This window comes from Balaenoptera acutorostrata, chromosome 14 (genome assembly GCF_949987535.1).
Source record: "Balaenoptera acutorostrata chromosome 14, mBalAcu1.1, whole genome shotgun sequence".
Lineage (NCBI taxonomy): Eukaryota > Metazoa > Chordata > Mammalia > Artiodactyla > Balaenopteridae > Balaenoptera > Balaenoptera acutorostrata.
In genome coordinates, this window is record NC_080077.1 from 31,441,195 (window position 1) to 31,513,283 (window position 72,089).

The 72,089-nt window shown below is 37.3% G+C and overlaps 1 long non-coding RNA gene across 1 annotated transcript; it reads left to right on the top strand.

Moving 5' to 3' along the window:
- Nucleotides 1–9,732: 9,732 nt before the first annotated feature.
- LOC103008392 (uncharacterized) lies at nt 9,733–47,119 on the top strand. The gene is made up of 4 exons (XR_451819.3): nt 9,733–9,956; nt 23,618–23,757; nt 31,379–31,484; nt 46,043–47,119. It is a non-coding gene; the product is annotated as an uncharacterized LOC103008392 (long non-coding RNA).
- The last annotated feature ends 24,970 nt before the right edge of the window (nt 47,120–72,089 follow it).

Below are 72,089 nucleotides of genomic sequence, written 5' to 3' on the forward strand. Positions count from 1 at the left end.
GCAAAGCTTAACACCTGATCCACAGAAACCTTGTGACTCTATGGCCTGCTATTCCCATTTTTTGGGGGGGTGGGTCAACTAGGACTCAATGACTAACGAGATGGGAAAGGCCTAATAAACCTCACTTGTCAGGTGAAAATAATATATTCAAGAGCACAGTCAGCTTGGCCCCTGCAACATGTTAGACTGACATGAAAATTGGCAGCCGCCCACAAGGGGAAATTTCATCTCTCAGTGTGATTCCTGAAGTGAATGGGGCCCTCAATTCAGAGAGATGCTTCTGAACACCTGGTCTGGTTCACTATGGTGAACATTTCTGTATGTTTTGTTTTGACCTAAGTAATTCGATTTCTAGTAATTTAGAGTACACACAGATTGGTATGTGTGCCTACAGTCATGTTTGCAAGGATATTTATTGCAACATTGTTTTTGCTAGCAAATGACAAAGAACTACTAAAAATCTCTCATTTAGGGACCGGACAGAGAGATTAGTTGTTCCAGACAAACTGTAACAAATTAACCCAAAACATGACAAATAAAAATAATGTTAACTTTTAAAAAATTTTTATGAACAGTATTTTCTCAGTGTTATGTAAAGTGTGAATAAAAGCATGTTTCATTACCTTTTCTCTTTATTGACTAGCTCCACACAACCTAACAAATAATGGTAGGCTTGCTCAGCAAAGCCAACTCTAAAGCAAGATTCTTAGTCTCCTCCTTCAAACTCCTAACCTTCTGGTGCCACAAGAATATCACCCCTATGTTCTCACAGACAAATTCTGGTTTCAAGATTTACTGTTATGGGGAAAAGCTAGGAGCTCAAAACTTAGGAAGTATCATTTTCATGTAAAAGTCGAGTATATAAAGATGTCTGCATGGACTACCTCCGAACGGAAACACAAGACACTGGTAATAGGATTGCCTTTGAGAAAAGGACAGGGAGCCCTGAAAGACTTTGGTGAAAATAAGACTTACTTTCATTGCCATATATAAAGAATCACACTTAGGTTAACAGGTATTATCTCTGGGTGGTGAAAAAATCCAAAGGACTGTTTATTTATTTACAGCCTATTACTAATCTTGTATTATTTCTACCATGAACTTAAATTTATTCCAAAGACAAAAAAATTTTGAAATATTTTGAAAGCATTTGCCAGCAAGAATATAGGAGAAGAAAGGCTATATCCATATTTTGGTAATTGAGAGAGCAACAAAAATTGTTGTAATCTCTGTTGCTGAAAAGAAAAATACAATCCTGAATATAAACCTGGATGCTGACATTGGAACAGGGAAGAGGTAAAAATGACACACAACTAGAAATGCAGATGTCTGGCAGAGAAAATAAATCTAGATGCAAATTTACCTATGAGAAAATTTTTCAGAATATATACTCAAACGGAAATTCAAAGGCCCATCCAACAATATCTTGCTTTCATTATTTATTTTGATGTCTTCTTAGATACAAGGTTATGACCAATCAAAGAAACAACTAGTATTGTAACAAGAAATTCTCAGTTCCATTCATTAGGTTTCAATAGCTGAGTTTCTCCCAGAAGCCCCTCTGGACTAGCCTTGGTCATTACCATACCATACAGACAGACAGATCTCTCTGGGGCTTTTGGCGGGGATTCTTTTATTCCCACAGCACTTTGAAGGATTTGAGTTGGAGAACGCTGTGCTGTTCCCTTTGCACGTCTTCCAGACAGTGGAGAATGCGTTTGGGAGCAGCAGATTGAAGTTCATCTTCTGCGGGCCTGTGAAAATATCTTTTCTTTGTAGATTGGTGAACTAATAGAAAAAAGTTCTTCAATTATTAGATTGGTATTATATACCACCACTACCCTTCTCATGTTAATAGTAACCTGCATAAACCAGTTTATAAAACTCCAAGAATGTAAGGTAGATCCTTCATCTTTTAAGAAAATAGAACCTCTTAAAACAATTTATTTCATCCTTGGGTTGTTGCTAATGGCAACAGAAAGAATGCACTGGAGTGTCATAATAATCCTCCATTAAATCCCCAGTGTTTAAATTTTAATGCTATAATTCAAGAGCTGACAAAAGCCCATTGAGTGCGTCTATGGAGAGGAAAACAGGCAGGCCCATTTTCTCAGGGGTGATACTATAGCAACATGAAATGAATTTGGGGTCAGGGAACAAGCAGTCTCCAAGCTTTGTTTGCATTTCCTGGCTAAAAGTAGAATCCAACATTATAAATTTTACCCAACTAAGTAGTTATTTTGAGCAGCAGGAAGATAGCTCCCTTAGCACCACTGTTTATATTGAAAACAGAGCGAAGGTAACAAAACCAGAACTGGGAGAAAGACATGCTGACAAGTATATTATGAAGTGACTCTCAAAGTGACCATTTTAGAAACCCCTACATCTCTCCTATGCTGACACCCAACCCCTCTCCCCTGGACAAATGATGCTTTAGAACATGGAGAAGTATTACAATTCCCAAAATGCCCTTTAGAAAAAAAGAAACAAAGTCTGGTCCACAGTCCCTGAATGTGACCCTGTTACCGTCATGGATGACTAGGCGAAGTCGGGTGTTGTCAATTACCTCTCACTCTTTATAATGGTCCTTTTGTTTTAGGGGGAGGATTTTTTTCTCCCAGAATAAGCATATGCACCTGAACCACAATTGCCTGTTGTGCAGCAAAAGGCAAAAACAAACAAAACAAAAACAAAAACAAAAATATACCCTACTTAATTCTCAGAAGTTTGTGTTTCCAACTTTCCTTCCCCTAGGTATCTGGGTTTTCACTTTTGGTTTTAGTGTTGAATATTAGCACATTGAGTCAGTGTGCTGACTCAATAACATAAAATACTACGTTCAGGGTGGTTTTCCAATAAGGTGTATCCAGTTATGTTCTCTATTTATATGACTTGCAATATACAGAAATGAAAGATATTAGGTTTTCAAGGGCTTAGTCACAGATGGATATAGACAGATCAATAAAACTCAGAGCTGATCCTTCTTTTCTACTCCCTTTTCCAGGCCCTCAGTATCTCACCTCAGCAATGAAAACTCCTTGCCTCTCTCAACCTCTCATGACCTCCAGAACCCACCTCTCGCAGTCCATCCTAAATATAGTGAGTATCAGTCATTTTCCTAAAACAAAAACAAAATTTCTCCCCTATTAAAAAGTCTTTGATGCTTATGAATGAATTAAATTTATACTCCTACAGTTTAACTCTGCTATTATAAGTAAGCTACACTGTACAGTTTGCTGTTCCATTATTGTATCCTTATACTTTCCTAATAGTACATCTTGTTAAGGACCCTACCTAGAATTCTCCTGTCATGACTCTGTTCATCCTTCAAGCTCAGTTTAAATATCACCTTTTTCAGGAAGCCTTTGTGATACTCTCCTTCTAGAAAAATATTTCTTTTCTTTCTTTCTTTCTTTTTTTTCCCTTAAGCTCACGTGGCACATCTAGAATTGTCTTTGGGAACTTATTTAATTTCTTCTAATAAATCGTCTGACTATTATCCCCGAGGACAGGGACTATATACTCAATTATTTTACTTTCACCCACTTCACACTTGGAAAGAAATGGTTTTTAAAGAAAATATTCTCTAAGCTGCATTGCTTACCTGGTTCTGCCTATTAGGTACCAAATATGATAGAAAAAGGAAGCTATGGAATAAAAAATATTAATAAGTAATATATTATGATCAAGTGTAAATGCCTTAAATGAAAGAATGGTTTAGCATAAAGAAAGAAATAAAGGATAGGTTTGTTTATTCTGCGTGAATAAATAAACCCAGTAGCTGAGTAGTTTATTATGATAAAAATTAAATTTTGCTCATTACCTGTACAATGAACATTGGCAAGGAGATTCTGCTCATCCTCATCACTGAGGGATCCAGGCTGATGGGACCTTCTTCTCTACACATGTTTACATGATCACTGAGTCAGGAAAAGGGCACTAGGTGAACTACACCACACCAACTTTGAAAATTTCTGTCCAAAAGTGACACAAGTCTCTTCTGCTCACACTTCATAAGCCGAAAGAAGTCATATGGCCAACCTGACTTCCAGAGGATAAAAAAGTGCAATCCTAGATGTGTTCAGAAATGGAGACATTTTGAAATGGTTGGAAACGGCACGATGACTACTGCCCCATATTTTCCCAAGAGTTAGAGAAAAACAAAAGCAATACATTTTGAAATTTACTTAAAAACAGCCAAATACTTAAAATTAGGAAATTTCCTAAGGTTGATTGAAGATATCTCTCAATAACCTTAGCAAACACCTTCCTCATGGTGAAATGTTAAATATTTCCCCTTTAAGATTAAAGATAAAAATGCTTATTATCATTTCTATTGATCAATACAAACTACAAGTCCTGGCCAAGACAATAAGACATAAAAAAAAAAAATGAGATATAAGGTTTGGAAGAGAAAAATAACTGCTATTTCTAGAGGTATGATATAAATAGTTGATACTGCTTATCTTTTTTTTTGATTTTTTATCAGAATTATTAACAATTAGGAGCAAATTAGCCATAAAAATTACTTTAAAAATCAAAAGCAGAACATCAGTGACCTGTGGAATAATAGCAAATGAACTAACACTTGTATAACTGGAGTGTTAGAGAGGTGAAAAAGTATGGGGCAAAAAATTATTTAAGGAAATATTGTTTGGAAAATTTGTTAACTTAATAAAAAAAAATCTACCTATAATTATAAAAATTTAAGCAAACACCAAGCAGAAGGGAAAAAAACCCCTAGGCATATTATATTAAATTGCTGAAAGCCAAAGTTAAACACAACATAAAAAGAGCAAGAGGAAAAATACACATTAAATACAGGAGATAAAATAAGAAGGCTGGCTTCTCACCAGAAACTATGAAAATCAGAAGGCAATGGAACAGTATCTTTAAATTTATTAAAAATATATAAGGGCTTCCCTGGTGGTGCAGTGGTTGAGAATCTGCCTGCCAATGCAGGGGACACGGGTTCGAGCTCTGGTCTGGGAAGATCCCACACGCCACGGAGCAACTAGGCCCGTGAGCCACAACTACTGAGCCTGTGCGTCTGGAGCCTGTGCTCCGCAACAAGAGAGGCTGCGATAGTGAGAGGCCCGTGCACCGCGATGAAGAGTGGCCCCCACTTGCCGCAACTAGAGAAAGCCCTTGCACAGAAACGAAGACCCAACACAGCCAAAAATAAATAAATAAATAAATAAAAATTGTAAAAAAAAAAAAAATATATATATATATATATATAAAACCTGTCAATCTAGAAAAAGTATTGATCAGCAGATATGCACTACAAGAAATACTTGAGGAAGTTCTTTTGGCTAACACTAAATGATACCAAAATATGATAATACAAGAAAGAATGAAAGATTAAATATTGTGATGAATTTTATGACAATAAATTAAATTAGATGAAAAAAGATACAATTTTTTTGAGAAAAACAATAAACCGAACTGACAAAAATGAAAGATAATTGAATAGTCCTATTAAGTAAATAAAATTCATAATTAAAAAGGTAGTCAAGGGCTTCCCTGGTGGCACAGTGGTTGAGAATCTGCCTGCTCATGCAGGGGACACGGGTTCGAGCCCTGGTCTGGGAGGATCCCACATGCCGCGGAGCAACTGGGCCCATGAGCCACAACTACTGAGCTTGCGCGTCTGGAGCCTGTGCTCCGCAACAAGAGAGGCCACGATAGTGAGAGGCCCACGCACCGTGATGAAGAGTGGCCCCCACTTGCCGCAACTAGAGAAAGCCCTAGCACAGAAACGAAGACCCAACATAGCAATCAATCAATCAATTAATCAATAAAATAAATCTTTAAAAAAAAAAAAAAGGTAGTCAAAAGGTACAAACTTCCAGTTATAAAGTAAATAAGTCCTGGGGATGTAAAGTACTGCATGGTGTCAGTTACTAATACTGTTTTGTATTGAAAGTTGCTGGGAGTGGATCTTAAAAGTTCTCATCGCAAGAAAAACATTGTAACTGTGTATAGTTACAATTGATGTTATAGTTACTGATTGATGTTAACTAGACTTATTGTAGTCAACATTTCATATATATACATATACTGAATCATTACACTTGAAACTAAAATAATGTCATCTATTGATCATATCTAAATTTAAAAAACCCTTCCTTCAAAGAAAATGCTGGGCTCAGATGGCTTCACTGGTGAATTTCATCAAGCATTTAAAGAAGAAATTATACCAATTATTCTCTTCTGATTTGTTTTTCCAGGGGAATTGGCATTTAAGGGAACAGTCTGAGTTTATTTGCTGAATGGAGATATTTAGATTCAGGTCTGGCCAATAAAGAATTTCACTATAATTTCAGCTGGGCTTTAATATTTTTGAGGTTATCCATTTATTGTTCAGTTAGCACTTGACATTGGCACTTATTTTCGGCCGGCTTCTCCCCTGCTATAGGCTGATGTACAAGAAAAGAAATGAAAAACATAGAAACCTGGCACTGCTGTTGGGCAGACAAATCCAAGTTATAATCTTCTTGAAAATGATTAACATCAACATTGATATAAACAAAGTCAATGTGTTGGAAAGAAGAAAGAAAACGAACTCTGGTAAATTTAAGCCTAGATCAAGGTGAGTTTTGCATTTCATAAACACATGCCTCAGGCCAAATATTTTGTGGACTAAGGCTAATTGTAATTCCTTTCAATCTTTTTATCACAGGGTTCTTGTTGCAGGTAAAAAAGAAGTAAGAAAAGACAGTCTTTTACGTGCATTTCTTTCTAGTTCTAACAATTCCTTTCTAGCAGAAATTTTCCCAAACATGAAGGAGAATAGGCAAAAGTGAGGAAGAGAAGGAAAAGTGTGTATCTGTGAACAGACATCTGAAAAACAAACTTTCAGGGAAGAAGGAAAGTTCTGGCAAGCTTAAGCAGCATCCTTTCACTGAATCATTAAGTGCGCGGACTGCAGTGCATGTATTAATGTTGCAGGTCAGGTTCCCTAGAAAGCTGACTCTGAGATAGAGCTTAGTCTACAGAAAGTGTTTGAGGAGTTTCTGTCAGGATCAACACTTGTGCAGGATGGGAGGGAAGCAGAATTAGGCAAAGGGAGAAGTTGGGCTGCAGTGTAGTAGCAACAAGAACTAAGGCAGGGCTTCCCTGGCGGCGCAGTGGTTGAGAATCTGCCTGCCAATGCAGGGGACACGGGTTCGAGCCCTGGTCTGGGAAGATCCCACATGCCGCGGAGCAACTAGGCCCCTGAGCCACAATTACTGAGCCTGCGCGTCTGGAGCCTGTGCTCCGCAACAAGGGAGGCCGCGATAATGAGAGGCCCGCGCACCGCGATGAGGAGTGGCCCCCACTTGCCACAACTAGAGAAAGCCCTCGCACAGAAACGAAGACCCAACACAGCCATAGATGAATAAGTAAATAAATAAAAATTAAAAAAAAAAAAAAAAGAACTAAGGCAAGCCTGAGGGGAGCCCTGAGGCTGGAATGGCTCTTTAGACATATCCCGAGTTGGGGAAAGGAGACCAACCCTTCATACCGCATATCAACCAGTCTTGGGTTGCATCTTGCCCTCTGGAGGAGGAATGACGATGGGCAATATGGCTCTCTTCATGGGAGGGCAAATCCCAGGGAGAACTGACAGCTGACAGCTCACAGCCAGCAGCACACTCCGTGGTTGAGGGAATTAGCACTTTCCTTCCTAGAAAGGGAATCTGGGCAGCGTCCACTACTGCCCACTCTTGCATAGCTTGGATCCTCTTGCTTCATCTAAACCCTGAAGGTCTTCTTCCCGGAGGGATGGGCCTCTTTCCTAGGGTAAAGTTGTTAGAGGAAACTTAGGAAAACGATAACCTTCACTGATGCAGGCAGGATTGAGGCTACAAATGTGATATGTCATTGTTTCCTTCTTCCACAGTTTATCCTAGATTTTCTTTCTCACAGCTAGCACCTGTGCTGCTTTTGGTGGCTTAGCTGGTGGGGTGACCCAAAGTCATATCTCTGATTATCCAAGTCCCTGGTCATCAAGCCCTTCTCAGACCTTGGCTACTGTATTTGTCTATTCACCAACACAATTGAGCAAAGAAGTATAAAGAGGTAACCAAGTGCCAAACATTTTCCTCCCCGTCCCCAACGTGCCATAACAGCCTTCCTCCTGAAGATCATGTCACTTGCTTCTATCAATATCATGTTCCTCTCCTTGCCCGCTGGCCCCTTGGTATGAGAAGTATGAAGTACACAGGCATAAATCATAGCTTATATCTCCCTGGTGGATGTTTCCCACATTGAGAACTAAGACCAGGAAACACACAGAGGTCAGAATTCAGAAAAATGAAGCAGAAGTTCCCTCTGGATCATTCCTACATTCATCCCTTGGTTCCTGACCCTATGTATTCTATCTGACTAATGGGGCACAGCACTATATAATGGTTGCTAATTTGAGTATGTATTGCATCCTGGAAGATCACTCCCTCTCCGTGCATGGTACCATTTTTGAGCGTGTGCCTTTTCTACGCCATCTCTAAGCTATCCTATTGCTCTTCAATGCCAGCTGTCTTGGATGCTGTGGTACATGACAGGACCAGTGGATCTCATGATCATGGGCCCACAGTTGCACCTCCTTCGCTATAAAGCGAGTATCTTAGTCAAGGGTTTCTGAACAGTGGCATATTGACACTTTGGGTGAGATAATTCTTTGTTATGGGGAGTTGTCCTGTCCATTAAGATGTTGAGCAGCAACCCTGACCACTAAGCCACTAGATGTCAGTAGCATCCTCCCAGTTGTGAGAACCAACCATGTCTGCAGGCATCGCCAAGTATGCCCTGGGGTGGGGAAATACTGCCCTTGGTTAAGACTATTGCCTTAGACTGATGCAACATCATATGGGATTCCATGCAGGTGGACTAAACTTTCTGTAATCATATGGATAATGGTGCTGCCTGAGGTTCTTCAGACAGGAAAGGCAAATCCATATCTAGAATATGTAGAGATGCAAGAAGTGTTAATTCAAAATGAATTGCTTCTTCTTCCAGGATGGAAAGAGTTCGATGTATTCAACTTGCCACCAGGTGGCTGGTTGGCCTCCTGAAGGGATGGTGCTGTATGTGGGAGTTAGTTTTGGTCTCTCTTGCCAGCCTTAGTAAATGGGAGCTCATGTAGTTAGACCCATGCAAAGCCTCCGTCTCTGGACACCATGGTTTCTCTGTTCATTGTGCCTGGTGTTCCAACGCTGTGATCTCAGATGACAGAGAGATGGCTGACTTGGACTAGCTGACATTTTGTCTACTGTGATTACTTGGTTGTTTAATGCCTATTCCAGAGTAGATGCCCTCTGGTAACATGCATGCAAAGATCTTCGCACTCTGTGCCTTCTCCCATTCGTCCATCCACATACCATGACTGCAGACCTTGTTGCCTGTGATCTCTCCACCTTTCTCGTCCCAAGCTATTTGCCACCCATGAATTCGCATAGATTTTTAATCTTGGGCCATTCTCTTTTCACCAAAAGAGGGTGATCAGTTGTACCATCTGGAGTCTGCCTATCAGAAAGATTTCCCCGCACCACGTAGTGAAGTTCCAATCCATTTTTAGTTTATGCACACATACTGGGATGACAGGTCATAAATCAGCTTTGCTCTTTTCCTCCTTCGTCAGCTGTCCTAAGGCATCCCCTATGCAGCATATATAAATATTGGCTCAGAGGTCTCGCTTGGTACAACCGTGGTGGATGAAATGGAAGTCTGGGCCAGATTGTGTTGCTTACTTGGGCCTCTGGTATTGCTTGTGCCTAATCCTGGTTGTACTATTTTCGTCTTAAGACTTGGCGTGTCTGATAAAGTATATAATTTGACCTAGGCTTCTCGAGGCCAGAAAAGCCAAGCCAACAACTTACAATCAGACTTTGTTTGCAATACCTACAGATATGAGTGAATTCCTCCTTTCTCAAGGTCCCTAAAATATGCTGAGGCCTGCATCTGCTAGGAAGGTGAGTAAGGAAGGGTATATAGGTATGTGTTATAAGTGTTCCAGAAATTATATAGGTATGTGTTATAAGTGTTCCAGAAAAGGTTTCTCTTTACCCTTAAATAACCTGCCTAGAAAAAAGGAAAGATCTTGTATCTTGTCAAAATAATCACTTAATGTTCTATGTTGTCTTTATCAGGCCTTTGATTACTCAAGTAAATCTAGTCATCTCCATACTAAAAGAGCTTTGTTTTACTCAGAACTATAAAACCTTCTATATCTGCCTATGAAGTCTTTAATTGTTACCTTCCTTACTCACCTGGTAAGGCTGCTGGGAACCCTGTAAGCAAGATACCAGGCTGTTTTTCCAAGGAGCTTTATTGGCTCCATAAAGTCAATCTTAGTTGCTCAGTTCCTTAAAACTCTCTGGTCATATCTGAGTTTATGCATTCTCTTAAATCTGACATTTCAGTCAAAGTCTTGGTAATATAACCAATTTTCAGTTGCGGCCTGTTATAAGGAGAACAGATTCTTATTGAACTTATGCAAATAACTATATTGTCATAAAAACAAGACTACTCACTAAAAGTTTCTAAATTCTGGAGGGATCAAGTAGGGAGAAAAAAAAAAATGTTTCAATTCTGCTTATAAGGGTATAATTTACCAACCATTAGTTCTGTCAACCTTGTCTGATGTTTGAGGGTGATAGGGACAGTGATAATTCCAAGAAGTTTGCAAGCTGTTTGCTAAGGCTCATATGATTTGCCCAGCAAAGTGGGTATCTTGATCATTGGAGACTGTGGAAAATATACCCCAAGTGGGAAACACATTTTCTAATAGTTTCTTTGCCACTGTGAGGGTATCAGCTTTCTGGCAAGAGCAGGCTTCAACCTATCTGGAAAACACATACAATAACAAGAACATATTGATAACCCATATTAAGTGGTGGTTGAATGAAGCCCAGCTGCAGGTATTCAAAGGGTCCAGAGGCAGAAGATCTGAGGCCTCTGCTGGGTCAGACATTGCTGGTAGACTATTTTTTAAATTTTATGGAATTCTCCCCACCAATATCTATTTCCAATTTGTGCCATCTTAGATACACTATAGTGGGTGAAGGAAAGGAAAAACAAAAAAATGGTGTTTACCAGGGAGCTGGGAAGAACCAAGGGGCCGTCCTCTGTTTCCCACAGTCTTGACTGTTTGTTTAACCTACCGCAATTGTTTCCCATCTTAATACCCCTGATTCAGAAGGAGATTGTTGCCATGTTACAAAAACATCAAGATGGCAACAGTATGTTGCTGCTGCCTTTGCGTTAAAGTCAGCTAGGGTCAGTCCTTTCAGTGTGAGCCCCGATTTTGATGACAGACAACATTTTATGCCAGGGTACATCAGACTTTCAGGAATTTCACACAATTTCTGGAACACTTATAACACATACCTATATATCTCTTTTTCGTAAGGAGAGAAAACAAATCTTTCAGATATTTCAGAGGCCTCTGAAATGTCTCATATCTCAAAGTTAGTTCTAAATCAAAAAGACTTCATTTAGAGCTTGATTTTGGAAATTTGTTAAAACATCAAAAATGTTTTGAACTAGTCAAATAGAATAATAGGTCAATTGAAACAATGCTTACCCATTTAACCAAAATAACAATTAAAGACTTCATAGGCAGATATAGAAGGTTATATAGTTCTGAGTAAAACAAAGCTCTTTTAGTATCGAGTAGACTAGGTTTACTTAAGTAATCAAAGGCCTGATAAAGACAACATAGAACATTAAGTGATTATTTTGACAAGATACAAGATCTTTCCTTTTTTCTAGGCAGGTTATTTAAGGGTAAAGAGAAACCTTTTATAATCTGTTATTATCAAGAGCAGACCAATAGAAAAAAAATTGTCCTTTTAATGTAGAGAAAACCAAATTCCAATTTTGTACCAGTTTACTTTTGATATTAAAACTCATTTACTTAATTATATTCATTCCAACTTTATCCAGTCCTGACCACATATAAAATTTCTTTCCAAAGCTTCCTTTTCATAGATCTTCATTTACTGAGAACATACATCCTATTTTCCTTGCATATGAAGATGCTTCCTTTTTTACCCTTAGAAACCTTTAATTTCTAGAGAAGACTGCAAAGTAAGCAATTATGAACTGTCTTTTATATTAGCATTCTGTATACTGGCAAACATAAATACTTTTTATAATTTCTGGAAATATGTGCTTTCTCATAGAAAATTTCACAGCACAGCTCAAACATGTTTACTAATACTCCCAAATATCTTTAGCTTCTCTGTAAACGGAAGCCTATGTTCAGTAATTAATATTTCAGTTTCTCATCTTATTTGGGAATGATCTAGATATTCAATGAATGTAACAACTTATTGTTCAACTTAATTTAGCAAAATTTGAAGGGTGTATGTTGCCAAAGAGATTTGGGAAACTATTTAAGTAGACATATCATAAAACAATCACTGCTAAAACGTTCACATAAAAACTCTCAACTCATTTACATTTATTTAATTCATTTGCTTTTAACAATCATGTTTAGTTACCTACAAAAAAACTTCATTAGACATTATACAACTTCAGTCACCATCCTAAGTTATTTTTCTGGCTGACAAATTTTGTAAGAGATAATATGAGCTTATCTGAATTTTAGTAACCTAGATTGAATAAAAGTATTATACATAATGTTGGTAACATTAAAGACATGTCTATGTTAATTAAACCAAAAAAAAAAAACTAGCTTTTATTTACTAAAGAGTAATCCTAGATCATGTGAACTTGAAAAGCATTTGGGTTAGTGTCTATTATATTTTCTGAGAATTTAATTTATGTATAAGTGCTTGTTTGTTTAAGCCAATTAAATAGAACTCTTTTACAAATTACTTTTAGTAATACCATCTGAACGTAGAAAAAAACCCACACATCTATAATACACGTATAAATAAGACACACATGACATACAGACAGATACAGAGACCTTACAGTTTTTGTTCTAAAATTTTCCTGCAACTAGATGTTTGGACAAGGGTGCTTCTACAGCAGTTTGTATTTTTTAAAAAACCACCTCCCCTGCCCCTTTTTCTTCTTCAGTCTTAGGAATTGTAGATGGTCTAGATAAAAGTTCCTGGAGAGGTTGAGATAAATAGGGAGATAAAATGGTGATAGATGTAAAGGAGTGGGTGGAATTTGACCTGCCTCTAGGGCTGCATTTATAATTTTGCAAAGATTTGTCAGATGTAACTTAAATGACATTATATGATGGATAGTTGATCCATCCACCCAATATCTTCGATTTGCTTCTTTACATCAGGGAGATCTCTAACTAAGATGTAAATCAAATGATTTTTATGTTCTGCTCAGGCAATTTTGTTGGTTCCCTTTAGCATGTCCTATTAATATTGCTTAAGAGGCAGATTTACACGCCTTCTGTTTTACAATACTAGGTAGAGGAAACATTTCCCAGTGAGATACAATGTCCATGTCCATAATATAATCAGGTAAAAGAAATGCAATTATTTTATATAAAGCCTGTTCAAATATACCAATTCTCCTATAAACTTTTTACCTTAATTCCATCAACTCTTACATTCTGAACTATAGCTTCCATCAGGATTTCATGAATAGGTTTTAGTTTTACAGTATTGGGTGGGGAAAGTGTTTCCAGCCAGACATAATATCTATTCCCATAAAACATTCAAATAAAGTTGGCGTAACTTCTTAACATAAAGCCTATTTAAACATTCCAATTTTCATAATTCTATCAACACTTACATTTCTATATTCTTCCACCCTAATTGTAGCCAGAGTCAGAGCTCCACCAGTGGGTTTTGATGTCACACTTTGTGGGGTTCCCATATCAAGGAGTCCTGGAAACCCCTCTTTTCTACCCCTTGACCATTTTCCTTACTCTTGTGCAAAAGGCTTTGGGTCCCCAGTGAGGGGTCAAGCCAGGGGATCCTGGCCCTTTTGTCCATCTTTACTTTGATTAACTGGCCTAACTGTTGCTGGTCAGGTTTCTCATTGTAATCTCTGCCTTCTAGCTTTCCAGATTTCTCCAGACTGGGGTAAATAGACCTGACTTGTTTAGGTTCCTTTAATATTGAGCGACCAACAGGGGATCACTTTGACCCATCCAGCCTTTGGTAGTGCTGCGTTGAAACCTTTGTTTTAATCCCATTACTGTCCATTCTATTCATCCCAATTCAATTATTTATATTGCCTTTTTTATGTATCCATTAATCTCAGGAGGTGATCTATTCATAAAAAATTTTGAGGATCCTCCATGGGTTTAAATAATTTTTCTTTCTCTTAAGTACAAGACAACTGTACCTCCAGTGTCCTGATTTTTTTACAATATCTGCAAATGTCTGAAAGTAAATAGATTTTCTCTTTTCTCTTCTGTTTCTTTCTAAAAGTTTTAGAGTTCTATTTTTTACCACTAAGGCTATGATCCATTTTGATTTATATTTTATATAAGGTGTGAGGATTAGGTCAAAGTTCTTTTTTTTTTTTGCCTACAGACATCCAATCACTCCCATACCATTTATTGAAAATGCTATCCTCCTTCTATTGTATTGCTTTTGCTCTTTTGTCAAAAACCAGTCGGGTGTAATTATGTGGGTCTATTTCTGGGTTCTTTATTCTATTGCATTGATCTGTGTGTATATTCTCCACCAATACTACACTATTTTAATTACTGTCACTACATAATAAGTCTTGAAATAAGGAAGAGAGTTCTTCCCATTTCACTCTTTTTAAAAATCATCTTAGCTATTCTAGTTCCTTTGCCTTTCCATATAAGGTTTAGAATAATCATGTCCCTAGCTACATAAAATCTTTGCTTGGAATTTGATAGAAATTGTCTTAAACCTGTATAGAAATCTGTGGAAAACTAACATTTTTGGGCTTCCCTGGTGGCGCAGTGGTTGAGAATCTGCCTGCTAATGCAGGGGACACGGGTTCGAGCCCTGGTCTGGGAAGATCCCACATGCCACGGAGCAGCTGGGCCCGTGAGCCACAACTACTGAGCCTGCGCGTCTGGAGCCTGTGCCCCGCAACGGGAGGGGCCGCGATAGTGAAAGGCCCGCGCACCGCGATGAAGAGTGGCCCCCACTTGCCGTAACCAGAGAAAGCCCTCGCACGAACCGAAGACCCAACACAGCCAAAAATAAATAAATAAATAAATAAAGTAGCTATAAAATTAAAAAAAAAAAAAAAAACTAACATTTTTATTATGTTGAGTCTTCCAATTCATGAACACAATATGGTTCTATATTTATATCTTTGAATTCTTTCATCAGCATTTTATAGTTTTCAGCTTATAGGTCCTGTACATGCTTAGACCTAAACATTTCATTTTTTTTGGAGTAACCAAAAATGCCATTGTATTTTTAATTTTGGTGTCCATGTTTTCATTGCTAGTATGTACAATTACAATTGACTTTTACATGTTTATTGCATCCTGCAATCTTGCTGAACTCACTTAACAGGTCTAGTAGTTTTTAATAGATCCCTTGGGATTTTCTACACAGATAATCATGTCATCTACAAATAAGGGTAGTTTTATTTTTTTCTTTATGACCTGTATGGTTTAAGACTTTTTTCAGAGCAGTTTTAGATTCACAGCAAAACTGAGGAAGGTGCAGAGATTTCTCATATACCCGCTGCCCACAACACATGCAAAGTCTACCTGATTATCAACATCCCTCACCACAGGGTACATTTGCTACAACTGATGAACCTACGCTGACACATCATAATCACCCAAAAGTCCATAGTTTACCTTAGCATTCACTCTTGGTGTTATATATTCTATGGGTTTGGACAAGTGTGTAATGATAACATATCCATTATTATAGTATTATGTAGAGTATTTTCACTGTCCTAAAAATCCTCTGTGCTCTGCCTATTCAGCCTTTCACCCTGTAACCCGTGGTAACTATTGATTTTTTTTTTTTTTTACTGTTTCCTTAGTTTTGTTATTTACAGAATATTGTACAGTTGGAATCACACGGTATGTAGCCTTTACAGATTGGCTTCTTTCACTTAATAATATGCATTTAAGGTTCCTCCATGTCTTTTCATGGCTTGATAGCTCACTTCTTTTTAGAGCCCATTGTCTGGATGTACCACAGATTATTTATTCATTCACCTACTGAAGGACATCTTGGTTGCCTCCAAATTTTGGCAATTATGAATAAAGCTGCTATAATCATCCGTGTGCAGGTTTTTGCGTGAACATACGTTTTTAACTCTTTGGGTAAATTCCAAAGAGTGCAATTGCTGGATTGTATGGTAAAAGTATATTTAGTTATGTAAGAAACAACTGTCTTTCAAAGTGGCTGTACTATTTTTCATTTCCACCAGCAATGAATGAGAGTTCCTGTTGCTCCACATCCTCGCCAGCTCTTGGTGTTGTTAGTGTTCTGGATTTTAGCCATTTTGCTAGATATGTAGTGGTATCTCATTGTTGTTTTAATTAGCATTACCCTGATGACATATGATATGGGGCATATTTTCATGTATTTAATTGGTAACTGAATATCTTCCTTGGTGAGGTGTCAGTTGTTTGGCCCATTTAAAGAAATTGAGTTGTTTTCTTATTGTTGAGTTTTAAGAGTTCTTTGTATATTTTGGATAACAGTCCTTTATCAGATGTGTCTTTTGAAAATATTTTCTCCTAGTCTGTGACTTGTCTTTTCATTCCCTTGACATTGTCTTGCACAGTGCAGAAGTTTTTAATTTTAATGAAGTCCAGCTTATCAATTATTTTTTCCATGGATTGTGCCTTTGATGTTGTATCTAAAAAGTCATCGCCCTACCCAAGGTCATCTAGATTTTCTCTTATGTTATCTTCTAGGAGTTTTATAGTTCTGTGTTTTATATTTGTGTGTATGATCCATTTGGAGTTAACTTTTGTGAAGGGTGTAAGGTCTGTGTCTAGAATTCATTTTTTTGCATGTGTATGCCCAGTTGTTCCAGCACATTTTTTGCTCCATTATATTGCCTTTATTCCTTTGTCAAAGATCATTTGACTATATTTGTGTGGGTATCTTTCTGGGCTCTCTATTCTGTTCCAATGATCTACAGGCATACTTGTAGATTTATTGCGCTTAGCTTTACTGTGCTTCCCAGATACTGAATTTTTTAAAAATTGAAGGTTTGTGGCACCCCTGTGTTGAGAAAATCTATTTGCACCATTTTCCCAACAGCATTTGCTCATCTCATGTCTCTATGTTTCATTTTGGTTATTCTCACAATATGTCAAACTTTTTTATTATTATTATATTTGTTACGGTGATCTGTGATTAGTGATACTTGATGTTACTGCTATGACTCACTGAAGACTCAGATGATGGTTAGTATTTTTTAGCAATAAAGTATTTTTAAATTAAGGTATATATATTTTAAGGCATAATGTTATTATACACTTAATTGACTACAGTATAGTATAAACACAACTTTTGTATGCACTGAGAAATGAAAAAATTCATGTGATTCACTTTATTGTGATACTCACTTTATTACAGTGGTCTAAAACTGAACCCTCAATATCTCTGAGGTATGCCTATATTTACCTATTTACCACACTCTCCTGATTACTGTAGCTTATAGTAAATCTTGAAGTTGAGTAGTGTCAGTCCTCTGATTTATTCTTTTCCTTCAGTACTGTGTTGGCTCTTCCTGGTCTTTTACCTCTTTTTAGAATCACTTTGTCGATATTCACAAAATAACTTGCTGAAATTTTGATTGGGGTTGCAATGAATCCATAGATGAATTTGGGAAGAACTGGCATCTTGGCAGTATTGTCTTCCTATCGGTGAATGTGGACTATCTCTCCACTTATTTAGTTCTTTAAAAAAAAATTTCATTCGAGTTTTGCACTTTCCCCCATACAGATCTTGTACATATTTTGTTAGGTTTATACCTAAGTGTTTCACTTTTTTGGGTATTATGTTCTGTATGGTTTTTATCTCCTTTTCTTGCTGTATTGCGTTGATAGAACTTCCAGCACTATTTGAATAAAAGCAGTCAGAGCAGACATCCTAGTTTTTTTCCTGATCTCAGGGGGAAAGCATTTAGTCTTTTTATCACTAAGGATATCTGTGCTATAGGGTTTTTTGGTTTTGTAGATGCCCTTTATAAAGCTGAGGAAAGTCCCCTTTATTCCTCATTTTCTGACAGCTTTTATCATGAATGAATACTGAATTTTTGTCAAGTGCATGTTCTGCATCAATTGATATTATCATGTGATTTTTTTGTCTTTCAGCCTATTAACATGGTGGATTACATTATTAATTTTCAAATAGTGAACTAGCCTTGTAGCCCTGAAATAAACCCTGCTTTGTCATGATGTATAATTCTTTTTATATTTTGCTGTATTCTATCTGCTAATATTTTGTTAAGAATTTTTGCATCTATATTCACAAGGGTTATTAGTCTTTATTATTATTATTTTTTTTTACTATCTTAGCATTGTTTTGGTATCAGAATAATATCAGCTTCATAAAACTAAATGGTAAATGTTTTTTCTTACTCTATTTTCTGAAAAATATTGGGTATAATGAATTATTCTTTCAATATCTGTATAATTAGTTTTAAAATTATGAATTCAATTTCCTTAATAGATTTTGGGCTATTCTAATTCTATATTTCATATTGAGTGAATTGTGGTAGCTTGTGCTTTTTGAGAATCTGGTCCATTTATTCTAAGTTATTAAATTTATTTGTGTAGATTATTGATTTGAGATATTTGCTCCCTTCTAATATAAACATTTAGTGTTATAAAATTTCCCCTCAAAACTGTATTCGTTATGTCCCACAGATTTTGATATGTTGTCTTTTAATTTTCATTCAATTCAAGAATTTTTATTTTCCTTGAGACTTCCTCTTTGACTCATGTTTTCAAATGCGTTGTTTAGTTTCCAAGTGGTTGGAGGTTTTCCTGTTATCTTTTTGTTATTGGTATCTAGTTTGGCTCCAATGTGGCTAGAGACCACACTTTGTATAATTTTAATTATTTTAAATTTGCTGTAGTTTGTTTTATTGCCCAGGATGTGGTCTATCTCAGTATATGTTCTATGGGTCCTTGAGAAAAGTGCATATTCTGCTGTTGGTGGTGGAGTATTCTATAAATGTCAATTCGAGCTTGTGGGTTTATGGTGTTGTTGAGTTCTTTTATATCCTTGCTGATTTCCTGTTTAGTTGTTCTATCAATTACTGAGAGAAGGGTATTGAAATCTTCAACTATAACTGTGGACTTATTTCTTTTTATAGTCCTATCAGTTTTTGTTTCACATATTTTGTTGCTCTGTTCTTTGGTACATATGAATTTAGGATTGCTATATCTTCTTGGAGAATTGATCTTTTAACATTATGTAATGTCCCTCTATGTCCCTGGTAATTTCATTTGCTTCAGTTAGCTTCTTCTGACATACTCTGGCAGGTGAAGTGCATGTGTCACCTCATTACTGCTAGAAGTGTTTCTTGTTTTCTGCTCAGCCTCTGTTGACTTCCAAAAAGAGAAGGAGCTCCTTATCACTGCTAGGCATGGATGAGAATTCAGCCTCCCCACTAGCATCATCTGATACCACCTGGCTGGTAGAGATCGGAGGGCTTCCTATTACTCTCCCATGTGATACCAGAGGGTGGGGTTTCATTACTGCTGGGCAATGGTGAAATTCCTGATGTTCCACTAGGCTTCCTGTGACAACACCTCAGTGTTGGAGGGCACTCCTTACATCCTGGTGATGGTGGAAGTCTAGACTCCCCTGTCAGCCTTTGCTGGCATGGGTGGGGAGTGGAATCACAGTTTTTTCCCTGTGGTATTTAGCTGAGGTAGAGCAGCTTTTGTCTAAAAAATTTGTCTTGCTAGACTGCCCTATTCATGATCCTTTAACTAAAGACAGTAGGTTTTTGTTAGGGTTTTTTTTCTTTTTTTTAATAAATTTTTTTAAACTTATTTATTTGGCTGCTAGGGCTTTTTAAATTTGTATCCATTTGTGTTTCTTAGTTGCCAGTTTCTTTAGCTCCAAGTCTGGGATGTATAAGGCAGAAGGAAAATATAGAGAACTCACCACTGTGTCGTTTCTTAGGTCCTGAGGTCCCTAGTCAGTCTACCTTCTTTTCTCACCTTTCAGAGTCTTCCTATGTTTGTTTTGTACATAGTGACCAGAACTTTTAATTGTTCATAGTGAGACAAATAAGGAAAAGTATGTCTACTCTATATTCTCAGAAGTGGAAGTCTCTTACTGACAATTTTGACTGAACTCCTACCTCTCTATACTGTATAAGCATTCTCATTTTAAAGAGAGAGTTTGAAATGAGCTCCATTAACTTTATTACTTGAGTAGAAAATGACTTCTTTACATATGTGCTTGGATGTAAAAGATGTGAATCATCTTAATTGCAATCAAGTTTAACCTGTTTTCTTTGGAAAGATTCTACTGGGTCAGTGATGCATAGTCATAGACAAGTGCCCCCACCCCATGCTTATATAACATCTTCTGACCTAATGATAATATAACAAATTCAGCCAATATGTAAGAGATGCACAATATAAACGGGTATTTCAGGCAATGAGTTTCAGGAGGAAATAAAAGAAAGACAAAAAAGATTTTACTCATGAAACTTCTAATACTGACAACAACAGCCGCCAGGAAAGTTATAGTGCCACATAACAAAATTCTCTAGTTTATTCATCTGGGCAACATAAAAGTTCTAGTAGTTTTTAGGATACCATTTAAAAATACATATATTTAATGTCATTATATAAATTTGGACTAATTTTAATAGCAGAAAAATATCTTTATTCAATAACTAAAAGCAACCCTAAGCACAAGATACAAACTAAAAGTCCTAAACCATTTTCATAATGTTTTTCTTTTAAAAATACTTTTCTAACTCTATAATTGTTTTTATAGCAGCAGAGTACAAAGTTTTAAGAAACACATTTGGGAAAATACTTGAAACTGAAAAAAATCTGCTTTTAAAATTTGAAAGAGCACATACTACTTTCTTACAAGAAAAGATAGCTTGATTCTTCACAGATATCTAATGACTTTGTAGCAAGCCACAAAACTGAAAAAGCTCTGATAAATGAATTGTTGTCTGATTTGATTCTGAGTCTCAATTGTTAACTTGAACTGCACCTGTACATTCAATCTTGTGCTTTGAAATGCCAGTGTGTCCCTAATAGAAGGAAGAGAGGAAGGAAGGAGAAAAGGAAAGAATGAAGAAAGGAGAGAAGGAAGGAAGGAAGGGAGGAAGGGAGAGAGAAAAAGAAGATTAAAATATTTCAAATAAATCAGCAGTTGTGGGAAAAGGCCACTATTTTTCGTTCATATACCTGACTTATGAAACAGGCGAAATAAATTTAAAAGACTGGACAATTTTTTTTGCCTTCTCAGCTTTCATTCCCATTCATCTGGTAATAGCACCCCAGTTTTACTTTGGAGGTATATGCTTCCTCATGGGTCAAGTGGTGAGCCCATTACCCAAACTGGGTCAATAAGTTACTTATAATACAGAATGTTAAAAACTTTAATAAGATACAATAAGGCAACAATATTTGTTTTCACCTAAAATTTTATCCATTAGCCTCAGTCAACTAAAATATAAAGTCTAAAATCATCTTGAATAAAACCCACCTGAACCTCTATATTGAGTGATGCCCAATGGCCTTTCAGAATATTTACCAGTATTTACCTAAAAATGCCCAGGTTTCCATAGGTGACTATGATTCCAACTTCATATTGATTCCAATATCCATAAGGATGTTCACTGCTTGAGAAATGTCTTTCTCCTTGAAAAAATTCAACCAGAGTGCTGAAGACAAATGTCCTCTGAAAAAAATTAAGGTAACTGCTCTGCCTTAAATGGCACAGGCTGGAATTCCACAGACAAACCACTGTCATAACTTTCCACTGGATAATCTAAACAGGTAGGCTGTTAATGAGACTTGTGTAGAATTTGTACTATGTTGCAGGGGAATGTTTGTGGTCTGTGTAGACTATTTTATAACATTTTTCAAAAAAAAACTTCTAAGAAATCATATTCACTGTAGGTATTACTTGAAGGTACCAGAAGGCATCAGCCTTTGGTTAGAGGGAAATATTTCTGTTGAAAGAGAGCAAGGAATAGAAAAATATGCAACTTCTAATGGATTAAAGGCACATTCTACAGTTTATATTAAAAACTGGATTACCACAGTTGAAAATCAGAACCAGGGTGTACATTAGAGTTGAAAATTCTGGAAATTTTCATGGTTTTATTTTATTTTAGAACTATGTTGACTGGATATGGAGATGTAAAATGTTGGGTTGAGAGAAAATATACTCAGTTATTGGGTAAATAATTCCACATGAGGTATTTGCTATGATGAATTAATGCCACTACAGCCTGGGGATTTAAAGCAATATGCAACATTTAGAGAAATGTGCCTTTAAGTGGAAAAACCTAACACACAGAAACCCATAAAAGTGATGGTTCATAACCCACCCGTGCTTTCATTGTTCTGTACCACATATTGGCACTTATTCTCCACATCAAGCAGAGCAATAACCTTACCCTCTGTCAGACCCAGCCTCTTTTGGGTCATCAAGGCAAACATTTTCATCTGAAACGTCACTTCAAAGTAAAACACGTTATTTGTGACATTTCTCAATACAAATATATTTCTAAATAACTATCCACTTTCCTATATAAGAGGAATAGAAAAAAATACATTTTCTATAGATCACCAGAATAAGGTATGAAATGAGATACAGTTTCAGGAAAATAGTAGTTTTTGAAAGATTCCAGTATGGAACCCTTGCTAGTAGATGGTAAAGAACAGAACCTGAATTCAGGTCCCTGGAAACTTGTTCTGCCTTGACACACGTCCCCTTCAAAATAAATATATAAATCAATACAGAAATAAAATCAGAAAAATACTTAACTACTAAAGTTTTTAAATTAACAAAGGTTTTAAAAAAAATCCCATATTCTGCAAACAAAAAGATAATGACTATTAACAGTTTTATGCTATATTTTTACCTGATTTATTTTTCTATCCTAGCTTTTACAAAATCATAGTTGTACTAATGTAGCATCATGCAATTTTAGATTCTACTTTCCCATTGAACATTATGATAATCACACACCATAGTTTCAAAACTTTTGTAAATATGCCTGGGTGATGTTGCCTTCAATTGGATGGTCCATAGTTTAGAAAATGGTTTCTGTTTGTGGTCTAATTTTGGAGTGAAGTCCTCCAGATTTATTTTGCACTGATGCCTGAACATAAAATCATTTTGACTTGCACCTCTTGGGACTTTGGGAGAGCAGTGTTCATTCTAGTTAAACTCAAGCTTTCTCAAGAATCTTAAGAAGAAAACCTCGATGGCAAAGTGTGAACAAGCAAAAGAACGGCCAATAATGGGAAAAGAACTATTCGTATGATGTTGCAATTCTCAGAGCCAAGGAATAAATCTTGGATATTTTGGGATTGGTTTGTCCAAATATCAGATTTGAGGAAATCTTCAGGTTCACATTTTTCCTGGATTAGCCTGTCTTTGACTCTTTATCCTTATATAGAAATGGCTGGACTGGTCACATTTTAAAGAGAAATGGAGAGAAGATTTTTCAGGCCAAATCAAATTTTATGTTTCTGTTTCTCCCAAATTATTTTCAGATGCAAGGAAAAGCAAACCACACAGAAGAACTGCACACTGCAATGAAGTTGGAATGCAAGTCTTCATCAGAAAGGAGGGAACAAACTTTGGATAATACAACCACAAAATATGTGAACCGCAAACAAGTATAAACACACAGGTAGACACAACACACACATACATGCACACACACACGCACACACACACTGACACAGGTCCGCCCTTTTCCCAGGAATTTTCATCAATGTAGTTTTTTTTTTTAGAGAAGATTATTAACATCCCAGTAAAAGTATATAAAAATTTCATGTCTCTTTCCATATTTAAATGCTTAGCTTTACAAATATTGTGACTATTCTAAAACATAAACCCTAAAAGTATAAAAAACAAAAACCTTGGAAGTAAGTTTTTTTTTAATGATCAGGCCATATATAGTCAATTAAAGTTGAAAATAAATTAATATGCCTCAAATCTTCCTTTAGGATCCAGTCCCCAAAACTTTCCCTAAAATATAGGAGTTTCTAGCATAAATTGCCTTTTCCCCCTCTATCACATGGGTTCATTTGTGTAGAGGACAGAAAATTTCTACCAAATTAAGCAAAGATAGGGATAAAGATACCTATCAGATTGTCCTTTTCTTGAGTGCAAACAATTAAGTCAAAGCTAGGCAATTAAAGCATAGTAGTCTAATATCAAATTGCACTCTCTCTGTCAGTTGCCATAAATTAAAAAAAATATCTAGTTATGCAAAAGTTATAGATTTTTAGCAATATTTTGACTTTTCGATTTGTCAGATAATTTACATTTTCACTGGGCTATGCAATTTCTTTTAGATACCTTTATAGTAAAATGAGAAACTCAATATGACTTCCAAATCCCTTGGGGAAATAGTAATGTCATATATCTTGAATTATTTGTAGTTTCAAAGACCTTGTGCTATAAGATTATAGGATTGGTGCCATTCATTTCTTTCTTATTCCTTCATTGCCTTAAATGTGTCAGGTACTGGGTTTGGTTTCGGGGATTTCTACATGCATACCATAGCACATATCCGTGAAGGGCTTTCATTTGTCTAGAGGTAAGCAAATAATTTAAAAGATGATTAGGCACTTTTATTTTTGAAAATATGGTAGGTTAGTTGTCCAGAAAAACTCCTCCAGAAAATAATACCCATAAATACTGAATAAATTTTTTAATGATATATTTTTGTATTACTTGTCTGAGCTCATGAGAAAGTCAAGATCTTGTTAGGCAGATGGCAAAAAGGTGTGAATACAGAAAAGTAGACAAGTTCCAAAGTCATTGTTTACCATGAGGGCATCTACCATACCTGGTGGCTCACAGCTGCATGGGCAGAGCAGATACAAAACCTGGAGTCTGTGCAAGGGGAGATATAAGAGCAAAGAGGTAGTCTAAAACCAAAAGCTTTCAAAAGGTGCCACATGAGTAGATGAACTAGGAAAGAATATCCTCACAAGGAGACTGAAGTCATACAAGCAACTACGAGTGAACATCGCCAGAAAAATCCAACTCAAAATGTTGTAGATTTTGGAAAGACACATACAGACTATGAAATGAATAACAGCCACATGTTTCAAGAAGTAAGAAAATATCAAGTTTATGAAGAAGGACAAGAGATATTTTTAAAAGTCACCAGGGAGTTAAAGAATCTGCAAATAAAGGCGTCACTGAGAATACAGGATGGGGCCAAAGAGATTAAACATCTGAAAGATAATTAAGCAAAACAGAAGACAGTGAATGTAACTGAAGGTTCAGATGGAGAGAGAGAGAGAGAGACAGAATGGGAACAAGGAAATATTCACAGATTTAATTATTTAGGATTTTCTAGTATTATTGATATATAACAATCTTTAGCTCCAGGAAATCCAATAAATATCAAGTAACTTAAAAAAAATAGCACACCTAGACACATTGCAATGAAACAGAATAACATCAAAGACTAAAACATCTTAAAATACAGACAAGATAAAATAACTTCATACAAATAAAAATAAACTGAAGCAGACTTCTTATAGCAACATTGTAAACCAGAATAATATCTTCTAAGCTCTGAAAGAAAATAACTGTCAACCTAGAACTTTATGCACAGTAAAACTATCTGTTAAGAATGAGAATAAGATAAAGACATTTTTTGTATTCTCAGGAAAAACCAGTTAAAATATTGAATACTGGAATTTGAGACATAATCCAAATTATCAAAATAATCTCTTACTTTTTCTGCTTTATAATTTACAACATACTCACATTTATTTTCTCATTTAAAACATTTTAATGTGGTTATTTTCTGTTGCCCCAAATAAGAAGTTATGTTCTTTCAAAGTTGGAAGAACAAGTTTTACGAATTAACTGTTTGAATTGACAAAATGACAAAAATAATATGTAATCAATCCAGCTGACTTGGAAAACATTGAAGAGTACGTACAGAGGAAGAAATCAAAATCATCTAACAGAGCATTCCTCAAAGATAACCACTGTTAATATTTTGTTCCAAAATCTTCCATGCACATGTGTTTTTGTAGTGTAATTTTTCCCTTGAAAATAGATTCTAAGCATATTACTATGCCAATCATTTTTTCCTATTACAATTTTTTAAATGGATAGATAGCTTTTCATCCTATGAATGTTGCTTAATCATTAAATCACTTACTACTTAGCTACTGTGATAACTTGGATTATTGTACAGTAAATATTTACTTTCCTCCTCTCCTACTGTAGATAACTTTTTAACTTTGTTGATATTGAGCCTGGCCATAGAACTTATTTTGGCCAATGGAAGTTAATGTATTTATGCAAACAGAGTTGTTAATTGTGCTTGACCAAATTAGTTTGGCTCTAATGCTTTGATGACTCACTATAGGCAGCTGCTGTCCTTCCAGCTTGGACCCCCAAGTAAGCACATATGGGAACAAATCAGAACCCAAATTGGACCTTGGATCCAAGTACCACCAATGCAGAGTTTCCCATTCAAGGCTAGACTAAATCAGCCAATCTCAACTTATCTGCAGATACATGAGCATTAAATGAATGCCTGCTGTTGCAGACCACTGAGTTTGGAGATGTTTTTTACATGCATTATTGTGAGCTGATGAATACAACTAGAATTGGACATTGAGGCTGTTTTCCAGTTTTGTTAGTATGAATAGTGCTTCATTGAACATGTCACTATAGCTTTTTAAAAAGTATCATTATTCTCTTTTCACAGAGGAGGAATCTGAGGCTTGGTTTAAGTTTGTCACCCAACGGTACACAGCTATTAAGAGGCAAAAGCATAATTTGAATCTGGGTCTGTCGAATGTCAAAGCCCATGTTCTTTATAAGATGCTACATTGTCACTGAAATATGTTTACTATTTTGGGTAAATATATATTAAAATAAGTCTTGTTTTTCATAATAGTATAGAACAGCTTTGACCGGCAAAGTATTAACTGCTTTTTGTCTCACATTCACTTAAAATTAAACATTGCACTGAATTCTTTTTTTTTTTTTTTTAATTTTTATTTATTTATTTTTGACTGTGTTGGGTTTTCGTTTCTGTGCGAGGGCTTTCTCTAGTTGCGGCAAGCGGGGGCCACTCTTCATCTCAGTGCGCGGGCCTCTCACTATCGCGGCCTCTCTTGTTGCGGAGCACAGGCTCCAGATGCGCAGGCTCAGCAGTTGTGGCTCACGGGCCTAGTTGCTCCGCAGCATGTGGGATCTTCCCGGACCAGGGCTCGAACCCGTGTCCCCTGCATTAGCAGGCAGATTCTCAACCACTGCGCCACCAGGGAAGCCCTGCACTGAATTCTTATTACATGAAACACTAAAGCTTCTGCACCTATCGTTTAAAGCAAACTTAGCTTGGTACAATGTTTTTTCTTAAAGCAGACATTAAATAAGACCATCATTTGTAATGGAAATTGTAGGTTCAATATAAGAACGAGTTGCCTTGCTAAAACTTTCATTTCTTGGTGCCCTTCTTTAAATACCCATCTTTTTCATAACATCATTGTAGGTTTATTCATGCTTTCACAAACATATACAGTGAGATAATACAGGCAACCTTTGCTTGTAAAAGACAAAACTGATCTGTATGTTTCACTTAGTTAACTTGGCTTCTCTTTTTCTGACTGAACACAATCAATCAAAATAGTATGTACAGAGTCAGGTAAAGTAGCACTTTAATATTTAGTAATTTTCATTACGAGTCAATAATGTACACATTATTCACATAGGACAGGGTCATAAGAGAGTAATATACACCTTGAGTACAGGCAGACATACAAATTAGTAGCTGCCGAAAGAACCCCTATATTCCACTTATGTTTGATAAATTAAACATGTTTGATGTTGAAATGGTCCATTTAGAACTAAGGGTATGTCTAGTCAAGAGAATACCATTCATTTCTTTATGTTCTTCATATATCTAACTTGACATCACATAACTCAAAAAAATAAAATTAAATTAGAATAATTTCAGTAGGCCAAAAACATTATCTTCATGAGCCCTCCGTACAGGAGATACAGATCTTTCTGATTTTGAGGTCCATGGATATTATTGCCAAAGAGAGGGATTATGGCACTAGGGATCGCTTTACAAATATAATCATTCTGCATATGGCCCTCACTTTACCTGACTCTGCACATAATATTTTGATTGATTGTGTTCAGTCAGAAAAAGAGAAGTCAAGTTAACTAAGTGAAACATACAGATTAGTTTTGTCTTTTACAAGCAAAGTTTGCATGCAGTAAAAGCTAACAGATCACTTCCAAAATTTAATATACATTTAAGTGCACAGACCATATTTTTGAGCATGTACACAATGGTCATGTCACAAGATGGAATGGAATGTGAAGTGACAGAGGTGAAAGCAAAATCCTGGAAGCTAAAGGAAGACAGAGTCATTGTCTAGTCAGATCCTTCAGAGAAATTATTTAATCATATCTTTTTAGTTGTCTTAAAGGAGAAGTACAGAGACTGGGCTGGGGCAGTAGTGGAAATGATGCAGAATAAAGGTATGATGAAAGGAAATAAGCGTAGTTTAGGTAACATCCAGAATTCTGACAGAGTTATGAGAGTTAATATAGGAAAGGTAGACAGTGTGTCCAGGGTAGATGATCATCTATCTATCTATCTATCTATCTATCTATCTATCTATCTTTCTATCTATCTATCTATCTATAGCTACTGAGATGAAAGTGCATCTTTCCATATAATGCTTAAAATATTATAATAATGAAGGTTTATGCATTCAGGCATAATATTTTTGAAATTTATTATTTTTTTTTTCCAGAGCAAGGGTGGGCTCGTGCCTCACGCATGCCAGTGCTATGACAGGGTGTTGATTGGCATCAATGAAACAGGGAATCGGTATCCTAGCCTTCTGGCTCCTTACATGGATATTCTCCATTAAAGAGTTTAACTCAAGAACATCTCCTGCCATATTAATCTCATTTGCTGTAAGGTATTAGGGACATGTGGGGCAGTGTGGGGTTTGCAGACATATCCAACCCTCCCTGAGAAAGCTCAGGCTGAAGGGTGTAGGCTTGGGTCATGATCAACTATTTCTCAGGCTCTAGGAACTGCTTAAAAACCAGAGTTTACTCACGAGCATCCAAGACCATGGATGTCTGTGGAATTTCCCTTCGCCCCAGGGATTCTCAGGCTTCTTGGCCCACAGATTGTTCATCCACATAATGATGTCATAATGAATGTATTGATGAAGGCCTGTCAGCTGATGCTCACAAAGACAGAGCAAAGCCACAGCCCTGTCAAAGGCTTCCCTGCATTCCCAGAATCATTTTGGGGATAGTCTCTACTAGCCAGATGTGAACTTAATCCACCATAGTCAGCTAACTTTGGGATGACTTTACTGTCACATTGCTGACCATAATTATTTCCTGCTGTAGCAATACTACTCTTACTGCATGTGAATTTTTCTTTAATTTTCCTGTATTGGATACCATGTTAGGTTATGAAATAGTATGTTTTCAAAGTATAAAATCTATAAGACCTACTAATTAGCACCCCCAAATTCCTGCTCTACTAACATTTACCTAGAGAGAGACTTCTTTTTCAGTGTTTATAAAATGGCATTTAAGGTCTCAGTTATAGACCAAAGAAGCTGATTCCCATGGACAATCTAATTTAGCTAAAAACCACATGACCAACCACATCCAACTTCATTTTGCACATAAATGGAGGGGCAAAAAGGGTTCACTCTAAGCAACAATAAGCACACAGTACTCACGTTTAAAGTCTTCCCATCCTATTTGAAGACCTCCCCACTTCTTCCTTACTCAACAATCAAGTGGTATGGGGGTGTATAACACACATGGGTCTCCTCTTCAGCAGTTTTGATGGATCAACAATAAATTTTTTTATCCCATCAAGAAATTTAACTATGGTAAAACATCTTTTGATACTTTAGAGTTCTACAGACAAAAACCATTCAAATTTCACTTGAGCGAAGGAATTTGGTGCATCCCATCATTACAAATCTAGGTCAAAGGGAAATGTGATGCTGTCTACATTTCTGATGGCCAGTGGCTAAATAAGTCACTTCAGGCTGAAACTGAATTCTTCTCTGATGTCTCTCACTCCAAAACAGTGGCTCACACACTTCTTTTCTCAGTGACACATTTATGCAAGAACATTTATGTGCTCAGTATACTCTCCTGGGCACATGTGGATTTTCATATGATCCACAAACTCTCTTTTGTCAAGTGCTTCAATGATTTAGAATCTCCACAATTGTTAATGGTCTCTCAGTAGCAGTCTCTCTTACTTGGTGGTCAGAGGCTGCTAGTGATGGGTAATTTTGGAGCAGCTTCCTGCAACTCTATTCTCTCCTGCAAAGCACATCAGAGTGCAAGCAAATGAGAGAGACACTACCACAAGACTAGCCTATAAAGCATTCTAACTGATATTATAAAAGTTAACTCAGTCACAAACTCAGTACTCTAAGACTTATTCACACCAAACTATTTTATGACAATTGATCCATTCAACTCAGAGCCAGAACAGGAATTTGGAAAGTGCTGCACTGAAAGAGAACATCAATCTGTTCTCAGGCAGCATGTGGACTCTTAGGATGGTCGTGTTGGGCTTGCAGTTGGAATTCTAGTTGCTAAAATTTCAGGCACTGTTGTGAAAATATCAGTCTCACTGCCACTTCCACTTAATCTTTACAGAAAAATCTCTGTGTGGGATGGAGAAGGAGAAGTCAGGAGATACAGGAGATAATAGAAGTCCACTCAGGTCTGATAATGGCGTAAAACAACTACAACCACAAAGATTGAGGGCAATTGGAACAGTGATTCAGCTTAAGGTGAAAAGTACCACATATGGCTTCTAAGCCAGTTCCTCTTAAGCCTGAGCATCAAAAATGCTGGTGGGAAGTTGAGAAGGACCTGTTGGTTGCAGAAATAAATGGGTCATTAACCAGGAAGGTAAGAAATGACTGATGGTCCCTGCAGACTTACAGGCTTTGGGGCTCCTGAGATTCTTTTGGCTAAACATAATTTTGGCTTGTAATATTTTGCTTGTGAGCTTTTTGGCTTGAACACGAAGAATGGTGAAGCTTGGAGGAAGAGGGAAAGGAATATGGGCAAAAAGAGAGAGGGAGAAACAGACTGAAAGAGAGAAAACAAAGAGGGAAAAGGAACTTGGAGGTAGGGTGGGAGAACGAAGAGTTACCATACATAATAAACATTTTCTAAGTTATTGAATTACAGTCTTGTGTATAATATTCATGACATCTTCTGAAATAGATGTTTTGTTATAGATGAGGAAACTCAGATGGAAGAACCGTCTTGCCCAAAGCCACCAAGCTTCTAAGCTGGAACACAAACCCTGGTTTCTCTGCTGCCAGAGCCCTGTGTTCTTAACAGGTAGGTCCCCAGGTGTTCAGGTTCCTGGGCCTTTGGGAGAATCTTCCTCTGTTTGAGGATGGAGTGGGTGTTGGTGAGTGAGGGAGACCCTTTGGCTCTGGAGAGTTCAGGGGTGAGACCCCATAACAAGAAAGCTGGGAACTGACTACAGGCTGCTTTGGGGAGGAAGGGGAGAGATGACGGTGTTTTGTAGTCTTTTTCATTTCCTTCCAGGTCATCCTGAAAGTTCACTAAGATCAGTAACAAGACAGGGATTCAGGAGAACACTATGTAGGAAAAAAATTGCTTTTGGCTGTAGCTTTCCTTTTGTCATGGCTCTTTGGAATCAAAGTGTTTTAATGTGGGAACGCAAGGATACAGAGTTCTCATGGTTTGGGAATTGTTGATTTAACTGATCAGTCTCATTTTTCAGGCACTTTGAATGGTTTGGTAAACATAAATGTGTTCATTTGCATTCAGACTAAAATTGGCTTGCAGTAACAGCAAAACCTGTGAAGCCCAAGTAGGGGCAGCTCTTTGAAGACATCTTAGGTAGCAAATTTTACTTCTCTCTCTTTCTCCTTCTCTCTCCATCTCTTCTCCCCATCAATCCCTCTCTCCCTGTCTCTTCCTCTCTCGCTCTCCCCATCTCTTTCTTTTCAAAGTATGAGAACTCTGTATCCTCCTTTCTTTCTCATTCTCTCTCTCCCTCTCCCTCCTCTTACTCTCTCTCAATAATTTCAGCTCTAAAAATTCATTACCTGTGTGTCTCTTGAGTAAATCAGTACCATTGTGGAATTAAATGATGCAGGTTGGACCTTGCAAGCTACAGTTCACCCTTGAACAAATCAGGGGTTAGAGGCCCCACCCTCTGTGCAGTTGAAAATCTCCATGTGACTTACAATCAGCCTTACATACACGTGGTTCTCTTATCCATGAATTCAACCAACAGCAGATCGTGTAGTACTGTAGTAATATTTACCATTCGAAAAATCTGCATATAGGTGTACCCATGAAGTTCAAACCTGTGTTATTCAAGGGTCAACTATACTTCTTACTTTGTTTTGGACTCCTGTTAAAAAAGTCTGAATGAAGAATATAAATGAACTGGACCTCACTTCCAGTCATTTAATCACGTTAAGTATGAAGACATCTTTCCACACCTTCGTGACACCACAGAGTAGATTCTCAAAGAAGACATTACATTTGCAGCCACAGCAAAACTTCCGGCTACCACTGTACAATCCTTGAGATCTTGAAGTACATACAATGGGTTTAATAATCTTAGCAACGGAACCTTTGAAGGAATGAATAGAGGGTATTTTAACTAATTGCTGAAACACCACATATAAAGTCCACTTTTATCCTATTCTTAGAGCTACTGATAAATACTCCAGTAAATACTGTGGTATCCATCGTATTCCTAATATAGACACTGAATAGATACACCCACTTGCTTCCATTCTTAGATAAATAAGATAATTTAAACTCTGTGCTCCTCAAATCTTAATGCCCATAGAAGTCGTCAGGCAATCTTGTTCAAATGCAGATTTTGATCCAGTTGTCTGAATGTGGCCTGAGATTATGCATTTGTAGCAAGCTCTCCGAAGGTGTTGCTGCTGCTCTGGGGCCCATACTTTAAGCAATGAGGCTCTAGAGGATGGCTAATGTGTGCTGCAGAGGTCACCCCCGGAACACATTCACATGGATTTTAATGGCATGCTCCTTCATGGGGGCCTTGTCCTAACATATGAAACAGATGTTAGCAGAAGAGACTAGTCAAGGGTGCAAACCCAACTGGTTATCATAGCCACACATATTATTTTGTGCATTTTCTGGAGTCTATTTGAGGAACCTAACTACACGTAACCTTTTAAAAACAATGTGCACAGTAGCTCTTATCCCACTTGATTGAGAACACATTGGAAATGGCAATCTGAAGATGTCATAACCTCATCTTAATAGCAAACTTTTCAAGACTCAATTCAAACAAACAAACAAACGAGAAAAGCCTTTTCCTGTCTCTAAACCCACAAGTCTGATAGGCAGCCGGGGCTATATCTGGGTGTAACCTTCATAAAACCCACATCCCAAGATGCTTTCATGAAGCCATCCAAATAATTGAAACCATTATCCTCCTTCTATTGTTGTGTTACTTAATATACACAGAGACATACAGAGTCATGCACACATGCACCACCATGCACACACACATACATGTGCACACACATAAGCCTGCACATTGCCTAGAGGTATTTGTTATACAAACATCTCAATATCATCACTTTTATTTATCTTGGATTCAGGCACACAACATTTTTCAGGCTTTTCTATAATATGCTGATAGTGAATTAGGCTTTTATATGATCTATGGATTATGTTCTTCCAGGAACTGCCAATTTTGCTCTAATATTGATTCCAGTATGCTGAGAGAAAGTTATTCCAACTAGAATATGCTGAGGGGATGAATGTGGCTTCTATGCAGGGCATATTTCAGCTTTTCCCAAATAGCATTCTTGTAGAGATTAGAGGATAATCTGGTAGCTGGACCAGCCAATTAAAACAGTAATTGAAATGGTTGAAAATGTTTTCCTTGGCAAAATTTGGTTATTTTGCTTCATTTTGGGTTTCCTTGAATAACAGAAAAATAAGGTCAATCATAAGGCTCCTAATTTATTTTCTTGGTTATCTTTCCTCATCAAACAAAAAAAGGACTGCTGTGAAGCTTAAATGAAAAACTAAAATCTGTGGTATGGGATGGTATGAAGACAGGCATGAGAAAACATAAAATGATTCTTAAGCTAACACAAATCAATCTCCTCTCAGAATTGAATATGTGGGAATTTCTGTTTGGGGTGGTAAGGGTAAAATGAGAAGCAAGACTCAAGAGGAAATAAAAATACAGAAAGGCATTCTTGTAAAATGCAAGCTCAATTTTTCCCAGATTAATAGGTACTTCAAAATTAAGATTTGTAATTTTAAGATAGCTGGGATGAAGAACTAAAAAATTAATTTACGTGCCATAATTCTTTTCCAGTGGAGTTAGTTGAATGCTATCAAATGTTTAATAATCATCTTTGGGATGAGAGAGTATCTGATTTTTAGCATTTGCCAATGTCTGTGGTGTAAACACTTTCACTGTGGCTAATTTCAATCTACCAGCCTGACGTTTCTGAACATAGAGTTAGGAAGACACATGCACAATCAACTTTTGCAGGCCACTATGAGCTGCTCCAGTACATCACTGACCAAAGTCATAATTCTACCAAAGGAGACAGATATGAAAATGCTATCGATATTGACATCAAGTAAAAATATGGATAGAGGAAATGTGTAGTCGAAGATCATCATCTCACAGATTAATTCATCTAAGTTTTGCTGGGTGAAATGATAAAACTTGAGAAATCCCAAATCACAGAATTGATGTTAAAAGAAAAACACATGTCTATGTCAATCCATGCTTCTTTCCTTTAAAACCCTTCTTACAAGCTCAAATGCTCTATGAACCTACTCTAAAGAAGTCTGAAATTAGTCACTGTACCCATTTTAGCATCCCCTTAGAATTAAGACAATTTCAAAATACCGTATAATAGTGAGTCTAACCCTACACATTAGAATTGTGTGGGGAGCTTCCATAAAGTACTAATTCCTTGGTCCCACACAGCACCGACTAAATTAGAAAGCTTTGTGTGGGGCTTGGCATTGATATTTTTGAAAATCTCCCCAAGTGTTTAATTTGCAACCAGTGTTGAAAACAACTACATTATATATTTATTTGTCTAGATTTTCATTGAGAGTGCTCTGAAGTACGGCTATGTTTTATCTTCTTAAATTATGAACTTTGGATATATATAACATTTCTTTTTTTCTCTGTGCCTTCTCTCATCTCCATAGTACTAGCAAATGATGTCAATAATAAAAACCCCACTTTTGAGTAAGTTTTCAATGGGCTAGAAATAGATATATTCTATGGATTATAAATTTGATGAACATTTATTCATATTCTCTTATTTTTAGATTTCAAAATAAGCTCAGAAATTTTTGAGATGGATTACATTCACCAGCCACATGTACTAATCAGTAATGGTTTTCAATTATTCCAGGCAACACATGCAAAACAAATCACCATTTTACTATATGGAAACTGATTATAAATTTGATTTATTAAATGACTAACTTATGGGATTTATCTACATATATGCTATGAATATTCTGCAAAGCAAAGAATAGATATTTTCTCCTTTAAAAAATATAAAAACATATTAACAACATAGGTGAGGTTTTAATTTTTTCTTGGAAGGACAATCTATTTGATGTTATACCATCATTTTATGTAATTAATTGATTTGAACAGGTTTCACTCTGAGAAAAGAATATTAGACTATTCAAAAATGATCCTCGCCTATTTTCCAAATACACAGTCATCATCATGAGTGGCTGCATTGATCAAACCTCTATCTATGAATCTTGGAAAGCTGCATGGTGTGTGTAGAAATCTATGCCACCCCAGTCATTGCAGCAGAGCCAAGAACAGCAAGAAATACAAAAACAGCAGCTGTGGTTCTTTGCATGTGTGGTACCATTAAGGCTAATGCCCAGGATATCATATCGTTTGTCCAAAGGGTACAGCTGTACCAGCTGGCAGACCGTTGAAGGTGGCAAAAACACAGAAGGCAGAAACTGGCACCAATTCTTACTGCTCCCCACACTCACTCAGTCCCTACAGCACTCCTGTGGGCAATGTTCACAGAGAACCAGGCCAACATTTGGGCAAAACGTAATATAATTCAGTCAGGGAGCAGGTGTCATCACTTGACTCTGTTACTGGTAGGTCATCTGTGTAGGTACATCTGAAATGAAGCATATTAGTTCACTATTGCTACATAACTAACCACCCCCAATCATTTATTATTGCTTCCCCCTCTGTAGGTGGGATGGGGTTCAGATAATCTAGGTTAGGCTTGGCTGGATGGCTTTATTTATTACTGTAATTCTGTGGATTGACCAGTGCAGCTTTGGCCCCTATGTATTCATTCTGGGGCTCAGGTTGAAGGGGCAGGAACAACCTGGAAGGGAACTTTTCTCATGGCAATGGCAGAAATTCAAGGGAGCAAGTGGAAACACAGGGCTCTTAATGCCTAGGCTTAGAGCTGGCAAATTACTTCTGCTCATATGCTTTTGACCAAAACAAGTCATATGGCCAAGTTCAAATTCAAGTAGGAAAGACCCACACTCTGCTCATGAAGAGATCATGGCAAAAGATGTAGAGAGGAATGAAGAATTCAGCCCAGCATATCAATCTACCACATAAACCTGTCAGTTTTTCTGGAAAAGAGTAAAGATAATGATAATGATGATGAGGATAGCAGCTATCTTTTATTATCCATTTACTACCAAACACTATCTTCTTCTCTCTCTGTCTCTGTCCCTCTTTCTTTCTCTCTCTCTCTCTAATCTCATGAAGTCCTTACAGCAATCCTATGAAATGAGTACTACTATATTCTTACCTTGCAGACAAGGTAACACTGGTAGGGAAAGGCTTTATAAGCAAATAATGGGAAATTATCAATTTAAAATAATAATAGTTTCTAGCTTTCATAAACAGTTGTATAGGTATATTTTGTGGATTATGTATAGTGCCTTTGTGATGTCCCACCTTTATACTTCCTGTCTTGGGAGAAGATATAGATGGTCTGGCCCTTCATGTCATAGTTATCAAAGAACCTGAGAAAGAATATGTTTGCTCAATACTGGGGTTTACCTACAGAATGTGCCCATGAGTAGAACTTAACAGCAATGACTTTCATAAACTAGCAAACACTGTCAGCTCAAAAGTTAAAAAAATTAGAATGGGCTTAAGAAATATAAGGATGAAATTCTGATGAAGAATTCAGTATTCTTTCCCTTTCTTTCTATTTCTTTTAGGTGTAAGGCTTATAGAAATCTGTATATCAAGGGACCTCTGGAGATGGATAAGGGTAAACCTTTGTCCATTTATATCACAGAGAACATCAGGAAATATTAATTCCAGAGAAAGGGGAGAAGCAGAGCCATTACTGTTTCTCTAGCAGAAGTGGGCGATGCAGGGACTGGAGCAGACAGCATATGTAGGGTTTCACAGTAGCTTCTGGGAAATCTGCAAATGGCTTGCCTCAGTGCTGCCAGCTGCTGCTGAGACTGGGAGCAATGGGATGGTTTCTTGTAAATTGCAACTCCCTCAGTTCCCAAAGGTCACAGAGACTTGCTCTGGCCCTCGCTTCTCCAATGAATTTTTTCAGTGCTTACTTCCCTATTTTAAGTCGTCTGGTTGAAGTAACTAGTTAACTACTCTAGTTGATTAAACCTTACTGTTTGAGGTGATGAGCATTGAAAGCTTGTAATCATAGGTAAGTCTAAACAATTAAGGCAAATTTGTTCAGAACAGAATGATTATGTCCAAAATATTCTCAGAAGTTAAAAATCTATAAATAAAGGTATAATATCTTAAAAATCTAGATTGTAAAGTATTGTTCACAAAGATGAGGATAGTGGCAAGGCAGAAGAGTTGTGAAGTAACAGAAGGAAAAGTACACTTTCCCTTGCAATAATGAGAGAAGGTTATTCTTGATTTTCAAAATATACATCAAAGAATGTTTTCAAAAAATTTAACAGTAACCATTAATAGAATTTAAAACTAGATGTGTTAGTCTCAAATCACTTAATAATATTCAATCAAGAGTAACAAATTGAAAAGCAAAACTCATTCATTCTCTCTCCCATTTATTCAGCAATTATTTCTTGAACAACCTATGATTGCCAGGCAGTATTTAGATGCTGGGGAAAAGCAGTGAACAAATCAGACAAATCCCAAGCCTCATGGAATTTAGTTCTACTGTTGGGATATATACAATAAAGATGTTAAATATATTATACAATACTTTAAAAGAACATAGTTACTATGAAAAATAAAGTGGATGGGGGAATTCTGGGTCTTGAGATTACAATTTTAAATAAGGTGGTCAAGGCAAGCCCTATTGAAAATGAGATATTTGAGTCAAGACAAAGTAGGTAACAAGTGAGCCATACTGATAAAGATGAGATATTTCCAGGCACTGGAATTGTTTTTGCTAAGAATCAGAGGCAGGAATGTGCCTGGTATGTTCGAGAAAGAACAAGGAGGTCAGTGTTACTTAGGTACAGAGTCTCTCTGACAAAAAAAAAAAAAAAGAAGAAGAAATAAGTGATTTAAGAGTTAAATGGAGCAGTTAGCTAAATAGTAACAGAGGAAGGTCCACATGTTTCCAGTTATTTAACCTTTCTTTTTTTATTATATCTTATTAATTTAGTTAACTAATTAGTTAGGAAGTAGCTAACTTTAAGGAGGTAATTTTTGCATGTGGTAAATTTTCAGATTTTCAATAGTAAAAAGTGTACATTGAGAAGCAAGCCTCTGCCCTGCCCTTACCCAGAGTTACCGGCTCCCCACCCCAGGGGAAACAATGTTACCAGGTCTTCCATGGATCTTTCCAGAGACATTCTATGAGTTTTTCTAATATGATCCCTCCATTGAGATAATCTGGAAAAGTAGAGTGTGTCTTTGAAAAAATCGTGACAGAGTCTGCTTTCATAGATGCACCTTCATCTTTGTACTATAATTATAGGCCCCCAAAGAGGATGGCAGCCCTGGTCTGGCTCATCCCAGATGGGTGTGAAAGGGCCTATCCTGTGAAGTCACCAACTTGCCTCATGAGGAAGCTCCCTGTGGGTGGTCACTATTTATTTTGAGAGCTATTTCTGCTCTCATATCCAGAGGAAGATTCCATAACTGTCATTTCTTGCCTGTCATTTTCTCCCAAGGATAAGGAGTGATTTCACTTAGCACTTGAAAACAGGTGTAATGAAGTGAAAAATCAAATTGTGGGCAAAGAGTAAATAAATAAAATAATAATAAAGTGAAAAATAAATGGAAAGTTTCTGTGCTTCACCAATGGATATGGGAAGGAAGGGGACAATATGTTCTCTGTTTGATAAAAGTTAGAAGGTTCAGGCAATCCAAGATTTTCCTCTAAGTGCAGCCAAACTATGTGTAATATATACTTCAGGCTTTCAGGCATTTCCCTTGAAGGTAAATATACAGTGAGTCATAAAAGCTCCTATATGTCTTTGATATCACAGCTGGTCCACTATTTTATCATGGGCCTCACAGTCTGATTCTGCTCAAAGAGATGTCCTGCATAATTTTCTAATAGTATCAGGAAAAGTGTTATTTAATCATAGTCTATACTCCTCCAATCTATAGGATAAAGAAAAGGAAGCTGTATTCTTCAGAAAGATTCTTATGACTCTAGCACTGCCATCACTCAACAAGCTACCTCTGCAATGACTAGTTTGCATAAGGCAATCCCAGGAAGATGCAAAATCACCATCATCATCATCACCACCACAACCAGAGGGTGAGAGTAAGAATGCCTCCAACTGATTTAACTTCGGAAATTTTTTTTTTTTAAATCTGTGGCAACATGTCTCAAACTCTGAATGCCATGAGAATGTAAGCTCCGTAAGATAATGGCTATTTTTATAATAATTAGAACTGTGCCTTAGCACTATGAGATGGTTAATTTTATGTGTCACCTTGGCTAGGCCATGGTACCCAGATAAATGAGCAAATATTATTCCAGATGTTTCTGTGAAAGTATTTTAAAAAATAAGATTAACTTTTAAAAAAGCAGACTTTGAGTAAACCAAATTAGCCTCCATAATGTGAATGGGCCCCATCCAATCAACTGAAGGTCTTAGTAGAAAAAGACGACCTTCCTAAGCAAGAAGTAATTCTGTCAGCAGACTGCCTTTGGACTTGAACTATGACTCTTCCCTGGGTCTCCAGCTTGCTAGCCTACTCTGTAGATTTTAGACTTGCTAAGCTTCCACAACCATGTGTGAGCCAATTCCTTAAAATCAATCTCTCATAGATAGAGATATAGATATATATAAGATTTATAGATATATATAGACATAGATAGTATAGATACAGAATATATATGTGTATATATATATATATATATATACACACAGTATATATATATATATATATATATATACTATCTATATAGTAGAATGAACTACTAATACATGAGCAATGTAAATATATTTCTTCAGTGGATGTGTTTTATATGTGTTCAAATTTTGATTTCAAAACAGTCATTAAAGCTATTATTATACAAACTCCATAATTCAGAAGTAAAATTTAACTGTTCAGACTCTTGCTACTATTTTTCCTGATGACCTATCTAGGTGGCATCCAGCCTCCTATGGAGAGAGGCAAGCAGCAGTAGTTTTATTTTCAGTTCCACAAACCCACCACTCTGGTTTTGTCTTCACTCCACAGTGAGATTGCCAGAGTTTAACCAACTTCCAAAATCAAACCTTTAGAAGAATTTCTGTGCCCAGAAAGAAGCCTCCCCCCAACAAAAAAATTCCATTTTCTGGAAACTAGTGGTTGCATATCACTAGAATTCCTTTGGTCTGCTGGGCATAAATAGCCAATCCTAGCTGGCAATGATCATTTTTCATCAAGTGACTGTTAGAAATATAATACATAGCTTACGGTTTATCTGTATCTTCCAAAATCAACGTGCACACACACATAAAAGGATGAAAGTGCTGATATATAAAAATGCATTTTGTTGCTTCACCTGAAAAGAACAGCAATGAAAGCAAGGCCACAGTGGTCTCTTGATTGGGCTGAGCTGAGACTTATTTCTAGGAGACCATCTCTGGGATGAAAGTGTATTTCTAGGTTGTACTAGTCTTGCCAGACCTCTCATTCTCCCAACTTGTTTGTTTTGTTTTTTTTTAATGAGAGGGTGAAGATCATTTTTTTATTTTTTAATTTATTTTTTATTTTTATTTATGGCTGTGTTGGGTCTTCGTTTCTGTGCGAGGGCTTTCTCTAGTTGCGGCAAGTGGGGGCCACTCTTCATCACAGTGCATGGGCCTCTCACTATCGTGGCCTCTCTTGTTGCGGAGCACAGGCTCCAGACGCGCAGGCTCAGTAATTGTGGCTCACAGGCCTAGTTGCTCCAAGGCATGTGGGATTTTCCCAGACCAGGGCTCGAACCCATGTCCCCTGCATTGGCAGGCAGACTCTCAACCACTGCACCACCAGGGAAGCCCCCAACTTGTTTTTCCTTAACCTAAAGAATGACCTAAATTCCCTTGTTTTTTACATTCTACCCCTTGCTTGCCTCCCCCAACCCATGTAAACCACCATAAAATTTGACTACTAGTCCTCTTGTTTTGCCCTTTAAAATTTTTAATTACTCTAAGGCACATGTATTCCAAAAGCTTCTGGATCTAGCAAACTCTCAATGACATGTAACTTATACTTCTGACTCAATCTAAAGATTCAGATAGATTAATGACAATGAAGACCTTTTCAACAGAAGTAAATAAACGTATTAAGGATGCTTGAGATAAAAGTAATATAAATAGAGCCCCCCCCCCCCAACTGGGTAAAGAGACCGGTGATGGTTTCTTTGGCACCTTCTCATTTTAATTTGCAACTTGCAAAGATTCTCACCTAATCTTCCACGGCTACTGCCCAACTTGGGCTTCCTTTCCCCAGCATAATCAATCTAGGCCATTTACATTTACTATCAAAAGGTAACTCTCCTTTCTCTCATGGTGAGACCCAGGATATAAAGCTAAGGTATTGTGGTAATAATGGGTTAATATTTTGACACTGCCAGATGCCAACTGGCATAGTTTTCTGGTGACGATGTGACGATGTCTTAACCTGAACAATGGAATCCAATGATTGGGATTTCAGTTGCTTACTGATCAACAGAAGAACTATTTGGGATAAGAATGGCTTTTGAGGGACTTCCCTGGTGGTCCAGTAGTTAAGACTTCGCCTTCCAGTGCAGGGTTGCGGGTTCGCTCCTTGGTCGGGGACCTAAGGTCCCACATGCCTTGGGGCCAAAAAACCAAAATGTAAAACAGAAGCAATATTGTAACAAATTCAATAAAGACTTTAAAAATCGTGCACATCAAAAACCCTTAAAAAAAATTAAAAGAAAAGAATGGCTTTTGAAGCCTTTAAATCAAACCAACTAAGAAATTGCCTATAGAGGGAGTCCACTGAAAGTATGATTTCTTAAGATACTGAACAAAGACTCTAAAAAGTCCAAAATAGGAAAGAGAAGAGATATTGTAATATTAATATCAGCTTTAGGTGAGAATTTTATCATTTAATGTTTTAATTTTAATTTTACTTTAATTTTACTTCTCATGTATTAAAAATGCTGGCTCCTAAAGTCATTCATAAGAAAACGAATCTGTGAAGCGTGACTTCTGACTGATAGTGGGATCGAGGAAGTCCTCCAAATACAGCTTCCATGGAAAAAACAAGAGGAATAATTCAACTAGATTCCTATGTGAAATGGACAAATTACCCTCCAAGATAAAAAAGAAAGGAAAGAAAGAAGGAGGGGAGAAAGGAAGGAGGGAAGAAAGGAAGGAAGGAAATAATTTATAACTTAGCAATTAAAACTGTTGAATGTTTTCTAATATCAGGCAGCATTATCCATTTAAAGGATTATACAACAAAAGAGAGGTAAAATTAGGTGAAATGTTGCATTTGTAGAGATGAAATAGAACTTTTTCCAAGGGAAGTTAATAAACGTGAGATTAGACATCAAAGAAATTCCTGAGTTTGGGGAGAAGAAATATATGAAACAGATTTGTTTGGGGAGTTGCTGTGTAAGCCTCTGATGTTGGGCTAAGTGAAGGAAGAAGTTGTTGGATCTTGAGTTTAATTTTTAAATTTTTTTAGTGAGTAGAAATGAGCTCATCTAAATAGCATTTCCTCTCTTGTACTTTGCCTAAGCTACTCTTCTAAATTGTAATATTTAGCCATGCCAATTCCCAGAGATTCTCATATTTCTGTCTCAGTACTGCTTATGAAACAAACAAAATTCTTATAAAATGGAACTACATCTTAAATAGATTTATGTGATTCGTAAAAACAAAGTATAGGAAAAGACACTGACACAGGGAGCCAAGGGGGTCTGCCCAGCTCTTCTGCTGGCTATCTGACAATGAACTCCCGGTGCCCAGGTTTTCTCATCAGTGAAACAAGAGGGATGGAATTAACAACTCTTCAGTTATCTTCCAAGGAGGAGAATCTGACTTTGTTATGTAAAAGTAGCCTGATCAAGAATAACAACCTTAATAGCCATGAGTCATGCACAAAGTCACTTTTCAACAACTTTGAAAATCTTGTGTCTTGAAGAAAACCTTGGAAATCATAGAACCTTGTCCCCATCTCCAGTCAGAACCACATCTTAATCATTCCAATATGCTCTTCCAGGCTAATGTTAAAGATTTTCCCCAAGAGGCAAAATTCACAGCTTCTTCTGTATCCTTAATGCTGAAGTTCTTCCTTATGTCTGGTCTGAGCCTCCTAGCAAAATTTTCAACTTATTTTTGTTTATTTTATCCTTAGCAGAGAGGGAATACAACTGGGGCAGACCATTCAAATGCTATCTGATATTAATCTGAGCCATGGTAAATTTGTTTGTACTAGAGTTTCTGTGGTCTTACATTGCATTCCAGTGAAATGATAGAACTTGATTCCCTGATGGAATGTTCTCTTTCAGGTCTAAAATGACTGGGTGATAAAGGCTCGCAGGCTGGCAGAAATACTGAGCAGTTCTTGATAGTGGACACAGGGAAGGGCATTGTTTCTCTTACTGACTGGTCTCCTAGCAGCCTAGGGCACAATGGCTCCTGACCTGTGTTCTCAGAAACCTCAAATTTTGAAATATTGAAGGAATTCTTCTAAAATGAAATATGGGCTCAAGGAATTATTATTTTTATATGTTAAAAAATATGGCAAAGGGGTATCTTTTTAGTAGTGACCAGTGCTTCAAAGAGATAGGGAGAATTAATGGACAGGAGCCTAATGATATTGTCTAGTTCTACTTCTTGCTTTCTATAAAGATGAGCTCTTATGATGCCCATTTTATAGACCAGGAACAGTAACCTTATCAAAAATGAATGCACTGAGTAATAGGCAATGTTAACACTATAAGCTGTTTAAGAAGGAACCCTACAGGATTTTTAAAAGAAAAAGCAAGCTGGTTTACTTTGCTGACTCTCAAATAGTAACCAGAAAGAGCTCCGTTGTTCACTTCCCACCTCCCCTTAGTTGTGTGGGTGTCCTGTGAGAGGCCTGGAAGAGGAAAAACTGGGATTCCCTGAGGATGGGCTTTCCCAGCCTCCTCCAGAGCGGCCCAGTTTTGTGAATCAATGCCAGGGGTGGACCAGGCAAGGCTTTCCCTTTGCCCACACAGGCCATGATTAAGAAGGTCTCCATCTGTCAACAGAGACTTTCATCTGCATTTCCAGACCAGCTTCCTCCCAACTGACTCATTCAGTGATGCCACAATCTGATGTTTATGACCTAACAGTTGATCACCATGGGAGTAGCACAAACCTTAAGCTGCTGAGAAGCAAAACCAGAGTTGAGATGCTGGACAGTTTAGGAAAAGAAAAAGAGAAGACCCTTATTCATGGAGACCACATGTCAAGACTGAACACCCCATGCCTCGTGTGGGCACTTCCACCAGTTGCTAAAACTGATATTCGGATGCCTTTGTGCCTATTGGAGAACCCAAATAAGGATTTAGGGTAACCAAGTATAAACAAATGCCAAGGCATTTAGAAATGAAGGGCAAAAATGTCGAAGGGAAAATGTGTATGTAGCAATTTAATGAGATTTGGATTACAAATTCTCTTTCCTTACCTTTTTGCCAGCATGTGGCAATGGTTTTACAAGAGAAAGAAAGCGCACTGAATGCCAAGAAAAGACTAAGATCCCCTAAAACTCAACCTTACAAATAGCCCTGATGGTATATTCACAAACTGGGAGTGTCAGGATAAACTTTCTGGTTGTTCCACGCCCCCTGAAGAAAATAAAAGCTAAAATGAAAAAGAAAGCCAATGGAATGAAATACTGCTTTTTAGTAAAGACAATCATATCAAATGCTGTGAGTGGCAGGAAGTCCTGGCACAGATGTCAGAAGTAGATGAGGACTGTGGCGTAGTCAAGGTGAAGTGAGTCTGACTTCCTGGCTTGCCCTGCCCAGACTAATATTCAAAAAGAGCTGCCCTTCCCCAGCCCTAAACAGCCCTGTACGAACAGTGTCTTCCAGTAGTGCTGTGGCTTACAAGTAATGTGAGAGTCTTTTTATAACTGCTGAGGTTTAATTTAAAAGGAAGCTCAGAATCAGCGGTAAAGGGAGGGGAATGATGTGAACTACAGACCATATGAAATGGGGAAAATCATAAATACCAGAGTGTCTGATTATTTGAGTCTCTTGAAGCCGAATAATGAACCTTCTTCATGTTCTGCCTTTCTGGACTTGGCTCCCTCTGACAAATTTGCAGGCATCAGGGTCTGTCTGGAATTCATTCCAAGTTGGAGGGATATTTTTTCCCTTGACATTTTGCAGCTGAGACAGCCCCGAGCAGGAAGCTGAGGAGCGTAACATTACCAAATATGTCTTTTCTCCTGCCCTTATATTTTATTTCCACAGGAAAAGAAGGCAGATGCTGGCCAATGAGACCTGGCCAATGAGAACGTCGCAACGGCAGGCGGCCTCTATTGGCAGTGGAGAAATTGATCAGATGCCATTTTTCACACACAAAAAGAAACTATTCTAGGTACCACCCGTTGAAATTTGTGCTACGCTGGAGGAAGAAGTCTGACAGTTTCCTACAAGTTGCCCAGCTATTTCGGGGGATTTATTTATCACCGCGTTGGTCTCATTTTCTCAAGGACGTGCCCGTTAAGAAAGCAGGCTGTGTGGAGTAGTGGAAAGGGTGCAGGAATGAGAGTTAGGAGAGAGCTGGCCTCTGTTGCTTGCTTACATACCCCTGCCTCTGACCAGAACATCCCACCTCTGGGGGCTTCACATGCTTTATTTGTATAATGAAGGTCTGGATGTGATGTCTTGGATTCCTTCTGGGTTCCCAAGACTAAAGGCAACAAGCTAGTTTGATCACATGCCTCAGTCACTAAAACAAATTTGAATATCTGTCCAGATGTGTGTGTGTGTGTGTGTGTGTGTGTATACATGTAATGCTTTATAACTATATTATAAACTTACAAAATATATAAAATACAAATTAAAAAGGAGATATATGTAAATTCTAACATTTTCTCTCCAAACTGTAATAGTTTATCTTAAATACAGCTGGGGCAAGCTCATACCTCTTTGGAAATGTGCTTTAAGGCACATTTCAGCTCTGTTTTTGTGATGGGTGTAAGATATTAGTCCTAAATCGCCATTTCCACATTGGCTAGGGAAGAGCATAAATCTGTCAAACCTGCAGATTGCATACCTTTTGATTGCATATTAAACACGTGAGACAATTTTTTTTTTAACATACCATCTTCTTGGTTAATCCTGTTATAACAATTTTAAAACAGAATAGTTACAGAGAAATTTCTTTACTGCGGAAAATAACAGTGGAAGCTAGTTATAAACAGCAACTGACTTTTCATCTTGAGTCAGGGAAATGTTTGGGAGCTGCAGGGGTTGGGGAAGTCTGCAGCGTGAATGCCTTGTCCAAGGACGGAAGCTGCCTTTCAGCTCCAGTGGGCTGTCGTCATGCAGGACTGAAGGCTGCATGCTGCCAGATGTGATTTCTCAAGAGACTCGGGAGACCTAGATGTTAACGTGAAATTAAGTGAATTTCTCAAATGAATGTTTCTCAAAATTTTAGAGCCAAGCATATGATGATGATGGGCCACCCCCAGCTAATGGGCAGGCCATTGGCAATCCTTGATCTCATATTCAGCTGATATAGCTTTGTAATTTTTTGTGAGAGTATTGGGACTTTGCAATCAGAAACCCAAGTTCTGGGCAGGGTGATTATGGATGTGTAAGACTGCAAAACATGAAATGTCATTTCCTTGAGATCATAATGTTTTTCTCTCACCAAGTTTTCAAAAAGAGCCACTTGAATCCTCTTAAGGCTGTACCATCTATGTTGTTTCATCATTAAAATATGGAAAATATTATATTCCCCTTGTTATATCTGTCATTTTTGTATATGGAAATCTCACAGAAAGATATATTCTTTTAAACAAATTTTGATGTTTCACTAGATCAGAGATTGGCAAGCTTTTGATAGATACTTTCCACTAACTATTTAGGCATTGTGGGCTCTATGGTCTCTGGTACAACTCCTCAACTCTGTGTGGCTACACAGGAGCAGCTGTAGACAAAACAGATGAATGAACCTAGCTGAGTTCCAATAAAACTTTATTGACACAAACAGGCTCTAGGCCATATTTGGCCCATGGGCTGTAGTTTGCCAACTCCTGCAATAAATCATAAGGTCTTCTTCAAAGGGGTAATCTGTGTCTGATTCAACTCTGTATCTTCAGTCCATACAACCCTGGCACAGAAGAGGCACTCCATGAACATTTGCTAAAATAAATGGAAGGTTGTGGAACTTATATTTATGTCAATAATAATTAACTTCCCATTTGGGTGACTGAAAATCCATATTAGGGGTTATGGGTGTGTTCACTCTGAGGCTTACATCAGTATATAGATTCCCTCAGGGGGTCTGTGGTTCATCCAAATGTTCCAGACAAGGGAAGGGGGTGCTCAACCAGGCTCCTGAAGCAAGTGACCTTAGGGAATGCTTAGACCCCACTCCTAGACTGATGGGCCGAAGACCAAGAGCCACAAGAAGATCCTTATAATTTCACAGACAAGCTTCTCCCAAATCTTTCCTCAACTCTTTCAATAACTTAAATGACCAAATACCAAGTATATATTGTTTCCTTACACTGTAGTGCAGTGCACATGCACTGAAACATTTCCCCATAACAATTCTCTCTTATTATGAGAAATTCACTGGAATATTTTCTCTCTGTTTATATTTTATCTATTTTTAGTGCTGGTGACAGCTCTCTAAATTGATTTTATTACCCACCAGATAGGGCATCTGGTTTGAAAATCAAAGAAACAGACTCAGTGCTTGTCCTAAAGGGCTTACAATCTAATTGGAGAGATAAGACTTGCATACACCAAAGTCTATAGAAAAGTCTGACAAGAGACAAGTTGTAGCATTGGTGGCACTTGGGCTTCTTCACTGGTGGTAGTTACAGTTTTGAAATCACAGATGAGTGGTGGTATTGGTTTGGGCTGGAGCCCTGACACATGGAAAATCTGCCTGAAAGGGGTGGGCGGCAGGGAGGAGAAATGTGTGAAGTGGGACAAGGCCTCACTTTAGGAAAATAAATAAGTTTTCCAAGTAAAAAAGCAACACAGGACAGTTTCTTTCCTCCCAGTTCCATTCCCAGGGTGAAGGAGGAGAATCTGCATAAAAATTGATCAAGGATTTGTTGACTGGAACTGTGTATGAGAGGATTAAAGAGGAATGAGAGGTCCACATGGTTCATTTCCAAATGGAGTTACCAGAGGGAATATCTGGAGAAGAGTATGATTCGTTTAGTGAAGGTAACTCTTTGGAAGAAAGAGAAGACAAAATGTGAAGATTGGTGAAGTCAACCTAGACATGATAATCTAGTTATCAAAAATATTTTTAAAGTATTTTTTGCTCATAAGATTTTTAAGTTAGGAAAATATAGAAGCATAGCTTCATTTAGCTGGGGGACCTAGTTTGTTAAATCTTATATGGTTTTGGGTGGATAATGGAGAAAGAACCAATCTAGAGGCTTTGGGTAGTCAAATGGTCAAGCAGATTAATCAGCTTTGATAGCCCCATTCAAGTTATGGGTAAAAACACATTGATCAGAGCAGTGAAGGGGCAAGAAATGGAAGGGATGGAATTGGCAGAAAGGGCTCAGTGCTGGTGACAAACACACTAAAAGCAGCCTCATGGATTTTCATCAACATAAAGAAATCAGAAAGCAGAGAACCCTTGTAGAAAAGCTCTGGAAGTGAGAACCAAGTCAAGATGGAAAAAAATAAAATAAATAGAAATGCCTATGAAATAGCTTGGAACAGATAAATTAATGCTCAAGAAAGACATATACTGGAGAATCAGAAAACTAATGAATGCATAAAATAGCTTAAGAGAAAGGGAGACAAGACAATAAGAGAAAATAAGAGGCTTAGTATTGAAACCTGGAAGAGGAGGAAATAATGTGAATAGATAATTGATTTTCATTATTATGTATGATTCCAATTTTATGGAGAAACTATCAGACAGCAACACATATCTTATTTAAAGATCATTTTCACTTTGACAATTGTATAATGGGGTTTTCAGTCTAAAGGGCTTTATGAAAAAAAATAAAAAATAGGAAAATAATAACAAAGCAAAGCTGATGGCATTCTCTATTACACAGAAGATGGCATCATGGAAATCAATAGTCTGGTTTATAGACACTTAAGGGAGCATGTCTGTAATTATGGCCCAATGACGTGAACTTCTGCCAAATTTTTCTTAAAATGAAATTAATTTTAAACCACTTTTGAAAAATCTTGGGTATTATGAGTACATCTAATGCTACTAAGTCCACCAGAAACCAGTCTTCATTACTTCATTGACATACTGTGTTTCAAGCAACACTTTTAGGAAGAACCATATATATTTTTAAAGTATGTATGGTATTTTCTCTTAAAGTTTAGATATCATTATCTAAGTGTTTTATCCTAAATTTACAAGGCTTGTTGGGAAAAAACACAGAGTCTTTAGCAGTGATATTCTCAAAGTTATGGTTTTAAGGGCAAGGCTTTGGTTTCAAAGCGCTGCTAAAGATTCTTTAACTTCTCGGAAGAAAAGGCATAAGTCTTTATCCCAAGACTAGTTAAGAAATAACTGAGAGTAAAAATCAAGCAGCAGGACAGGTCCAAGTAGTTCTGGACTTGTAGGAGGAGAGAGGAGAGAAGGGGCACTCATCCTGGAACCTGGAATCTCAGGGAATTCTCTTGTTAGCCAAGATGCATCTTGTTGGATGGTTCATTCAAAAGTTTGATCATCTCATTAGTAAAATGAAAAGCAGTAGCAGGAGGTTTGAGCTTTCCATCTTAGCTGTTGGACTCTCCCTCAAGATGGGGGCCCATCGTTGTCATTTGCCCTTGAAGACAATCACTATATTCTCTTTACTCTGGGAACTCGCCCTAATAGATGGCTTTTAGTATTTTTTTTTTTTTTTTTTGGAATTGAAGAAGAATTTATTCTTCAAAAGCCACTCTTCACACCGAATATATACGATGAACAGCAGATAATTAGGATCTGCTAAGGTTCCCCTAAGCCTGTGTTTCTTCACACTGTGGCCAGGGGGTTTTGGGTGAGAGTCAATGACAGAGTTTACTCAAGTTATAGCCTCAGTAGGGAGCACTTTTCTGGAGCACCCACTTTACTTAATGGTGTCATTTAAAACAATTTTATATTGAAACAGATCTTCAGCGTAAAACACAGGACTTCTAAGAGGCTTTTAGTATTGTGGAAAAATTTTTCCTGGGCACTACCATCTGCTCCCAAGGTAGATTTAACATTTCATCACTTCCCTCTTTTCTCATTATCTTGGTTTATTTACCCAGGTAAACTCATTATAAACATATATTTGTAATTTATCATCTGATTTTATTATTCCTGCACACAACTCATAAAACAATATTTCTAAAGTCCCGCTAAATGAGAGGTGTTGTGGATGGTAAGGAGTGACCTTTGAAAAGTGAGCATTTCCCTAAGCCTTTCTCTATGCAGGACAAGAATTTATTCTGCATATGTTGTGTATTGCAACTCAAAGCATGGAAATTTCAGTGACAAAACTTTGTCAGAGACAGAACATAAAAATGACTGATTTTTCCAGGAAAGAAAATGTTTAGAAAGGAAACGATATCACCAGAGTCCAAGGCAACTAACAATATTTCCTGAGTACACAGAAAGATACTGTCAGATTAAAAGGACAACACTTCCTTTCCTTGTTGAGATGTCAGTAAGCCAGGTCACCTAACTCTGGTAGCTTGGATCGTACTGGGTCAAGTGTGGTCAGGCTGGGGAGTGCAGGGCTCAAGTTAGGAGTGAAATTGGAGGTCATCCTACCATATGTCTTAATATTTAAGTTATAAATAAGCTAACACCCTGTAAAAAAATATGTTTTATTCTCTTAACGTTGCTGTATGTAACTGTCCTAATGACAAAGTATAAATCTATGATTTTTATATGACTGGAAGTTAGCAAATTATCAAAGATAAGCATATTAATTTTTATTGCACATGTCTGGGTGTCCAGTGATACCTGGATGACTGATAAAATAGGTGTAGAAATTTAAAAATAGTATGAATTTTTTTAACATTTTGAAGTGTTCCGCAGTCACCATATGCAACTGTTATGAATACCACACTAGTTTGTATCTCCAGGATCATGAATTGGAAAAAGGAATAGCATGAAAAATGGTTGCTCAGTACCATGGGAAACAACACTTTGATGAAAGAACGGATATGTTTATATTATCTGAGAGCAGGGATTTGATTAATTATTTAATATATTTTCTCTTACCTAAGGGCTTCTGCTGTTCAAATCCACTCCAAAGCAGTTTCTCTCTTCAATGGTAATAGTGACCCAGACACACTCACTTTTTCTAGGACACAGGGTGCAAGACAGGCAGAAGCATTTCCCTGAAGCCTGAACAATGTCAGTCACAAGTGCAGACATTTAGGGTTCCAGGTGTGCTATGTCAGCACTGGGTCAATGGTAAGGGCACCATGTTTCTTTACCAATCTTATTTATCACGTATCTGTGAGGTGCAGAGCCAAGGGCAGAGGCCCTTTTACTTGCATGTAAAGGCAATACTATTCGAAGGTGATTTCTCAAGTGTTTTCATGGATGTGTAGAATCCAAAAAGGTTTAAAGTATGAACAAACTTCCACAGAAGGATGTTACTATAAGGTTTTTTGGCAGACTAGAATTTGGTAATTCTGTATATTATGTTGTATTATCAAGGTGGCCATTACCATGTAGGAATAGAGCTGTAGATTCACTTCTAGCAAAAGAGCTTCAACATTTTTTTTTTCTTCTCATGGTCATGGTCAAGTCTACTGCAGAAGAAACCAGGTTTCCTCCGGTGTCTTGTTTTCTTATGAGAATTCCTGATCTAATTGGACCTGGCATCTCCTTGATCTTAACCCCTGTGTTCTTGCTTTCATGCCACTGTATCTTCTCACCCCAAAATCCCTCTGTCACCACTGGTTTAATTTCAGTTTAATTACAATCATTTTCAATTTCTGATCCATCAAAAGGTTGGTCTTCCCTATGCATGCATTTCCCACTCCAGTCTCTTAACACTTTACAGGCTCTGAACAATGGCTCTCTGTTCCCTCCTGCTAGGTTTCCAGAAACAGGCTTTAGAAAGCTGCCATGTGTTGATCTTTCTTAACACTCCAACAAGGACCCCTCCATGACTCACACACACAGAAAGCCAAAAGCCCTGAATGGTTGTTTATTCTCACCAGCTGGATGACCCTGCACGTGGCTCTCAGCATGGGCCAGAATTAGAGACCCTTGGAGAGGTGCGTCACATATATTTAAGTACAAACAAAACTGCATCAACTTGTGATTTGCTTAGATCCTTTAAGGAAGTTCAGAGTTAACCATGAAACTCAACCCAGCTTGTCATCTTTGCCTGTCCTCATTTATGCTCAAATGGGTAAGGAAGGATTAGGGATGGAGACCAGAGAAACATAAAAAACAGTGGGGGCTTGTCATTTTCAAGAGTTTACAACACAATATTCAGTCTTGAGTACTGACACTCTGTGGATATAGAGCACATGACTCTTGATAGCCTGAGTAAAAGAACTTGCTATATACCTGCTTCAGAGAAGTAAAGATAGATGATTTTTTACCCCAATCATGAGTTATATGTAAGCTCTAGAAATTGTTCAGCTTACAGCTTCCCTGTCATCTGGATGTTTTCTGCCCAGTTTTGTGGAGTTTTGTTTTTAATTGAAGTATAGTTGATTTACAAGGTTGTGTTACTTTCAGGTGTACAGCAAAGCGTACCTGAAATTAAAGAATATATATACATTCTTTTTCAGATTCTTTTCCCATATAGGATATTACAAAATATTGACTATAGTTCCCTGTGCTATACAGTAGGTCCTTGTTGTTTACCTATTTTATATATAGTAGGGTGTATATGTTGCTCCCAAATTCCTAATTTATCCCTCCCCCTGACATTTCCCTTTTGGTAACCATAAGTATGTGTTCTATGTCTGTGAGTCTGTTTTTGCTTTGTAAATAAGTTCATTTGTGTCATATTTTAGATGCCACATGTAAGTGATATCCTATGATATCTGTCTCTCTCTGTCTTACTTACTTCACTTAGTATGACAATCTCTAGTTCTATCCATGCTGTTGCAAATGGCATTGTTTCATTCTTTCTTTATGGCTGAGCAGTATTGCATTGCATATATGTAACACATCCTCGTTATTCGTTAGTATTAATATTCAGCAACAGACTCAAGGGACCCCAGTGCAGAAAGGTGAAGGTCCTTCTCTGCATAGTATTCTCCTCATGCACTGAGGGTCTACCTGCAAATTCCAGCCGTCTCTCCCTCCCTCAGCTCCAGTCTCTACCTCCCCAACTCAGTGAAACTGAGGGGCTCTGTTTGGGTTCCTGCTTCATGGAGCATGGTTCGGTAAGTGCCTTTAGGTAGAAAACAAGGACATTTGCTGGGCTTGTGTTATGTGTTTTCCTTCTCTGAGACACCACAGTTCTGGCTGCTTATATCCAGTTCCAGTTGCTAATGTTACATGTTTTAACCAGTTTTCTAGTTGTTTACGGCAGGAGGGTAAGTCTGCTATCAGGTACTCCATTATGGATGGAAGCAGGAGTCTCCAATCATGATTATGATTTAATAAGATAACTGAGATAAAGACTACTTATGTATTTACCAAATCCATTTTCTCTTTTCCACACTGGAAGCAAGGAGTAGGCAAGCAGTTCTGGAAAAAAAGTGTCTTAATCTCAAGAAGAGTCACAGTGAAGAAGCACACCCTTTTTCTGCCCCTGGATATTATCTTGAGGATGCAAAATCTGGAATTGCTGACATCAACTCATAACTAGCCTACAGAAGAGGTACATATGCCAAGAACGGCCACACAGAGAGATGAAAGTACCTGGGTCCTTGATGATGATATTGTGACAGTGAACTAACCAGCCATGAAGTCCTCTAACTTTAGACTCCTTATTTGGTGAGATAATAAACTCTTTTCCATTAGAACCAGTCAAATCAATGTTTTCTATTACTTACAAACAAATGAATTGTAACAGATACAATCCTTCTTATGAGTAGGTGACTTTGAGAGTCTTTAACAGAAATGAGAGGGAAAGGATAATTATGAGGATATGGAGAGAAAGTGAGGAGCTCACTTCAGCACGTGTTGGGTTTGAGTTACTTAAAGATTATCCAATGGGATGTCCAATAGGCAACCTGAACATGTGACCTGAAGAGGAGAAATCATAGAGATTTGGAGGTCATTAGTGTATGGTCTTTGAAGCTATGAGTATGGAGAATACTGCTCAGAATAGGTGAGGATGGAAAGCACCAATATTATTGGGGTGAGTAGTGAAAAACAGCCAACAACAGAGCCAAAGATGACATAGTAAGAGAAGAGCAGGAGATAAAGAAGAAACTGGTCTCACAGATGTCACTTTGTTCGTTGGAGATATCCATCAACTCTGATCTTAAGGAGAGTGTACTGTTCTCATTGTAGAGGTAACCTAATTTTATCTTGTCCTTTCCTCACAGACATCTGAAGAAGGTTGGAATAGGATCAGGGATGAATCATGAGGTCTGGCCTGGGGAAAAAGTCAGGATTATAGAGTGGATGAAAATGGAGGAACTCATGGAAACAGAGATGAATCACAAAGATTTAATGCAACCAGGTGAGGTTCACTCTTGTTAATTTGGGTTATGCAACATGTTGTTTATCTATTTTTTTCAAAGTGGTATGTATAAGGATCCAAAACAAAGCCATAAAGGTTACAGCCTTTTATAATTAAAAACAAATTGTAAATTGAAACCTATGTAGTTAACCAATAGTACTCATAATTCTTAGATGTACTTTTCTAAGTTTGACAAGTTTATACAATAAATTGAAAGAGCATGTTTTTTTCTCCTAGGAACTAATCCCCTAGTTAGTAGTCTCCAAAACTCTCTATTACTAAAGAAATGTAACCTGAAATTACTATTATAATAATATTGACTTGGTGATGCATTAATGATTTTGATCTATGGAATCATGAGTATTGTGAAAACTGCAAGGCTCTGAACAACTTAATGCCATAGCACAAGACTTTTAAAAGTTTTGGGCTGGGTTCAAATAGGTTTAGAGGAATACTATTTTCCTAAACTAAACTAAAGGGAAATTTATATCCTTTGACTGTCAATCAAAAACTAAAGTCTTAAGCTTTAACATATAAGTTAGCAATTGTAGATAGACACAACCGATCATTTTAAAGCCTAGAAAAATTTAATATTTATTAATCACACATGTAAGGAAAAATAACATTGGAAATAAATGTATTGAGAACTGACACTCTCCAGCATTTGTTTGTAGATTTTTTGATGATGGCCATTCTGACTGGTGTGAAGTGATACCTCATTGTAGTTTTGATTTGCATTTCTCTAATGATTAGTGATGTTGAGCATTCTTTCATGTGTTTGTTGGCAATCTGTATATCTTCTTTGGAGAAATGTCTATTTAGGTCTTCTGCCCACTTTTGGATTGGGTTGTTTGTTTTTTTTGATATTTAGCTGCATGAGCTGCTTGTATATTTTGGAGATTAATCCTTTGTCAGTTGCTTCATTTGCAAATATTTCTCCCATTCTGAGGGTTATCTTTTCGTCTTGTTTCTGGTTTCCTTTGCTGTGCAAAAGCTTTTAAGTTTCATTAGGTCCCATTTGTTTATTTTTGTTTTTATTTCCATTTCTCTAGGAGGTGGGTCCAAAAGGATCTAGCTGTGATTTATGTCATAGAGTGTTCTGTCTATGTTTTCCTCTAAGAGTTTTATAGAGTCTGGCCTTACATTTAGGTCTTTAATCCATTTTGAGTTTATTTTTGTGTGTGGTGTGAGGGAGTGTTCTAATTTCATTCTTTTACATGTAGCTGTCCACTTTTCCCAGCACCACTTATTGAAGAGGCTGTCTTTTCTCCATTGTATACTCTTGCCTCCTTTATCAAAGATAAGGTGACCATATGTGCGTGGGTTTACCTCTGGGCTTTCTATCCTGTTCCATTGATCTATATTTCTGTTTTTGTGCCAGTACTATACTGTCTTGATTACTGTAGCTTTCTAGTATAGTCTGAAGTCAGGGAGCCTGATTGCTCCAGCTCTGTTTTTCTTTCTCATGATTGCTTTGGTTCTTCAGGGTCTTTTGTGTTTCCATACAAATTGTGCAATTTTTTTGTTCTAGTTCTGTGAAAAATGCCATTGGTAGTTTGATAGGGATTGCACTGAATCTGTACATTGCTTTGGGTAGTATAGTCATTTTCACAATGTTGATTCTTCCAATCCAAGAACATGGTATATCTCTCCATCTGTTTGTATCATCTTTAATTTCTTTCATCAGTGTCTTATAGTTTTCTGCATACAAGTCTTTTGTCTCCTTAGGTAGGTTTATTCCTAGGTATTTTATTCTTTTTGTTGTATTGGAGTGTTCTTTTAAGCTGTTACGATTACTCTTGCGAAGGGATTCCCCATCTGCTCAGCCTCACCTCTGCCAAGCCATTGTGCCCATCCCATCCCCTTCTGGATTAAGAGGGTTCCCAGAAAGTGCCAGAGGAAGCCAGCTCTACTTGGCAGCTCATTAACCAGTATCATCGAGCTGTCTCTTTCCAAAGAGTGTGAAATAATTTGTCATCTTTTCAGGCTAATTATTATTTCCTCTTTTGGACCCCTTGTACTACTAACTCCATAGTCCTCTCTTTATCTTTTCCCTATTTAATCTCAGTTCTAAATGAGATTTTTTTTCCTGATAAAAACCTGAAAATACTGAAATGGCTTCAGGATATGCTTCAGTTTGGGTCACAAGGATTCTGTAATTACTGCTCTTACCTCATTTTAATATTCAGAGTTTGTTTGTTTGTTTGTTTTCCCCTAGAGGATCTATCACAAGGTTTGATACAGGGTGAGTAATGCTTAGTGCTTTATCAATAACATGTATCGAAAGAATATTGGCCATGCTACCTCTGTCTCATTGTGGGCCTAATGTTTCTTAATGTTCATTAAATTTGGTGTTCTTCTGTACTTAAGTCTAGGCTCCCTTATCTTACCCATTATATTTTCTTTCTGGAAAATCTTATCCTTCCACATGGTTCAGTTATGATCTATATGCTGATGGCTTTAACTATATATTTCCAGTCTAGTCCTGTATATAGAGCATAAAGTACACATCTTCAAATATCTATCTACTCTTGGATATCCCACAGATGTCTAGACCCCATCATTTTCCCCCAAAAGCCTGATTAAGTACAGGAAATATTTCTTGAAGGCCTACTGCACAAAAGAGACTCTGGCGTCTTAACAAGTGCCAGGCCCTGGGGTAAGTATTTTACAGATATCTTCTCATTAAATCCTTACAACCTTAAACATAACCTTTACTTCCATGACTTTCTGAAGTTCTGCATCAACCATGTGGATGGGCAAAACTGATTTCAAGTAACATGGCAGTAGTAATCAGTGGCATCTAGAAAAATGGCTGGCAATAGATTGAGTGAAAATGTCCTCTGAATAGCTGCTATATTGCTCAAAAGCAAGTGAAAGGGAATGTAAAAAATACAAAGTCACACCAAAAGATACCTTTAAGCATCACTTCTCAAAATGTGGTTCCCAGACCCCTAAGCTTCCAGAAACCCTTGTAGTAGTCTGCAACGTAAAAATGACTTTCATTATAATATTAATATTATTTGCTTTTTACATTGTGTTGACCTACTCAGTGCGAAAGCAACAGGGTTAAAACTTGTTGTGCTGTAGCATGACTCCAGGGCAGTGGCTTCAAACTATACTAGTAGTGATCATCTCCTCACTACCGTGCACTTGCAGTTTTTAAAAAATTCAGTTTTACTTAAGATGCTTTTGGTGAAACAGTAAAAAGTATTAGTGTTATTAAAGTTCAACCTTTAAGCGCACTGCACTTCTGCTAAAATATGATGGTTGTCTCTAGGAAAAGCACTCTGTGATCTTTTCGAGTTAGGGCTGCACTAACCGCTTTTCTTCACGGAACATGATTTTCATTTAAAAAATGATTGACAGACAAACTATAGTTATTTAAACTTGGGTATTTGTCAGACATTTTCTCTGAATTGAAGTTATCCTATTACCTTAGAGAAAACAACTGACAGTTTTTGATACCCATGATAAAATTAGAGTGAAAGTGAAAATTAGGATTTTGGTAAACTTAAATCTGTCACTTTGAGTTTGACAGCTTTCCAACATGTTAAGACTTCTGATGAGACAGGTGGTGATATGGTATGTGATATTAAATGTTTTAATATACATATCATCTGTATATAAATAAAATAATAAAATAGATCAACATTTGTATGATCTGCAAAACTTAGTAAACTAATAATATGTTCCAAATGATGTATGTGTGATTCTGCAGAATAAAGATACAGTCAAAATATAGGACAGCTCAGTGGATTTTAAAGTAAGAGTATGAAAGTTCATTGATATGCTTTAAGATTCCACACTGTAACTAACTTTTTTGATTTCTGCGTCAGAGAAGAATAGCCACAACTATCTGAAAGGGCTATTAAAATACCCCTTCCTTTTCCAACTACTACCTATTTGTGTGAGGACAGATTTTCTGCATAAACTTGAATCAAAGCAACGAATCACAACAGATGGAGATACAGATATGAGTATCCAGCTTTCTTTTATTGATCTAGACATAAAGGAGTCTTGCAAAAATGTAAAAATGTCACTGTCCTTACTAATTTTTTAGTTTGGAAAATATAGTTATTTTCCATAAAGGTAAGTTATTAGTATGTAATGAACTTATGACTGTTATTTTATTTTATTTTATTTTATTTATTTTATTTTTTTAAAGGATTTTTCTTATTTATTTATTTATTTATTTATTTATTTTTGGCTGTGTTGGGTCTTCGGTTCGTGCGAGGGCTTTCTCCAGTTGCGGCAAGCGGGGGCCACTCTTCATCGCGGTGCGGGGACCGCTCTTCATCGCGGTGCGCGGGCCTTTCTCTATCGCGGCCCCTCCCGTCGCGGGGCACAGGCTCCAGACGCGCAGGCTCAGCAATTGTGGCTCACGGGCCCAGCTGCTCCGCGGCATGTGGGATCTTCCCAGACCAGGGCTCGAACCCGTGTCCCCTGCATTAGCAGGCAGATTCTCAACCACTGCGCCACCAGGGAAGCCCATGACTGTTATTTTAAATGAATCAATCATTAAGCATTTTTTTCATTGCTTAGTTTTGATATCTAATATTAATAGAAATAATAGCAATAGATAGAACCCACATAAACAAAAGCTCTTTAGGACTTTCAGTAACTTTTAAGATTATAGAGGGATATTGAGGCCAAAAATTTAAGAACCACTATCTTTAGACAGTAAACTCATGACAGCTGACCAACATAGCTGGCAACAAGCAGTGGAGTGGCTCAATCTGAACAATCGGAACCAATTTTAACAAAATGAAGGTAGAAGCTTGAAGAGTACTCTTCAAAAATCAAGGCCAGTCCTCACCATTCTGCAAAGTCAGCAGAAAATTCCTGATCCTCTCATCCTGCTGGTACTACCCCTTCAACCCCCTCAGGTGACGAAGAGCATCAGTATGGCATCACTTCCAAGCACAGAGACCACAGATATATAAACAACCTTCCACCTCTTTCAGGCAATCAAAGGATGTGTCAGAGCTCTCAGCTCTGTTTACATGGGGAGAAGTCTCTCTCTTGCTGGTAAAAGAATTGTGATTTTGCCAGTGCTGCCTGGAAGGTGGGGGAGTGGAAACTGCACGTGAAATAATATCAGAAGGTTTCTTTTCCAAAGCTGCAGGACCAAGAGCGGAGTGGGAAAATGGGAAAAGGACAAATGGAGGCAGCAGTCCTAGGGGGTAATACTTCAGAGCACAGAGATATAAAATATACTCTCTAAATTCAGTGATACTATGTAGTGTTCTGTGTCATTAGATTATAACCGTCTGGAGTAAATTTTTAAATGTGCCACTTACAACAGTTACCAAAATGAGCAAAGGCAATCCCTTTATTTTTAGTCTACTTAAATTGTGTTTAGAAGTACTATTTCTTGGAGAAATTTTCAAAAACTATAGCAATCTCTCAACTTAACGACCACTTCAGTTTTGTATATTTAAATACTACCCACAATATTAGAGTGAATCTGCCGTAAACTTAAGAAAATAATTCAAGTTTATTGAAGATCAGGCCAAAGTATATTCTATTTAGCTATCTTGTTTTTCAGCTCATGCATATTAACAGGTATGAAGTATGAGTAAATTCACTCATTTACTGAATTTACTGAAGCACAAGTCAAAACCTGGGATTTGTGTTGTAACTGTGTGAACTAATAGACTTGCCAAAACTTGTACGGACGGAAACTAACAACTCTTTCTTTCTAAGCATATCAAGTAGTCCTGTGTATTTTGATGTATTTACTTTCAAGCTTCTGCAAAGATATTCCCAGCCTATGAATAATTGTGCTTCCCATGCAAGTAAGTGAAAAGTAGGATTGCTTTCTTCAGAATAATGGTAGGTAGCCCATTGTAAAAACCCAGAAACACAAGATAGAAAAAATATGATGAGATCATTTATCTGGTCAAATCCTGTTTTGTGCCCACATCACTATAACGATAGCCTTAGCAGCTTATTCTTACCTAGCTGTTAGTTTTCCCATAGACCTTATTCTTCAAGAGTAATTAATGTTTTGTTTTAGACTACTTTGTTTTTGCTTTTAACCATCCCCTTCCATGCTTATTTTCTGTAGGTCTTAGGTTCCAACACTGTTTTGGGAATCTGACAGTAAGTAGAATATTACATTTTAGAATCTGAGGAAACACAATTCTTACTGTTTTACAGCATGATTAAGAGCAAAGAAACAAATTTCCAAATCATTTAAATATATATACTTCAAAGGTATTCAGTTCCCTTAGATAAAGCATTCTCATTTTTATTCATATTAATTTCTGAAATAGAGACTAAAATATCTCAAAAAGCTTTCCAAGAATGTTATCTTTTACACTCCACTTAGGCATTCATTGCCAACCACAAAGCTCACAAAGCTTATTGTATAAAAATAGGCTCTGAATGAAAGAGACATATATAGCAAAGCAATTATGTGTTATTTAGCCCACATATGTGTTTTTATCTCTCTTGTTTTAACTCACTAGCCTGGATCAAAAACAATGACATGTGAAAAGAAAACATAGAGTTTGAATTGGCCGACTGTTATAATACTGTTCAAATGATTTACTGATAAGTACCCTTCACTTACCTTCTATTTCTGCTTTGATTCTCCCCCACTAATACTGGACATTAGCATGACTTCCTCCTATAAATTATTCTTCATAAAAACCTTCTTTACACTCATGTTTTATCAGATCATGTCATTCTCCTGAAGCTCTAAGACATTGTTGTCTCTACTAGCAAAAATGCTTTGCAAATCACTGCTGTTTTCCCTTTCCCCAGCTGAATAACCAGAGACAGGAGGACATGACTGTGTGATACATGACCGCACGTTTATCTGTGAGCTTTTGGCTTCAGCATCTTGGGAAATTCTGACATGGGGAAATGTTTCAAAGAAATTATGTTGCTCTCTGGAAGGGGCCCGGTTCCAGCTGTTTTCAAGGTATTAAAATGTTTCCTATCAGTTCTGTTATCAATTATTAAGCACCTCCCATATTCCATCCGGGTTTTCAGCTGGACTATAGGAATACACATATGAATAATATGAATAAAGTACAGTCCCTGATCTCAAGATGCTCATCATCTAGTAAACAGAGACACACTGAAGATATAATTCAACATAGGTTGTGAACATCATGCATTCACTCACACACACTGAGACCCTGCCAAGCCAGGCACTGTGATGATCATGATAGCAGAAGGGAACTCAGAGGAAAGGCCCTTGGCCCAAGAGGGTTTAGAGATGACTTCCTGGAAGAAAAAACATTTTTGATGTTACACAGATGAAGATGGGGCAAGGGCATTCTGGGTAAGTAAAGGGCATAGTCAAAAAAGGAGTAGTGAAATATCATGCAGAAATCTATGCTATTTGTTCTTTCTAGAACATTAAATGCTAGGATTAGAGAAATGACTAATGAGATTGGAGTTCTGTGAAGGAGAAGAGTTAGGTTGGAAATGATCAAAAAGGACCCATCTTCTCAAGGGCCCCTTGACTAGAAAGGAGGAAAGACTGAAGGCATTCTCTCAGCAAAGAATTACAAACTCATCAGGCAAACTTATAACTACTGTATAGAATTTGGGTAAGAGCTTCCTATCTTGTGGTACAGACAGAAGAAGGAAGTTAGATTTATACCATGGAAATAAACAGGAAGGTTAGCTTGACTGAAGAACTGAATTTTTCACAGATATACAGCATGTATATTCACACACACACACACACACACACACACACACTAGCATAGCGATTTATTTGTATTAGCTAAAAAAACTTACTCAATGAGCAGTGTATCTAAAACCACTACCCAGGTCATGATTACCCTGAAATTGAGCGAAAACAATCTAACCAGTTTAAACCAGATTTCTGCTCGCTTTAGTTCCATATACACTTCCTAGCTTCTACAACTTCTAAGACTGGAGATATTCTTACTATATGCTTCTGTGGGGACATTAAGGAGAAGACGGAGAAATATTATCTTTACATCACCCAAGTTTTTCCTAATCCCTTTCTAGCTGTCCTTCAAGGGACTGACTGGAGAAAAATCTGTTCTGTGATGTGAGTTGCATACAAACTATTCACAGTTGACCACATCCGCTGAGCAAGACTCACCAATCCCAAGGAATGTACAAACTTAGGTTCCAAAACACTGGCTGACTGATCATTCTGGCCATCTAAATTGGGAGCTAATTAAATGTTTTAACTGGATGTCTCTCCTCACTGCAGCAGAACAGAGTCATTTTGAAGCAAACGTTTCAATGAAACACTTCTTTGGGAGAAACCAGTTCAACTACAAGAAACAACTGCTTCTGGTTGGCAGCACAGTCTATTCCTACTTGATTCCCTTCCCCACCCCAATGCATACACACAAGCTATCTCTCGTAGATGTCAAAGTCATCAGAAACAGTTTGTTCTTACCTAGGATTTCAATCCAATCCACTGGGGCTGATGAAAGATACAAATCATTTGCATAAAGGAGCCTTTAGAACAGCACTGAAACATGTTGGGGATCGTTTGAATGTAGTAAAAGTGGGAGGTTAAGTTATTCATTTCATTTCCATTCGTAATTATATGTTGGTTGAAGCATTTCTCCTGTTTGGCAATCCCTGAAAGAGCTTTAACGTTCCAAGGCAGCAGAACTCTAATTCTCCCCAAGTGAGGAGTCTCTATGAACTTATAGCCTAAGCTTCTTTAGAGGGATTGCTAGAATTAGATTAGCCTATGCGGATCAAGAAGGGAGTCCAAACAGAAACCCGGAAGGCCAGAAAGAGGAAGTTGCTAAGTGCCTTAAGTGAGTGTTTCCCCATGGAAAAGTAGCCAAAGCTACTTTAGAAAATCAGGAGACTTCAGCACAATAAAGTCTCATGTATTATTATTGGGTAACATCACTCAATTGTTTGGGCTGTAAAAATTAGTGTCAAACATGAAAACAACTCTAACAAATACACAAATAAAACTTCAAGCTGTTCAGCAGCTGCTCTTGGGCAAGAATTGTCTAGATTGGAGACTGCCATTCATGCAGAGTGAATTGAATACTTAATATGAGTCAGAAAATATGTAAAGTGATGGTGCACAGATATGAAAAAGACACATGAAACAGGGCAGACACACAAAAGGATAACTGATATAGTAAGGTAAGTTCCAAGACAGAGACAAGCACAGAGTGGCATAAAAGCCATCCTAAGAATAGTGCCTTTGGGAAGAAATTCTGAACAGAAATCAGGCCTAAACTAAGTTTTGCACGATGAGTAGGAATTGGCCAGTTTAAGAAGGAATGGGATGGGTATTCCAGGTAAAAAGCAGAATATCCAAAATAACATGTGTACAGTTAAACTATAAGTAATATTACAAATTGAGTATAGTAGTACTACAAATTGGGAAATAAAGGTTGGTAGGTAATGAGGGAGGAGAACTAGGTGAAGACAAATATGTCTTTATTGAAAAAAAAGAACTCTTGCAAATCAGAAAGGGTAGATAGTCCAATTTTAAAGATGGTCAAAAGATTTGAATAGGCACATTACAAAAATGGATATCTGAATATTCGTGAAACTTAGGACTGTTTGGTTGCCTCATTAGTAATCACGGAAATGCAAACAAACTTTTATAAAGGACTTGGACTTTATCCTCTAGATAATGGTAAGACACTGAATAATTTTTACAGAAAACCAAGACAAAAAAATCAGGCAATAGAAATAGATCCACAGAGCATCCAGACAACACAATAGTTTATATGAAAATATAACGGGCCAAGAATAGCCAGAATATTCCTGGGAAAAAATGTTGGAGGACTTATTTTATCAGATTTTATGGCATATTATGAAGCAACAGTAATAAAGACAAAGTGTAATGATAGATAAATAGAGCAGTGAAACAAACCAGAGGGTCCAGGAATAAACACACATATATGGTCACTATGCTTTTGATAAAGGTGGCACTGCCAAGCAGAGGGCAATGTACCATCTCTCAGTAAATGGTACGGGGTCATCTGGGTGTGCATATGGAAAAAGAAAATAAAATTTGACTCCTGCCTCACGTCACATACAAAGATCAACTTTAGGTATTTGGTAGAGTTAAATATGAAAGGTAAAACAATAAATGTTCCAGAAGAAAACATAAAAAAAAATATCTTCACGATGTGGCACAGGCAAAGGTTTCTTAAACAGGACTCATAAGGCACTGGTCCTAAAGAAAACAGTTGATAAATTGGATTACATTAAAATTAGAAATTTCTCTTCATCAAAAGACTATGAAGAGAGTGCAAAGGCAAATATATGTATATCTGCATCTACATCAACATCTGTCTATCCCACAAATGATCTAATATCAGAATATATAAAGAACTCTTACAAATCAGAAAAAAAGGCAGTGAGCCTAATTTATAAAATAAGTTGGCGCATTAAAAAAATGGATATCTGAATACCCAAGAAACACATGAATAATTGATTGCCTCAACAATAATCAGTGAAATGCAAAGTAAAAGCACAATGAGAGCATTGGACACCCACCAGACTAGGTAAACTTAAAAAGACTGACAATACCAAATGTAGGCAAAGTTACAGAACTGATTCTCAAACACTGATGGCAGGAATATAAACTGGTGAGATCACTTTGGAGGACTCTTTGGTAATAACCACTAAAACTGAATGGAGTATACTCTGTGACCTAACAATTTCACCGCTAGATGTCAATTTTCTCAACAGAAATGCATGAAATCATCCCCAAAATAAATGTTCAGAGCATCATTATTTCTAATAGTCACAGACAGAAACTGTTCAAAATGCCCACTAACAGTAAAATGGATAAATAAATTATGGTCCATTCACATAATGGAATACCACACAGTGATGAGAATGAGTATTCCATAACTACATGCAAACTTATAGATGAATTTCACAAACATAATAATAAAGAAACAAAGCTAGGCAAAAAGAATATTCCACATGATGTCATTTTCACAAAAGATAAAAGTAGGCAAAACTAATATATGTTGCTAGCAATCAGGATAGTAATTATCCTTGGGGGTAAGTAGTGACTAGAAGGTGTCAAAAAGTGGAATTCTTGTGGGTGCTGATGATATTCTGCTTTTTATCCTAGTAGGGGTTATACAGATATATTTAGTTGATGAAAATTACTCTTCTGTGCACTCATAGGCACCATTCTGTATATTTTGTATATTTGATTCAACATAAAGGCTAAAATGCACCTAGAAGAGTCAGACAGGTAAAGTAAATGAGAGAATCGGGTTTGGTGTAAATAAAGGATGCTTTGGTCTTAATAGCATCTCAGATTGTCTTCTTTTGACAGACATATTTGCATATTACACATCTGAGAATATTCTTTATTTTTAAAAAATTGAATGTGCTATTGGTACACCCAACAGTATTGCCTAATCGAACTAACATAATGTTAAATCAGACATAGAATTACTGTATAATTCCATGTATATAAAGTTCAAAAACAGGCAAAACCTAATCTATGGTATTAAAAGGCAGTTTGGGAGAGAATATTTAGGATGCTGTTAATATTCTACTGATTGGGTAGTGATTATATGTGTTTATTTTGTGATAACTCACTTATGGTTTGTGCACTTTTCAGTATATGTCCATAAAATTATATTAAAACACAAAAATATAGAATATATCCTGGAAGAGAGTTGGTAAAGGATATAATATTGCTATTTAGAACTGAAAAAAAAAAAGTAGGAAACTGGCAGAAAATAAAGGCAGAAGATCTGACCCACTAAAAAGAATACTGCTGGGCTTATTACATTGTGCCTGCCCAAGGTCATCCACTGACACTCAACCAACTAGACTATGATAAAATTCAGTCCCATTCATAGTTGTAGAATATCAGCTCAGTGCATTCTTCTGGAGAAAATTCCTGAGCTTCAAAGAGCCTTCTTTGGGAAATGTGCAGAGTAAACTCAAACTTTTACACGTAGGATCTTTTCCAACTATTTGCAGTCTGCTTCAAAACACTGAATAAACATAGTTTGTACCCAGAGGATTTTGTTTTCTAGCTGAATTTCCATCTTCAGAATTAGCAATATATATGTACCAAAGTTACCAATACACCCTAGACATTTTGCCATACAACTGTAGCCTGGAATTCCAAAGTATTATATATTCCATCCTGGTTTGGCTAATTTTTATCCCTTTTTCTCCCTAAATTAATGTTTTTGTTCTTGTTATTTGTTTGCTCTTAACCTTTGAGGGGCTCTGGTAACTTGCCTCCAAATAAGCATCTCCAGCATAGATTGTGACTTCTGAGGTCAGTATATGCTGCTATTGATCTTCAGCAGTCCCCAGTGTGGCTGAATCTTTTGGAACCATGCTTCATATAATCACAAATAACTTCTGCACTTTGCCTGCTTGTGTGTGTCCTCCTTCAGAGTGTGACAGCTACTTAGAGGTACCACTAGCTTACATCCTTCTTATATTTTCACCTTGGAAGCCAGAGCAAAGACACAGCCAGGGACAATGCACTTTTTGCAGCCCAAGACGGAGAATGGAGGTCTCCTTATGTAATTATTTTTTTAATGTATCACTCATAAATACTTTCGATAAAGCCATTACCTTAAGCCTTCCTTGAAGTGGGGCAAATCAAGCAGTTGCACAGTGCCCTGCTTTGGAGACCTTGCCCGCTGGTTGCTAGTTTCTGACTATCCTTTTCTGGCAGAAGGGGGCCCAAGTAGGGACCAGGACCAGAATAGCAGGAAGCATGAGTCATGTCCAGGAGGGGGGCCAGAGGCTGAAGTTGGGGTAGCACATGTGAAAAATGTCATCGATTCAAGTGACGAGACAGAGGAAGCTGAGATATGCAGATATATCATGAAACAGGGAAATCAGAAATGACGAGGGGAGCAGACAAACCGAAAGTGATCTCAATTGTTAGTTAACAAACATGCTGTGAATTAGGATCATGAAGAATTAAGAAAACACTGATACTAAGTTCTCATCAAGACCTACCAAATGAGCATCTTCAGAATGGGGCCCAAGCATCTGTCTTTTTTCATAGCTTCCCACGTATTTCTGATTTCTGATGGCTATGGAGCTGCATAGGAGACCACTGCTCTGCAGAAATTTGGAGACAGAAATGGGGCTTTCTTTAGCTTTCTACAAAACTCCAGCATAGATTCACTCAAGGATACTAGGGTTGTTTAAAGGGGCTGGAGTGAGGTGAACAGGTTGTAATTCAGGAAAGTGTCATCAAGGGAGAGTATCTGCTTCACAAATAAGAAGGGAAGCTAATTTAGTGTAAACCTCCTGTCATGGGAATGAATTGGGAATGTTGCTTGTCTTTTCAAAAACTCTGGGAATCTTCTTAGTAGCTCTTTTCTTCCCAATGGAAAAGATACTTCAGATGAAACATTTAGGAAGCAAAACGGAATGACAATATGCATTCCCACCATAAGCTGAATACTTGGTCCTCTTTGGTTGCTGTCACAGAGGGCAGTACTTGCATTTTCAAACTTAGAGGGAGGAGAATGAACTAGTGTCAGGAGCAGCTGGATTTGCACTGGCCTCTGTGGAGGTACAAAGGGAGCCCCATTGGGAGCTCTGAAGACCAAAAAAGAAGGCAGTTGCTAAGTCTCCTATTTAGGAGCAGAAAAAAGCATTAAGACCTGGTTACCTAGCAATGTGTGCTCAGCAAATCGCAAATGCTTCTTGGGTTGACAGCACAACACAAAGTGCCCGAACCAGGACACTGGGCTTGTTCAAAGAGTGTGCTTGCGTGTCCTTGGCTCTCCCTCTTCCAAGTCTGGCATTGTGTCCATACTATTGTCTGCTTCACACAAACCAGATTTGAGGGATCTGAGGTAAGTCATTGACCGGAGTGTTTCCTCAGCTCCTGAGGAATGTTTACTGAGGTGAGGTGTTTTTCAAAGCCTTTATTAAGAAGTACGCCATGTCCTCTGTACCTCTAGTTTTCTAAACGTGTGTAGAGGACATGCTGTTTTTGCTCCTTTGCTAGCATTCCAAAACATTCTTGTCGCTGTGAATTCCATGGCATCCTCTAAGTGTGGACAGTATGAGCAAGACTTTGTGCTGCAATACTGTATTCAGGTTTTCCAAAGAAGAGGACCCTGACTCTATAGACATCTGAAAACATCAAAGGGATAAAATTGAAATCTTGAAAAAGGCAATGTGGATGAGAATAAAAGTACAATTTTTGTTTGCCTTCAGGACTCTAAGAAACAGAAAAAAAAAGTTTTCTTTAACATGTTCTTCATGCCATTTTGAACCATCCTGAAATGCATTGCAATAATTTAGTTAGGCCACAAAACATTGTATCAGAAAGCAAGCTTTAGGTTTAATGATATAAATACATGTTTCCCTGATGCAAGTACTGACACTTTACTGATTTTACTACTAAGTGTCACCCTCGTTGACACAGAAAATGTTCTCTCCTTGCAGAACAACTAGACTGGTACGAGGCCTTTATTTTCCACTGAATGAAACAATATGGAAGTGCATTTCACCCGGATGACATCAAGTAGAATATGAGACAGAGCAGAGAAGGAAAAGCACTTCATTTTTTTCTCTGTAAGTTGAGAGATGGAGGTTTACCAAGAATCCACAGGGAAGAAGTTTCTCAAGCAACCTAAGAACAGTGTGCAGACTCTACTAAAATGCTCCCCAACTTTGAAGGACATGAGAAATTCTAAACTCTGACTTGAGGGTGCCCAATGTTTTGAAAAGGACTAGTTTGCATCCTGATTTTGGATTTCTTTTCAGAGCACCCCGCAGTTATATTCCATGCATCGTTTTCCAGAATGGGTCAGCATGGTGCACTGTGATTTAGATGTTAGTAAGTATTATTGTCTGCAGAAGTATGTAGGGGAAGCTTGCACACACACAGTGTCTGTAGGAGCTACTACAGTCAAGGGGTTGGAGGTGTCATCATACAGTATCTTTTTAGAAAAAAAAGGCAGAGCCCTAATTTTTGAAAGGGACAACTCTGGACATCATTGTTTCAGAGAATGGGCGTTGAATAGCAAATTACAGAAATCGCCTTAAAATAAAAGGACAGGAGCTTTAGAACTTAAATATCAAAATATGAAAGCGAAGAGAATCATCTGTAAAGAAAAGTCCTTGAATTTCTCAAAAATTAGATAATTAGAAGATATAGAAAAATTCAAGAAGGTAGTTTGTTGTAAAAAAGACCCACGTATTTATTAAAAAGGCAAAATATTCTAAATGGGTCTATTTACAGAAAAAAGTTTTAAAATGCACTCATCTATTAAATTGACATCATCAAGGACATTTCATCCATTACTCATTAGAGCCCAGTGCCAATGTACTGTAAGATTTTTAAAGGTCTACAAAAATAATTGAAACCTGGGGGAAAAAAGTATTGGTTCTAAGCTGCAAAATGAAAGCTGCAAAATGGAAATTAATAAATAATTAAATGTCTACAAAAAAAATAACATTACATCAACTAGTCAACTTCAACTCTACTCTTATAGCTGCAGTATAAATTATATTTAATGTGGGATACGAGTGGATTTTAATTTGTTTGATATATTATACATGCAGGGCAGCCAAAAGTAAGATAACAAGGCCCTCAAAACAGCCCTGAATAACATCAACATGATCAAAATGGCAATCTGTTTTCCTAAAGGCACTGAAAGTTAAACAAGGGAAAATAGGAGAATTAGAAATGGCAGTGTTAAGTACAAAAACAGTAGGCCTTGGAGAGAATAATGCCACCCCTCCCAAGAACAAGCAATGCACCCTGAAATCCTCACCTCCATTCTTCTTAATTCAGGCACTGTCTTGTCTTATAGCAGTTTCCGCCCCCCCCATCCCTGCCCCCGCCCTCGGGTTGCGGGGGGGCAGTCGTTTTTAAAGACTGAGTTTTCCTTAGAAGAGGTAAATAGGCCATTTACACCTCATTGTGTACCCTGCTCAGAGAATTTAGAAAATCAGTTAGCTGCTGTTCCCAGAGGGGTGATATCTAGTGAGAATGTGGGGTGGTAGGGGTGTGGGGTGAAGGTGAAGGCAGGCTGCATTCTGAGCAGGGTAGGTCTGGCTGAGATGTACAATTAGTGATGTTTGGGATATAATACACTGGGTGGGGCAATTTAGTTTGGTACCAATCTTGGATTTTGATAGCCTCACCTGATCTTTCTCATTGAAGGAAAATGATTCACTTCTTAGTATCTTCTAACCACTGAACAAATACAGTAACACAGCAGTGGATATCCTAGCAATATAATCTACAGTCAATGGATATAATGAGAAAGACCAAAATACTATATTTGCCTTAAAAAGTGCTTCTTTAAAGCCTTTGTGAAATCTCTCTCTCTCTCCCCCTTCCCCCCCACCCTGGCAACACACACACACAGAAATTATGTCAAATTATGTGGTGTTAATTGTCAGATCAGGACCTATAAACTAAGCTGGGAAAACTAGGATTGGGGTTCAGAGGCAATTTAAATTTATTTTTCATATACGCCTGTTTAAAAAGCTGATTACTTGGACAGACTCTTTCCTATTACCCTAAAGTCTTTAGAAGCAGCTCTTTAATTAAACTTTACTTAAAACAAAAATCAGAAAACCCCCAAAACAACCAGTCCCTGTCATTTCTCTTAGATGAATGAAACCATATGATTTTCACTGAGAGAATATAGAGAAAATATTGGGGTTTTTGTACACGGTTTTTGAAAATTTACTTAATTTTATGTGAAATGAATACCTACCTGTTATAAACT